This window comes from Vanellus vanellus, assembly GCF_965231255.1.
Source record: "Vanellus vanellus genome assembly, chromosome: 2".
In the NCBI taxonomy this organism is placed as follows: Eukaryota; Metazoa; Chordata; class Aves; order Charadriiformes; family Charadriidae; genus Vanellus; species Vanellus vanellus.
The window spans coordinates 5,631,879-5,697,329 of record NC_138906.1 but is presented as its reverse complement, the minus strand read 5'-3'; the positions used below and the strand labels follow the sequence as shown (position 1 = coordinate 5,697,329).

Below are 65,451 nucleotides of genomic sequence, written 5' to 3'. Positions count from 1 at the left end.
CGCTCACGGAGAGAGGTGGTGGCGAGCTGCTCTCTGCCGCCGCTGAAGGCACTGGCACCCTCGATTGCCCCACAGGAGAAACTCATCCAAGCACCAGTACCACAAAATATCACCGTCCCAGGGGCTGAAAGCATGAGGAGAGACGCGAGCCCATCCAGGGCCATCAGGGAGGCTGTGAAAGCTGGGCTGGGAGCCCTTGACTTGAAGGACGTGTGCAGGGTCTGACCCAAAGCCCTGCACAGATCAAGGACTTTCCCCCAGTTTCGTTGCTGACAGCCAACCCTTATGTCCAACCTTCCTAAAATTTCTCAACTGCTTTGCAGGATTCCTTCTGCTCAAGAAAACCTGGTGCAAAATAACCCTGCTGGCGTCTTGCAGGGTCTCTGCACTGCCCGTTCCCTGGTTTTCCCACTTAAGACTCGGAGACCCCTGTGCATCTCTTCTTCAGAAAGAGAGGAGCAGCTTTGATCCCGATGTCATCGCACAGAAAACCCACCGAGGTGGGTGTTGCGTTAAAGGGGCAAAGTAGCTTTGGCAGAAAATAAACCCCCTTGCGTTCTAACACTCCTCACCGAGGTGGGAGGCCGTGCGCGGCTAGGCCAGACCCTGGCACAAGGGCAGGCTCCCCTTCTCTGCTTTGGCATGGATTTTATGGATTTTGGTTTCCCTTTTTTTTTTTCTTTCTTTTTTTTTTTTCTTTTCCTGAAATAGCTGCAGTAGTAGGCATCCTGAGAGCAAAAAGCCAAAAAGCAAAAAGAAACGCTTCCACAGACCACGTCTAAACTGAACGCCACTGTTTGTTGCTTTTGGGTTTTTTTTTGTTCTGTTTTGCCTTACAGAGGGTTTTGACATGGTATTGTTTTGTTCTGTGTCAGAAGGAAAACAAACCCTGAAATACCAAATTCTTTCACACAATGGACTTTCCTTTCCCTAAACATCCCTGTGAGATGGGCCTCTTGCAGCTCTCTCCTCTTCCCAGAACAAGAGAACAAATACTAGGAAATCTGGAGAGATGAACTGCATGGAGCTGGCTGCAGCGGAGGAGTGCGCACCAGCCCCACGTTACTCAACGTCTCCACTGCTGGCTGGTCCTCACCCGGAGGGGGCAGGTGAACCTCCAGCAAGTGTTGTTGGTCCCTGTGCTACTCATAGTTTTCTGCTGTGCACCGCAGACTCCTTTTTGTGTTCTTGCGAGACGAGACAGGGGACAATTTCTTATCCTGGACCCTCCATCATCTACTACCCCTGTTTGTCATGTCACCTCCATGTGCAGTTCAGACTTCTTTGGTCACTCTACCATAGCCCCAAAAGTCTCTTTGGGAAGTTTCCCCTTTTGTGGCAAATGCTGGGTTTGGGGTCCTCTCTGGGCCTGTGTTCCTATGGAGGCACCAAAGAGTGTCCTGTGGAGATGAGAGGGGTGACCAGCAGGGACAGGAGGGACTAGCAAAGAGAAGCAGCTCCAACAGGACCTTCAGACCAAGCACCCTCCCTTGGGCAAGAGGGTGGAGGTCCCACAAAACATGAAGGTGATGTGTTGACAGGAAGAAGCTGGTTGCTGCCTCATAAAAATAAGGAGGGAGAGGCTATCGCGTGGGATCCTTGGGAAAATGAGGCTTGTTTCATGGTTTAGGATGTTATCTTCTCTTTCTTCCCACTCTCTTTGTCTGCCTTGCCTTTCATAAAGTTGTGCTTTGATAAGATTTTATGTTTTATCATTTGAGGTGGAGGAAGCCACAGGACTGTCTGAGATTGGGTTTCATTTTTTCTGGATTTGAAGGGGAAGGAAAAGGGGGCTTGAGGCGTTATCTAGCAACAGCCCTGGATGCTGAACCAGGGCCAGACAGGACCTGGAGAGGGGGTTTCAGGTCCACCTTAGCTGATCCAGAAGACTTCTGCACAGTAAATGATATGAAGAAAGGATCTTGGCTTTCATGAGATCTTTCAGGTGACTGGCATGCTTTGAGGAACAGAAATCATCATTAGCAATGATTATATATATTTAGATTTGATATAAGTTCAGTTCAACTGCAGTGAACTCATTTTACTTTTGTTACACTCCTTCAATTTGGGGGAAATACACTGACACGGCTTAGCAACCTTTAATCATTTTGGCAGAGAACAATAATCAGGGAAGGCCAAAGTTTATATCTGTTACCCCGCCCCAGATGGTTACTTGATCTCCCAAATAATAAGCTACGTGGCCTTGCCGTTTGCTTCTAATCAGCATTATTTTGCGAATTGCAATTGAGTTTCCTGAAATCACATAATCATAGAATATCTCAAGTTGGAAGGTACCCATAAGGATCATGGAGTCCAACTCCCTGCTCCTCACAGGACTACGATAAATATGTATTGAATCATAGAATTGTAGAATCATAGAATGGTTTAGGTTGGAAATGACCTTGAAGATCTTCGAGTTCCAATCCCCTACCATAGGCAGGGACACCTCCCACTAGACCAGGTTGCCCAAGGCCACGTCCAGCCTGGCCTTGAACACCTCCAGGGATGGGGCCTCAACAACCTCTCTGGGCAACCTGTCCCGGTGCCTTACCACCCTCAAAGTGAAAAACTTGGTCCTAATGTTCAATCTGAACCTGCCCTCTTCCAGTTTAAAGCCATTCCCCCTCGTCCTATCGCTACATGCCCGAGTAAAAAGTCCTTCCCCAGCTCTCCTGTAGGCCCCCTTTAGGTACTGGAAGGCCGCAATAAGATCTCCCCGGAGCTTTCTCTTCTCCAGGCTGAACAGCTCCAACTCTTTCAGTCTTTCCTCATAGGGGAGGTGCTCCAGCCCTCGGATCATCCTTGTGGCTCTCCTCTGGACACGCTCCAGCAGGTCCATGTCCTTCTTATGTTGGGGACTCCAGAGCTGGATGCAGTACTCCAGGTGGGGTCTCATGAGAGTGGAGTAGAGGGGCAGAATCACCTCCTTTGACCTGCCGGCCACACTTCTTCTGATGCAGCCCAGGATACGGTTGGCCTTCTGGGTTGCGATTGCACACTGCTGGCTCATGTTGAGCTTCTCGTCAATCAGCACACCCAGGTCCTTCTCTTCAGGGCTGCTCTCCAGCCATTCTCCGCCGAGCCTGTATTTATGACCCAGATGTAGGACCTTGCACTTGGCCTTGTTGAACTGCATGAGGTTGGCTTGGGCCCACCTCTCCAGCCTGTCCAGGTCCCTCTGAATGGCATCCCTCCCCTCCAGCATGTCTTTGCTCAACTTTAACATTGGATTATTACTTGTTCTGCTGTGTGGCATGCTATCTCAGGCAGATCCAATAATATAAGGCCGTAATATCTCTGTCTGACTCAGGCAGGCAGCCGCTGGTTTGACTCGGTACTGCTCAGCAGTGGGATGTGCTGCCAAAGCAGATACTGTAGGTTCTTTATTTCCTAATTGTCACTTTTTCTATGACTGCTTCAAACAGAAACAAGGAGCACGGAAAGAACAGTGCTTCCCCTGTCAGGGTTGGGGCGGAAAAGACAGAAAAAAAAGACAAGAGGAAGAATGTGGTGAAAGGCACCACCACATCCAGGGGCCTGACTCTGATCTTGCTTGAACCAGCACAAACAAGCAGGTTACAAAACCTAGGAGGTCTGACACTGACACTGGCACCAGAAGAACAGGGAAAATGTATTTTAGATCAATTATGCTGTAGAATATACATGAGATTTTCAAAGCACCTAAAGGCATCATCATCAGGCAGTGCAGTAATTCGAGTTTTAGGTCCAGATCTACACACTAGGGCCACCAGAATGAGATCTTTAACCCAATATAAAATGACTCTGTTGTAGTTGTTTGGAAAGATTTTCTATGGTTTGAAAGATTTGCAACCACAAGATCTCTCTGCTGCTGTGCTAACTTCCCTGCTGGGACAATCTGCAGCTAGCCCAGACTCATCTCCCCATGTTCTCCAGGTTGCCATTAGGAGATACCTGACTCGCATGGATTCAGCTAGCTGTCCCTCCTAGCCACCTCTCCACTGGTCACTGGTGCTGGTTAGGAACATAGGCCTGCTGCTCCAACTCTACCCACACCCTCCAGGGTAGACCTAGAGACTTGGATAAGCATATAGTCACAGCTGATCTGTCTGAAGGCCAAGGACACTGAAAGATATGCTGGCACCAGCGGGGTGCCCTGTCCCTACCAGAGAGGTCTCTTGAACACTATGATAGGCTAGATGTATTGCTCCAGAGTATGGCCAGGAATTCCCTGGAACATAGCTTTATTCAGGGGCATCAGGTATCCCACAGTCCCATGAGCAAGCAGATTATCATGCCTCATGATTCATCCTTCCCGGTTCCCATGGAGCAGTGAGACACCCAGAGAAACCCTTGGTGGTTTTGGTTCTCCTCAGCTGTGGTTCATTCCTCCAGTCCTTCTTGCTCTTACATCCTGCAGGGCAAAACAGAAAAGATCCCAATACAGTACAGTACAGTGATCAATATAATGGTCCATCTTCCTTTACACTAACCAGGCGCATACTCCACTGATATCCTACAGCTTTTCAGGATGAATCAGAAGACATCTGGGAGATGCTCAAGGGTGCTAGTGTACTGTTGTTTGAGCCACCGCAGAAAGGGGTATAGGAAGGGTTTCGGACAGCAACAGCATCATGATTTAATCAACTTCATCAGGCTCTTTGCCAGGCCTGTTCTGTCCAGCTTGTGTTGAACTGACTGGCAATGAGGCAAGTGAGTGGCAGCCAACTTCAAGTGACCAAGAATAAGACTAGCCTCGTTTCAGTGCTCACTAGCTGATTCATGCTTTGGTCTTCTGCCCCACCCAGTCTAGAGTGAGTTCAACACTTCTCCCCGCGCACTGTTTTCCTGCCTTCAGGGCTCTCACTCCTCCAGAGATCTTCCCACATTCATGGGCCAACCCTCTGCCACCAGTCTTTTCTGTTCTCCTGGACTGGTCACCATGCAAGGCAGGAGCCAGCAGCTTGCTGGCTTTGATTCATCATCATCTAGGAAAAATGCTGGCTGATCCTGCTGGCTCTGCTTCCTCTTGCACCATCTGCCGTTCATGATAGCCACCCCCAGCACAAAGACTTGGTGTTTATCTCCACCACTGCCTCCTGGGGAAAGGACACTTCTAGGGTCACTATGCCCATATGGCACTGCTGAAGATGGTATCTGAGAAGTGGAGCAGTGGAAATGGTGTCGTGCCATGCCCTGTCTCGTTGCTTTTTTGGAGGCTTTTGCTAAGGTAGTGACTCAGAAACATCAGCCTGTCCTCAAAGCAATGCCCACCACAAACCTCTCCACCATGCAAGAGCACCCATGTGTCCTGCTGCGCCAGGGAACGTGGCAGTGCTGGCTGCGATGGCTGGTGGCATGGGACAGGCTGCCAGTCACCATGAACACTGCAGCACGTGCTCTGGATTTGGCAAAAAATCATGGTGATGGGATCAGGGGAACGGATTATATCCCATCAGCTTTGTACCACCAGGAAATGTTCAAGTTTGGTCTCAGTGATTTACCTGTCTATGGTGTGAGGTAAGAATCAAAACCTGATGGCTTCTCACAGGGCGCAGACTCCTGAATGACCATTTGTGGTCCCTTTCCTTAAATAAATACAGAGCAGAGCCAAATGGGTTTTCTCTTCAACAGATGGGATGCTGACAGGTGCTGCTGGAGGCTGAGAGATGACAAATCAAAGAAGATGCCCTGACGTGGTCTGTCACTAGCTTGAAGAGAAAAAAGCAGGTGAGATCTGGTTTCCTTATTCTGCCAGGCGATTCAGATGCTCTAGCAGTACAACAACACAAATATTTATTAATTTTTCCTCTCTATTCTGGTGGGTCAGGAAAATATTATATCCTTTGGGACAACAAGGATCTGCTTATGTAGCACAGGTCCCAGAAGAAGCAGGGTTGTGTCATAACGGCATTCTGTAAAATAACAGAAAACAAAAGCTTTTTTTTCTCCCTAAATAAATCAGTTCTGTGTTTCCTTTGTGGTTCACTTTTAAAGGCTTGCTGAATTCAAGGAGGATGTGGTCACACTCATTGGAAACTCCAGATGCTACAATATATAAACACAGATTTGCATTAAACTCACATTTTTGATGAATTAAATCTCATGTGATTTCACTCAATTTTTCTTGCTGGGTGATGGCAGACTGCTGTAGTTTTCATGTCCCTTGGAGAGCATTTGCCCAATACCTCTGATATCTCCTCCTTGATTTCTTTGACAGGATCCAATCTTTTGTTATTTACTGATGTCACTGTAGCCTAGGAGAGAAATCAACAGAGTCATGAATTATGGCCTATGCTGGTAGGACATTTCACTCTGATTGTTTGATTTTAGTGTGAACAAACTCCAGCTAATTAAAGATGAGTTCAAGCTACAGCACTTCACTTCTGGCTTCTGAACTGCCCTAAATGGTGAGGAGTGTCTGGGTTGAGTACTTTCACATGCGTCATTAGGAAGGTGAGATCCTTCAGCAAAGCATGGATCTACATGTAGGTCTGAGTTTTGAAGAAGCCTAGTACCTTAGCAATGCAGCTGTATCTCCCCTCTACTTTCACCAGACTTTAAAAAAAAATATCAGAATCACTAGGAGGAAAACATCCTGTGTTGTTGCATGGCTGTTCTTCACCTTTAGGTATGGCCCCCTCTGCTCTGGTAAGACTCCACCTGGAGTACTGTGTCCAGCTCTGGAGCCCCCAACATAGGAAAGACATGGACCTGTTGGAGCGAGTCCAAAGGAGGGCCACAAAGATGATCAGAAGGCTGGAGCACCTCTCCTATGAGGACAGGATTCTCTATGATTCTATGACAAGCTGAGAGAGTTGGGGTAGTTCAGCCTGGAGAAGAGAGGGCTCTGGGAAGACCTTATAGTGGCCTTCCAGTATCTGAAGGGGGCCTACAAGAAAGCTGGGGAGGGACTTTTTACAAGGGCATGTAGTGATAGGATGAGGGGGAATGGCTTCAAACTGAAAGAGGGTATATTTAGATTGAATATTAGGAAGAATTTTTTTCACTCTGAGTGTGGTAAGGCACTGGAAGAGGTTGCCCAGAGAGGTTGTTGAAGCCCCATCCCTGGAGGTGTTCAAGGCCAGGCTGGACGTGGCCTTGGGCAACCTAGTCTAGTGGGAGGTGCCCCTGCCCATGGCAGGGGGGTTGGAACTCGGTGATCTTTAAGGCCCCTTCCAACCTAAACCATTCTATGATTCCATGATTCTATGATCCTCCAACTGGTCCTTCACCTGCAGGACATTTCCATCTCACCTTCTGCTGCTGAGCACCTGGGGGAGAAGGAAGGCAGCATCCTGGCCTGTGGTGTGTGATTCTGAGATGGGAGAGGCATGAGGGCACTGACTGCTGGGACATAACATGTACCATCTCTGCAAAGGTTACCACTAGCGTTCTCATTTTGTGCATAGAAAAGCAACTTTGAACAACACCTTAAAAAAGAAAAGTGGGGGAGGAGGCCAAAGTCCTCCTTCCTCCTTGAACAATAAAACTCTTTGACTCCAAGCAAAAGCAAACTGAAGTCACTGCATTTTGAAGTCACTTTGGAAGATGATGTACAGTGCTGTCATACAACAGTGAGGGGAGTGTGTCCCCAAGCATACAGCAACCCTAGGGCACGATTAGAGGAGTAACTCAGACCTTTTCATATGATTGCTCCATTTATTATAGATAACCACCATTTTAATCATAACTTACTGCCCCCTGGAAGCCCTGCAGTAATACCATTGTGATCTGCAAGCACTGGAGCTTGGGGAGGAGAAAAGTGTAGGATGTGTTTAGTTATTTGATGGGCTCTTTCATGAGGGCTATGTTCAGATCTACCCATGTGCACAAAGCACTGCAATTTGGAAAGTCTAGGCAGTCTTTGGCAAGGTCCTCTTTGTACACCCAAACTACAGCACCAGACAGTAAAGATACATGTGAATGTACTTTTGCCTACCCTTGGAGTTTATAGTGGTTACTGTTGGTTAAAAATCTGAGAGAATTAGGCAAACATAAGGACATTGGGTCTGGAGGATGCCTCAGCTTGGGGTTTGGAGATTTAGCTCATGATTTGTAACTCCTTGACATCACATGGGCAAATACTTGCTTTGCTGTCTGATGGTTTTCCATAGTTTCCCATGGTTTCCAGCCAAGCATTTGACCCAGCGAGTCAAGCCCATTCCTATGTGACTCACAAGGTAAGATCAACAACAACCACCACCCTTGGAAACACAGCCTGACTCCATTGCCCTGTAAAACACCACAATGGCACAATCCTATATGGAGCAGTATTTTTACCACCTGGGAAGAAAGAAGGCATGGACCCTCTTTGGATGTGAAATTAAACCAGTGCTTATTTCTAGCAGATGCAGCCTAAAGAGCTTATCTTCAAATGTAAGGGTTCCCTGCTGCCTCACAAGGAGATTCTCTGCTAGATTGTGTTGGGTCCGTTTAGGGGGCAATGGGTTTGCATTGCTTCAGGACAGTTCCTGTGAAGAGCAAGACAGTGAAGGTAGAGGCTTATCCCAGCTGTTGTCAAGAAACTGATTTTTAGGTTGACAAGATAAGGGGTTTTCTTTGTGATGGGTGGGACAAAGAGGTCACCAAGAAGCTAAAAACAGAGAAGGAATACAATGAATATTTAAGAAAAAAAAATATTACAGCCTCTGTCAAAATATTTTCTCTTTATATCCTTCTATGGGGTAATGGTTATTCACCATCTGATTTGCGCTGGTGGTTGGGACTCCTCTCGGGATGTACATAGGAAGTGCTACTGTACTATGTGTGATGGCCTGGACGGACAAGTCAGTCCCTGGGGAAGTGTTTGGTGACTGGTGGCTTTGATGAGACCTATAGAAAACCCACTTGGATTGGAGAGAAGCACCTTGGATCCCAGCTGGTTCATGTTTTATGTGTAGTCATAAAAAATCGAATGATCATTTAGCATGCAATCAGTAGAGGGAGTAAGATTTTTTAAAACCAGAACCATAATAGGTCAGTCACTAATCTCTAGCTCTCATGGTCAGAGGGCCCCTCCGATGCACAGAGAGACTCTCCTGTCCTGCTCTGATGCCACACAGTGGATGACAGCCTGGAAATCCCTGTGGTCTTGAGTTCCCCCAGGCTCTGGACCCACACACAGGGGTGAAGGCACTGATTGACATTCAATGGCCTGTCCCATCACAGACTGGATGGAAAATATTGATTTCCTTTAAGAGCTCAGAAGAGGAGGTGGATTCACAGATGCAGCTGTCTCTCCATTCACAAAACAGTGAGAGCGAGGACTGCCAGGGCTCAAGCTTTCCACGTAGGCATTGACCCCAGTGAACTGAGCACTGGATCTGACATCACACCATCCAGCTAGGGCTGTGCACTTACTGTGGGCTTGTCTCTTCTTGGAGGCAAAGAGAACACAAAGACAAACTCCCTCCCATGCCACGTTGAAGGCTCCAGTCATGCAGTAGGAGGATAACACTGAAATAAGTCTCCATAACATGCAAGATCTTGTTCTTTTACACCAAACCACAATGCAGACCCCTGTCTCCTATGTCAGCCACTGTGGAGCCAGCAAATATTAAATAAGTTGCTGTCTCCACCAAGCTGGGCCACATTCATCCAGGGAGCCCCAAGGTGCCACCTCTTGCTACTGCTTCTATGAAATGCCATGTCCTCTCTGGGGGATGTTTTCAAGCCAAGGTGCCCTTCAGAACAAGCCACCTGGGATCAGATGTAGAGGCAGAACAAAACATGACTAAGGAGGCATGAGGTGTTCAACCTGGTGACAGCAAAAATCAACTCAGACTTGTTTGGCTTGTGTATATGCAGCGGTGCTGTCGGAAGTGGGACGTAAGAGCATCACCAGTGCTGCAGTACCACCATTTTCTGAGTGCTGCCTGTGGGTGCAGTTACTGACCGCTGAGGGAGGTTTTTAATCTTTCCTGTGTAATTGCCTTGAGTGCCAGAGCAGCGAAGTACTTGTTCTGCAGCCCCCTGCGCTCAAATCAGCAGTGCCCAGAGGGGAAGTCCAAAGAAATGGCTCCTCAGAGGCAACCCACATGCACCCACTTGAAGGACAGAGGCTCCTCTCCAGGAGTGTCACAATCACTTTGCAATTTGGAAACCTTGAGGTCGAAAGCCCCTCCGCGGCACACACCTGAAGGGGCACTTCATCTTCTCTGGCTGAAGAAATTTGTCTTAACTAAAGCGTTTCAATTAAAAGTCAAGACTGAATCACTGCAAAGTGCTGGAGACAAGAGTCATTAATACTGGAATGCAAGTTTTAAATTAGTTTTAATATGCTCTGCAAGGCATCCATAAAAGGCCCTTAATCAATATGCATTTCAATTCCCTATATTAGGACTTGCAGTATTTAAATTCACAGCAGTGGAAGAGTCAGGAAACCAACCTGAATTTCTATCAGAGCTCTTGCGCATCCAAACCTGGGAGACCGCCTGGGTCCAAGCTGCTGGGTGGATGTGACCAAACGGATCAGACTTCTTTGGCGGCCTCTGCCAAAATGAACTGGTGATCCCAGTTCCTGGAGAACGGGTGTTGGGGAACATCATTGACATGGGGGCAAGTTTTTGAGTCCCTATCAGTATCAGCAACCGGGATTTTGCTTGGCCATCTCAGCCAGTATCAAATATTCACAGGCGATTTAAGCATTACCTGACCACCCCCTGGTGAGAAGAAGTGGAGAGGACAAGGATGGGCTGAGCTGTAGACATTAGCTCTCTGGGCTGCAGATGCTCGTGCTTGGGGACCTTCACATGCAGCATTCACATGCCCTCTAGCTATGGCATACACCATAGATAACTCTCTCCCTGCATAGGTACAAGGTTAGTTTTGTGGCCAATGCACAGCAAGCAAGCTGATATTCCTGCCTTGTGCTGCTGCTAGTGGGAGGAGACCCACCATCTCACAGCAGGAGCATGGAGAGGCACGAGTTTTCCCAAGGCAAGAGGGGACAAGGGGACCCATGCACGAAGGCCCTTGTGGGAGTGCAAGGTCTAGGTGGTTTGAAGTTAAGCGTGTGCTTAAGCATTTGGCTGGATTGGGGCCAAGGGTGCAGAAAAGAAATTTCCGGCAAGGAGAAACCTCTAGGAAGAACCAAACCCTAGAGGAAGCTCAGGGTGAGGTTTGTGCTTCCTATTTCAGTCTAAAAAAAGCCTTGTCCCAGGAGGGGGTGAGTTTCAGTAACAGCCAGTGTGTCTGCCCCCCACCAGACAGCCCAATTCTTTGTATCCAGAACAGGGGTGATGAAAGTAAAGCACGTGGAAGCCCCGCAATGCAGATGAACCCTCAGAGCATCCTTCTCTGCAGTCAGCATCCTGGAGCCCAGGGGCAGAGCAGCATCATGCTGCCCTGTTCATAGGAGGAGGGATGCATGGAAAGGAGCAGAGATGGTTGTTACAGTTAACTTTACACCCAGAGGTGAAAACAGAATCTGAGGACAGATTTATCCCATAGTTATTTGCATGTACTGTGCCATGAGTTTGGATGGGGGCCGCTATTTCTCTCCCCAGAGAGCCCTCAAACACAGCTTGGGGGAAATCAGGAGCTGGGGACTCTGCCCTAGAAGCAGGCTGATGCAGCCACCCTGTTTTGGAGGCTTGAAAAATGCAGCCCTATAGAGTAAAGCCAGGCTAAGCCATTTATGTGTCTGCCTCAAGCCCTGCTTAGTTTACTGCCAGCCTAAAAATCTCCTGGTGCTGGGAAATCATCTTGAACCTCGTATGCACATTGCTGTGGCTCAGCTTGTGTTCGGAGGGATGCATCTGTCTGATTTTGCTACCTTGACGCTCGAAATGAGCTAGGGAAAAGCAGGCAGCCTTTTGGAGAGGGAAAAAAAAAATCCAGAAAAGAAAAACAGAAAGAAACCAAAAGCGGGGGTGGAAGGGAAGGAAAAGGGAGGATTTTGTCTCAGGGAAAGGCAGCCTGGAGGCGTCAGAGTCTTGGAGGACCGTCCTCGCCGTCTCCCCGCATTGCGAAAGACCCTTTTGCTCGGGCTCGGGTGCCCCTCGGTTTTGCAAAGCATCCCGGCACGGAAACTCTGGCCCACGCTGCACCTCCCAAAAACCCAGCGGGAATGCTGGAAAGCTGGGAGGCCCAGTGCCGGGGCCGGGAAAAGCGTCAGGGCTTGCGGGGAAGGGAGCAGGGCCGGCGAGGGGCCGCCTGCCATCTAGCGGCACCGGGGCCGGCGCCCGGGGTGTTCGCCCTCGCAGCCCCAGCAGAGAAAAACACCCCAAAGCAAAGCCCAAGACCCCTCCGACAGACCTTTCACCCCCCGCAATCCCTCTGCACGCGGGGGGTGGGGGGTCAGAGAGGGTTGGAGGGTTTCGGGGGATTTCTGCCAGCGGGGTCTTGTGCATCTGCCAGGAAAATGCACCGAGACGTAAGTGCAGCGGAGCAGAAATGTATTTGCAAACCGACGAGCCAGGCTGAACCAAGAAGCCATGGACTCCTCCGTGTGTGTGTGTTTCCCCCCTCCCTCCCTCCCCCCTCGGCTCCTTTCCCCCTCCTTACGCCTCTGCAGAGGATTTCTTCCTCCTTTCACTCCCTTAAAAGAAATCCCCCGTGGCTGGAGCAGGGCTCACCCCCTCCTCTCCATTCTTTCCCTTTTCCTCCAGCCTCCCTCCTGCCTCCCATTTTGTGGCAATAAATCCCCCCCTCCCTATTGTGCTGGGGGTTCTGCTGTGCCACAGGGGTGACATGTCCCATTTTATCCCCACAGCATAGCCTCAAACCCAGGGAAGGAAATGGAGATGGCTTTTCAAAGGCCACTCCAGAAAAGGATGGAGTAACGAGCTCTGTCCCACCTTACAGCCCCGCAGGGTCTTTTTGGGTGGGCTGTGGAACAAAAACACAACATTGGCATCCTCAAACTGCGCCCCCTCCCCCCCCGAGGAGCTTATCAAATGCAAAGAGGCAAAGAGTTGAGATCAGATTTAAAAGGAGGGGGAAAGCTGGGCTCTGGACAATCATGAGATGTTGACCAGTGGTGATGGTGTGCCTGGGAGCGCTGGTGGTTCACACAGCCATGAGGGTGCCAAAAAGGAGTGCCAGTGCTTGGTCCTCCTAGCAAATCTGTGTGAAGCACAGGGCTCTCTGCACCATCAGAGCAACAGAGATCCTCTGCACTGGAGGGGAGTCTGAGCAGTTTGGCAGCACCTTAGGACTCAAGGGAGATGGTCCTGAGGTGCTGGACCACAGACCCTCCATCAGCAGTGGATGCATGAAGCCCTTCCGTGCAGCTCTGCACTGCTATAAAGCTTAATTTTTAGCTCCAATATTAGCTTCTTGATGATTCCCATAAATATATAGCCCTTCCCACTGAAATCGTCTCGGAGTGGGGTCCAGCCAGCCCTGGGTGTGACCCAGTTCTGGGGGTCTGGTTTGCTCACAGTCTCTCGTTTGGAGCTATGTTTTGGTGCAAAACACTGCCTAATTTTGCTCCCTTCCTGCACAACCTAGCAGGAATTCAGCAGTGTCCCTTGGGTCTGAGAAGCCTAAATCACGCTGTCAGTTTTCAGCAGTACCATTGCAAAAGGGACAGTTGGGGTTTCCTTGTGTGCTCCCTACCCACCCTCCTCTAACCTTGCTCAGGAAGTGTGTCTATGCTCCTTTTTCTTCCTTTTTTTTTCTTATTTTATTGCTTTGTTCCTTTACCTAAAAAACAACATGACTCTAGAAGTTCCAGTTGACTGTACAGTCCAATCCTCATGCCTCATGCATGGGCAATCAAATATGTCACGAAGGATTTAGTCACAAGGTCAGGTCCTATGGCTGCATCTTGCTCCACAGGTGCTCTACGCCAGACGCTTTTTAAAGTCCTTTGGGGGAAGAGCAGCTGGATGGGAATGGGCAGGGAGAATGTCTTCTTGGCCCTTGCATTGAGATTGTCCCATACCAGCTAGCTATGGCATTGGGAACTGGTCCCAGGCATGTTTCATCTGCAAGGAGAGATGCTGCTGGGGTCTGCAACGTGTACAAGGAAGGATTTTATCGAGGGAAAAAGGCTCGAGCCACCAGCCTGGCCCATCTCCATCCTTGGCTGTAGCTCCACAGTGCTGCCCTGGGGACCACACCTGCTCTGCTGCAGAGAAAGGGAGGAAATCTTCTAGGAGGGTTAAAAAAAAAAGGCATTTTGGAGAAGCACTGCTACCTGGTCCTCCAGGTTCAGCACAAGAGAAGCAAGCTGTACCCGGTCACTGGGTTTTCCTGTTTCTCTGGATCCGACCCACATTTCCTCTGTGGTCCCAGCTGGTTTGGCCTCTTCCGATTCCTCCACACAAACCAGTTTCTTCTGGGGCTGATTCTACCATCTTCACATCTTAGATCACCGTGACAAGCTAGAAGGGGGCTGTGGCATCCTTACAGTCTTATCCGCATAGGATTAATTAAAAAAAAAATAAATCAGGAATCGAGAAAAGCTCAGCATTAACCTCGCGCTAGAGCAGTTTCCAAGTAGGTATGCCAGCGAAATAAAAACAGCAATTTGCAGCTAAATAAAAATAACAATTAAGCATTTGAAATACAAATATACCATTCAGAACAAGCAGATAAATATTCAGATGCGTTCATTACGAGGTTGAGGCTGTCTCTCAAATGAACAGACAGGTACAAAATAGCAGCCTGAATACCCCAATTACGCCAACATGGCATCAGCGCTGATGCTCCCAGCCCCAGGCGGCATGAGGGGGCGAAGGGGAGATGGGGAAGAAGATGGAGGCAATAGGGAAAGCGTATGTTGAAGCATTTATTTTTTTTTAATTGGTCGTAAATTTTGTTTTATGTAACCGGTGTTTGGATTGTCCTTCACGGAAGGCGTTAATTCTTAGAGATGGGGAGTTCAGCCTGGAGAAGGGAAGGCTCTGGGGAGACCTTATTTTGGCCTTTCAGGACTGAAAGGGGGCCTACAGGAAAGATGGGGTCAGACTTTTTAGCAGGGGCTGTTGCGATAGGACAAGGGGTAATGGCTTTAAACTAAAAGAGGGAAGATTTAGACTAGATACAAGAAAGAATTTTTTCTCGATGAGGGTGGTGAGACACTGGCCTAGGTTGCCCACAGAGGTGGTAGATGCCCCATCCCTGGAAACATTCAAGGCCAGGTTGGATGGGGCTCTGAGCAACCTGCTTATGGCAGGGGGTTGGACGAGAGGACTTTAAAGGTCCCTTCAACCCAAACCATACGATTCTCCTGTGGCACTGGTGCTCCTCATGGCTGCTCTTTCTGACATGGGGTTGTCCTTCCCCCCAGGACAGACCCACCGCACTGGTGTCTGCAGAGGAACACAGGATTTGGCCTCCTGCCCGCTGCCCTAAACCCGGCCCAAGGGCTCTGGCCGGCGGGCTGCCACCACAGCGGAAACACTGCAGATCAGCGAAAAGCAAAACACTGCCAAGCCCAAAACCTACAAAAGCTTTTGGCGCTCAAATGCTGCAGCTGATTGAAAAAATAACACACCCTCCCCTCAGCCCCCAGCACTCCCCTGCTCCCACCACGGGGCCACCAGGGACAAGGGGACACTGTGAGGCAGCCACCTCTCCCTGTGTGAGGTGGCCATCTCTCCCTGTGAGGCAGCCATCTCTCCATGTGTGTGAGGCGACCATCTCTCCTTGTGAGACGGCCATCTCTCCCTGTGTGTGTGAGGCAACCATCTCTCCCTGTGTGAGGCAGCCATCTCTCCCTGTGTGAGGCAGCCATCTCTCCCTGTGAGGTGTCCACCTCTCTCTGTGTGAGGCAGCCATCTCTCCCTCTGTGTGCGTGAGGTGGCCATCTCTCCCTGTGCGTGGGTGAGGCGGCCATCTCTCCCCGTGTGGGTGAGGCGGACGTTCCCGCGCTCCCCCTACCGGCCCGCCGCCGCCTCACCGCCCCGTGCCGAATCTGCGGCGGGGCGGGCGGGCGCCGCTGGCGGCCTCTACCCGTGCGGAAAGTGCGGCGCCGGGGCGCCGGCCGGCTTTACACCGGGCGGGATTTCATCATGCGGGTGTGTGTGTGTGGGGAGGGGGGGGAGGAGGAGGTAGGGCGGCGCGCCGCGCCTCTCCATGCCGCTGCCGCCCCGTAGCGCTCTGCCCGCCTCGCTGCTGCGCCGCCTGCTCCGCCTCGCCTGCCCGCCCGCCGCCCCGCTCCGCTCCCGGCCCGCCCCGGCCGCGACCCCCATGGACGGTCCGCAAGCCGAGGCGCTACTCGCGCCCCTGCGGCAGGCGGTGCGGCACCAGGTAACCCGCCTCGGCCCGGCTCGGGGGGTTGTCCCGCTGAGGGGGGGGGGACGCTCGCTGAAGGGACGGGGACACCCGCCGGGGAGGAGCCGCCGAGGAGGGGTCCCGGCTGAGGGACGAGGGTCTCGCTGAGGGGGTCGGGTGTGTGACAGGCCCGCGGCGGCCGGGTCTGTGGGGAAGTGTCGTGTGTCCGTCCCCCTGCTTCACCCGCTTCACCCCGAGGCCTGCCGGCTTGTGGGGGGTGCGCTCCGGGAGGGTTCCCTCCTTCCCCCCCCTCCCCCCCTTCGACCTGCGGAGTGAATGCAGTGTTTCTCCTCAGCTCTCCTTGAGACCCTCCAGTTCCATGCGCCGGGGCACTGCGGTGCCCTGCGGGCTTCAGCGGTCACCCCACGCCGGAGGGTCCCCCGTGGGTTTGCCCCGGCGGCTTCTGGCCAGCCGCGGTTCCCTCGGGTGCGGGGTCCGCAGGTGTTCCCCCTCGGGTGGGCCTTGTCCGGGCCGGCGGGGAGGCCGTGGGTGGCCCCTCCGCGGGTTTCCCGTGGGCTGCCCGTTCCCCTCCCCGTGGTCCCCGTGTGTGTTCCAGCTGTGTGGCACAACTGGGTCTGGGTGTCAGCCCACCTGCCTTCCCCCTCCAGGGCTTCACGAGTCTCCTGTGCCCGGGCTCGGCTTGACTTTGTCGTGCTCTGAGGGCCCCACAGTTCGTTCTCCACCTTTTCTTTATAAAACACCCTGCATAGGTTTCTTCGTCCCACAGGGTCATATGATGACTTCCCTTTAGAGCCGAGTTTGTGTTGGTTCTTGGAGGTAAAAGGTATTCTTTGGAGTTGCATATTTGTCCGATGCAGTCAGGGATATTAATTCATTTGCACGTTTTCTATTTCATCATCCTTATTTGTCAAGATATGTCGCTGCCTCTGATTAGCTGGGGGCGCATCGCATTCTCTTTCCATCTCCCTCACAGGTGAAGCTAGTGTCTTTAGCTTCCTTCTTACCTGAGAAAGATTTGCTTGTCTTTTTATTTCCTAAGTGAATCACGATCTCCTTGCTGTGTGTGCTAATGGCAGCAGAGGCTGCTTACAGCACATGGAAATTCTCCTCCCTCCCTGCTTCAGCAGCATGACCTATGTCTGTGGGTTCCCCACATCCTCCTCTAAGTGGATGAATCTGTAGTCTTCTGCTTAGCTGCACACATAGCTACATGCACGTCCCGTGTATTTGTAGATTTGTGTATGTGTTTTCCCATTAAATGACTGGATTTATAGCCCTCTAATTATACCAGCACCAGCACTTCAATGAGTTTTTATTATGAATCATTGTACAGCATAATGCCTTGGCAAGAGGGCTCCTTGTAAATAAAATTATGATCTCTAGAACTAGCCAATTTATTTTAAAATCCTGTATCTTGGGTACTGTCATTTGCCTTTAAAGTATCAATGCACCCCTTCTTCCTGGCTGCCTGTGGGTTTGGGACAGGAGTGTGGGGTGCCAGGGGAAGGTTTGTGGGTGAATTTGTGTAGCTGGGACCATGGATATTGTGTCGTACAACTGTCAGTAGTAATTCACTGAGATCTTTGCACAAGAGGAAAGGGAGGGAGTAAAGAAGATTGGGGTGGTTGATACCTTATGATGCAGGGGACCCTGTCTGTCAGCTTGTGGAGAAGCGGTTTAATTAAACCTAAGGGACTCAACCTATGGAGAGGAAATTGAGCAGCGTATCTTCCTGCAGCAGTGCCTGATGCAATAAGCTGCCGTGATCCAGGGGTGGATCCCTCTCTGCTTTACTGGTCTATGGGACAAAGGCGCAGCAAAATTTGCCACATCGAGTGCTGCTGTGCACTCCTCTGGGTTGGGCTCAAGATTGTAGCTTTAATTAGATTGAGTCCTGTCAGCAAACATAATTATTTGCTTCAGTTGTGTTCTGTTTCGTTTGTTGGTTTTTTTTTTTTCCCTCCCTGCGTATGTCTGAGTACTCTGTTACTTATAGATCAGGACAAAGAGTTGCTGTATGCTGCTTTTAGATGCATGAGCAGGGTGATAGCTCTGTTGAGTCAGCAATAGCTGCTTTGCTGCTGCCGTGATGTTTTTCCACTGCTGACCCCCTAGCTCAACAAAGACAATTTGGACTTACTACTTTAAAAGAAAAAAAAAAAAAAAACACAGATCCCTCCCTCTGCCACGTTACCCAGGAATGGCAGTTGAAGTCCTCAGCCCTAGAATGAAACTTTCACGTTTTGGTATAACTAGTTAACAGGAAGGAAACAGCAGATTTGTTTTGTTCTTGTAGCTGATGGGGTTAGGGAGCCTGACAGGATTCTTATTTTTCTTTCTTTTCTTTGTGTGTGTGTGTCTGTTTTAATGCAGTCTTTTGAGTCTTCCTCCCTTTATTAATAAAATTAGCCTTTGAAACCCTTAGTCTCTGAAGCACTTCTAGCTTTTCTAATCTGATTACTGAATGGCAATCTGTGTATTCTCTTCTCTTTCGTTTCTCAGTTGCCTGCAACATTAATGTCAGAAAAGCTCAGAATTTATGAAGAAGCTGGTATTGTGGAAATGTTGTAATCTCTTTGAATTGTTTTTTTTTTTTTTTCTTTTTATTTAATGGATAAGTGCAAGATGCAAGAAAAGTGCTGAACTTGGAGCATCCCGTTCTTAGAACGTCCCACATGAGAAGGCATTGACATCTCTGTGCTTTTTCCTCCTGGGTCACCTCATTTGTCCTTCCCAGTAATTCGAAATAGACCTTGGTTTTGGCTGAAGAAGAATGGACTGTTTAATTAATTTATCTCAAAGAGCAAGCTGGGCATGACTACTGAGGATCATGTTCAGAAAAGCATGCAGTTGAGTATTTAGGGGTTGAGCAGTTCCCTGGGATGAAAGGGGAGGATCGTCTCCACAGGGCAAAGAAACCTTTGTGGAACTGTAACAAGGTGATGGTGGTTTGACCTCAGTGTAAGCTCGTTGCAGGGTTTTACTGCTCTTGCGTATTTAGGCATTAGTTTTTTTAACTTTTTTTTTGTTTGTTTTTTACTCCATTCTTTTCCAAAGTTACTGGACAAGTTTTAAAAACAGTAACAATTTTTACAGATGATGCAATGCCTTCTTTGCTTAGACATTAGGCTAGAAATGTCTGTCTTCCATGAGACCTTCTTCTAAAAATTTGTGTACTTACTGGACAGTTTTGAACATATATGACAGAGGAAAAGAGGTCTAAAATGGTCATAAATTTTGAAGAAAAGGGAAGGGGTAGAAGGAAGAGAAGCTTTATTACCGTGAAAGAAAGCACAAAGCCTGTGTTAACCATCTGAGAATCCACTTAGTGCATCCTCAAAGACACAAAACTAGGGTTTGTGGAAATCTGCTGTGAAGTGGTACATACAGGAGTATATTTGCACACAGAGATTTAATAACAGGTCCGGGATTTAACAGTATTGTGGGGGGGTTGAATTTCTCTAATGATGTCTGGTTGTGCTAACTCTCAAATGTGTAAGTGTTTCTCACTTCTCCCAGTTGAAGCAGCCTCGAGACCTGCATGGAGAACGGGAAGGCAGGACAAACCTCTCCTTTTGGATTGCCGGGGGAGCTGAAAGAAGGAGAGTTTGCGTCTATGGCATTCAAAGAAAGAACTACATCTTGTGTTTTGTCTCCTTTTTTTAGGGAGAACTGGTAAGGAAACTGAAGGAAGAGAAAGCTTCTCAAATAGATATAGACAAAGCTGTAGCAGAGCTCAAAGCTCGGAAGAGGGTCCTAGAAGCGAAGGTGAGTCTGGAAATGAAATTTGAGTTCCAGAGTTTTGTCTGAAAAACTTCCCTTCTGAAATACTTTGCAGGTTTCCAACTAGTGGCAGTTTCATTCTTTATCTGTTACGCTGATATCTGTTAGCGTTAAATCGGAGCGTGTGAACGAATAAATACGAGTTCGGGTTGTTCATAGTCAAAGCTGAAATTCAGTGTATATGTTGCTAATCTTCATTTACTGTATGTATCTTTTTTATGCACTGTGAAAGGACATGCTGTCCACTGTAGTGAGTTTCATCTTCAGATTCTTTGTGCAGCATTTAAATTCCCAAACTGGCATAGAACGTGTTTCTTTAGAAACCGTTTTATTTGCTACAGTTTAAACAAAGTTTTTGGAGGCATTTCAAATAGCCTTTACTCAGCCTTAGAGAGGGATGTATTGAAATTGTCCCCCCTTTTTTAAATGCAATTGTGCTCTGAAAAGTTTTTCTGCAAATGAAATAAAGGAACTTCAAGTTTGTTTTGTCTCTAGATCAATAAACAAGTAAAAATATACTTCCTTATCCTACAAGTCTCCCTCCCCTTCTCTGACTGAAACAACAAAAAGAAACTCCTGAAGCTTAAAAACAGTCAGGAATGCATATTCACCCAGGAAACTGCAAGGTTCTTTCTAATTTGTATTTAATATAAAAATGCTTGTAGTTGTGCTTTGGCGGTACTCTTAAAAATAAATGAATAAACAAATAAATACACCACTGCTTGCAACTAACTTACTGTGAGAATGTCAGTATACCTGAATTTAAACCAGTTGACCCTATTTGTCCTACAGAGTCATGTGAGGCAAATAGTTAACGCTCTCTGTCAGGCCTGACGTTATGGCTGCCTGTTTGCATATATTAAACCCAAGTAAAAAGATGTCATTTTTACTTAGTATTCAGGATAGAACTGTGCTTCGAAACCATTGCATTAAACCTGTATTGATAGCTAGGTCGTCCTGGAGTAAATAGTTTCTAAATGTTTTCCCAATTCTGTTTCCCAGCCCTCAGAAGCTTGACGTAGAGAGATGTAGAATGGCAGGTTAGGAGTCTTGGTATCCCTGTGAGCCCCACCTTTCTGTTGGAAGAGAGCCTGTAGGATGCAGTGTCGAGGCGTGCTTGCCAGTTACACAATTTGTGTGGGCTGTATCCCTCTCAGTGCAAGAATGACCTTGCAAACACAGCATCTGCCCTTGCGAGTGCAGCACTCCAATATAGTCTTTCTCTCTTGAAGGCAGCAGTGTGAATGCTCGTTAGCTTTAGCAGCTGCTGGTACAGTTTTCAAGCCCTGTGATTCCTACTTAAAGATAGCAGAGTGGCTCTGAATTTGAAGCTTTGAACAGGGCACAGCAGTTGAGTGTTTAAAATTCCTTGGCTTTATGTCCTCAAACCATATCTTAAGTCAGTAGATGATTCTGCTCCTGTGCAGGGTCTTTCTTCCCCTTGAAGGCTAACTCAGACACTTTTCTGCCTTCTATTTATGAATATATTTATGTTTATGAATATGTGCTGGGTGGAGGAGACTGTTTCTTTGACTTCTGCACCAGTTCATAAATGATTCTCTTTAGACAGTAGAAGAGGATCTCTACAGAATTCTGTACCTACTCCAGTTACTCCTGTGCTGTTAGCTGTTTCTCCCTGCCAGTTCAGAATTGGGCTGTGTCACTGCTGCTGTCCTCCTGTCCATCTCTGGGCAAAAGCCTTTCTCTTAAGAAACCCTGATCATTGTGAAATGTAATTCTGTATTTTTAAGCAGAGTATGCCAAATGGATTCCCTTTCCACGCTTTAAAACTACTGTTCTGGTGCCTGCTCTCGTGCGTGCTCTCTGTCTGTCTTTGACTCTTTTTGTCTCTCATGCAAAGTTACTCCTTGGCTTATGCTAGTTCATGGGAGCAGGAGAGGTACAGTGCTTTTAAAATTAGACCACGTTGGTTTGTCTTTATAGATGCTCAAAAGAGAAAAGTTTGAAATTAGTGGTCATACAATACTTCTTGTTACCAAAAGGCTGTTCAAAATTATAGTGTCAGCCACTTGGCAGGATCTGAATTAATGTATTGAACTTCTTGGCTTAACTCTGCTTTAATTATCAAAACGTCTTTGTTGAAGAAAATGTGTCAAGTCTGTTGACTACACTAATGGAGTTGGTTGCAAAAATCATAAGTTTTCAGATAAAATAGTGAGTCTGCTGTAAAACATTTTCACAGAATCTAGTTGGGGCATTTAGGCACTTTTAATTAAATTTTCTGTGTGCATGAGGCTATATTTGTGAAAGTCTACATTTTGCAAATAGATATTCTTTGCACAACTAGCTAAATCACACCTTTGGCAGAGCACAAGAGTGGCGATGTTCATGACCTTCAGGGTAAAAATTCTTTCATGTGAGGAACGTTTCATTGAAAGCTTCACATATACCAAGAGTTAGATGTTTGTAGCTTGAGCTAGTCACTTTAAGCTCTTTTTACAGTTGGGAGAGGGGGAAAAAGGTCAGAAGAATTGCTTTAGAAATTGCCATTTCTCTCCACTGATTGAGCTAGTTATCCTCAGCTTCCTTTACAGACTTAGTTGTCTGAAAGTTCGGGCAGATGAGTCTACTTCAAGTGTGTAAAATGTTGCATTCAGACAATGATGTTTGTTATTTAGTGCTTGAATCTCAGTGTGACCATTCCTCTTTGGAAAATGAGCATGTTGGCAGGATAACTTTGCTTCAAAATGTTCTTTACAGACTTTTGACTCAGTGTTGAATGGAGAGGATTTGTCCTCCTGCCAGAAACTGGAGTTATTAACTGTTTTCGGTTTGCTTGGATTACAGGAGCTGGCCTTACAGCCCAAAGATGACATTGTGGACAGAGTTAAAATGGAAGACACCCTGAAAAGGAGGTTTTTCTATGATCAAGCCTTTTCTATTTATGGAGGTACAGATTTGAAGAAATTTACATTTTAATCCCTTGAGGCTAATGTTGTGGCCTTTCTAGCTGTGTGAAATGCTGTACTCTTGTGATGCTGTATTAATGCAACAACATATTTTTTTCTAAAGTTGGCTTTAAACTGTCCTGCTTGAGTCTGTAAGCTTTTCAAAAGTTTCCCCCTTCCTAAAGTCTTTGGGTGGGGAGGTGGTTCAAAATTTGTCTTTTGTTTTCTGAATGCAAATGAGTCACTTTAGGATGCAAGTTCTGAGCATTACATTGTAGAAGGTCATTTCTTTGCAGAGGGGTGGGATATTTTGGCGCTTAAGGAGGTGATCAGCTTATTTCTTCGTAACCATTCATCTCTGTCTGAGCTTTCCTTGACAAGATAATGCTCAAAACTACTGTGAACTTTAGAACCTGTTACCTTAATGAACTTTGTCAATGAACTTCATTGAACAGGTGAACAAATGTGGCTGTTTAACCTCTTCAGATGGCTGATTTGAGGCAGCTTGGGGTGGTTGGGGGCAGCACAGTGCCTGTATAATTACTGCTTTTTCACCTAAAATACTAAAAAAATACTCTGAGTATTTTCATGGATTCTTCTTTCTTTTGTTCATCTTTGTGCTTAAACTAGTGATTGGCAGATATGCTTTATTGCTGACAATAGCATATTATTTTGGCACGTGCATTATCACTTCGTCTCTATTCAGATATCTCCTTCAGATAGCTTGCTCCCACAAAACTCTCCACAGAATATAATTCATTGGTGGAGGGAGCGTGGCTTTAACAGTTGTTGGTTGCAGGTATTTATCAGTTTTAGCTTCTACCTGGTGCCCCAGTGTGCTCTGCAACTGAACTGTATTGGTTAATGCATAGAGTAGTGTCTATCTAGGTGCTTCATGGAGTTTACTTTCAACCTTTATGTCATGGGTCTTTATGTAAAAAGCTCTCCACAGTGTGACACATTCTATATTCTGTTTAGCACAGAGAAGCTGATGTTTCATGCTCAGAAAATGACCTCAGGCTTAAACCAACTGATGGAAACGCTGAGAAGGGAGGACCTTTCCTTCAAACAATGCAGGTTCATACAGTCTCACACCTACCATGTTTTTTACCTTTTTCTCTTTGCAGGTGTCAGTGGTCTGTATGACTTTGGGCCTGTTGGGTGTGCTTTGAAGAACAACATCATCCAGGCATGGAGACAGCACTTTATTCAGGAAGAGCAAATCCTGGAGATTGACTGTACCATGCTCACACCAGAGCCGGTTCTGAAGTAAATATGGGTCTTTTTCAGCATGTGGTTTCTGGTCGTAGTTGCTTTTTACAGTCTTTTGTAAAATTACCCACAGGGATCTTGAGACTGGGTCACCCAGTTTCATACCCCATTGCATTACAAAGTAATTAGATATCAATGCACAGGTCAGTGCGAGAAGCTGTTATTCCATAAATCGGGGAGAGCAGTGGGACTCATGTCTGAGAGTCTGATGTCTTAATGTCTCCTAGAAGTCCCCTTAGGTAAGAAATTGCCCTTTTTCTAAAAGATCAAGATGACAAGAAAAAGGATTAGGTGACTTGCCTAAATCTGGGACACCCGGGTCATAGTTTAGGACAGTAGCCAGGCTGCTTGACCATCGTTCCCGTCTCTGTGGAGGGATAGCAATAGGCAATGTGTTAATTGAGCTCTGAGTGCAAATGATGCTTCAGTAGCCCTGGGGATTGAAGCTCTCTCTTTATCCACAGACCAGGTAGAGGGATAATCTTCCAGGGTGAGAGCATAGTTCAGATTCTGGACTCTTTCGCCTCCATGTATCTCTGCTAAGACTACCCACAGGTTTGCTAAATATGTAGGAGCTTTTGGAATGAGAGTCTGAACTGCGTTACTTAGTATGGGTCGCAGCATAAGGGACAGAAGCTTTCATGGATCACTGGTATAAAATAGTCGGAATCTGTCCACCTGAACTACTGGTTACTCCTCACTTCTGCATCTGTGTCTTGCTTCGATCACGATGTAGTTCCTGAAGGCACTAAGTATCATCTTAGTGACACGTTTTAAGATTTAGATGTATTGATACTTTCTCACAAATCAGATTTTCTGTGGGATGCTACTGCTTAATGTGAATCTATAATCTGAAGCAAGAGTGAGCCTGCAGTTTGGGTGCACAGTTTGAAGGACTTCTCTTCGATAATGGTCTGTCCACTGGGATCACACAATGTCCAAGGTTGTCCAGTGGCAGCTTTCATGTTCCTTTTTTGTATCATCTCTTCTAGGACTTCTGGCCATGTAGATAAGTTTGCTGACTTCATGGTGAAAGATGTGAAAAATGGAGAATGTTTTCGTGCCGATCATCTCTTAAAAGGTTTGGTTTTGTTCCAAGGCTAGGTGGGCCTGGGGATTTCTTGCAGTGGTACAAACATGGGAAGAGTTTCTTCCTCAAGGAAGGCAAATTGGTGTAGCCAATCTTTCATAGTTGTGTTTGTAGTTCATTAATCATACCATACCAAAGATCCCGTAAGCTCTCAGTTCCACCCAGATGTCGTGTTAGCGTCTTAAATGAGGTACAGGATCTCTAATGAAAACATAGTTGGATCCCTTTTTATAAAATCCTGTGTCGTCAGACCATAAAAGATTATTGTGTTGTCTAAGCTGAGGACTCCCTATATATCGAGGTTCCTGTTCTCTACTGTGTTTTGGTCTTAGTTTTCTTGAGTTTCAGTTGCTTTTTGTTCAGAACTGACAAACGATTTAATGATGGTGTAAGGGGACAGAGCATGCTTTCCCTATGCAAAGGTCAATTACACAGCAGCTGCTGGCTTTCGTATATCTTAGAACTCAGCTATCTTTTGGGAATGCTAAGTAGACTTCAGGCATTTCTTAGGTTTGCAAAGTTTTCACACTTCTTTCTGGTTATTAATTAACATTTCTTCAAAAACCAAACAAAAATTCACATGAAGCAATCTTAGAAATAAGAAACCTATCTGAAAACTTTTTCATATACAGCTCCATTGTAGAGGGAAGGATTGTTCCACTCGTGGTTTAAATGGGTTGTGCTCTCTAGTTTTCTAGCCTTCTCCTTGGAAGTTAAGTATGTAGAACAATCTATGTTGGCATTAAAGCTGTTTTTGTAGTATTCAGTTAGAATTTTTGTTTTATGAAGAAAAAACCACAAAATAAGCCTATCTAACATCTCCCCACTTGAACAGCATCATAAACAAGAGCGTCCCTGTCTTCTGCAGCCCATCACTGCTGAACAGTAACCTGCTGTTCCTGCCACTAAAAAGTCAGATTGCCTTTTTTCAAGTGAGAGTGGGAAGTCTTGGCATCGCTGTCTGCCTTTGTATCTCATGGAGGATGTTGTGCTTTAAAGTGGAATGCAGTCTAACCTTACTGTACCAAGTCAGTACGTGCCTCTGAGTGCATTTGGATAAAATTAGCCTTGCTGGCTTGGGATCAGACGTTGCTTTTAATTTCCAGCCTGTATAGAAATAAAATAAGGAGAAAGAGACTACAAAGCCATTGCTTGGGTTTAGAGGAATAAGTATTGGAAAGAAACTAGATAAGGACCTGCTGTTTTCTCTGTGGCACACAGGAGTGCAGCGAACTGGTGCAGCTCCTCAGCATTGCCCTGATGATATGATGACATCAGTGGAATTACTCTGATAGACACTAGCAGAACAACTGATGGACATATATTTATGCTTATGCTGGAGGATCCTCCTGATTTGTCTAGCTTTAGATTGGGGTCGGTGATGGGGTTGCCGTATAAACTCATTACATACTTTTCTTGCTTACAGCTCACCTGCAAAAGCTTATGTCTGACAAGAAGTGCACAGCAGAAAAAAAGGCAGAAATGGAAAACGTTCTAACACAGGCAGGTGTCTGCATGGGGATGGGAATGTGTCAGAGATGTGTATGTCACAGAGGAAGTGTGATGCCTCAAGTCCAGAGGCAATGCCCCTTCTGTGTCTCTAAAGATGCTCAGAAATCTTTACCTCAGAAATAATTGTAGGCTGTACACACTCCTAAACACTGAAAACTTACTGGTTAACAAATACGGTAAACCTGCTGATTAATTGCATCACCCTTCTGCAGTTTTGGGGAGTTATTGCTATTATATTAGTCTCGTGAATGTTGGATTGGTAGGGCTGAAGCTCTGTCCTTGGAGCTGGTCTGCTCTGTTCCGCTTCACACCCTGGCAAAAAGCCTTTTTCTTCTGAATCCCCCCTTTACCTTTGTAAATCCCTCACAGTGGGATTATGATACAAAGGAGCAGAGATGGCTGAGAAGTTTTGTCAGGGTTTTTATGAATCACCTTAGCACTGAATTGGGATATTTTAAAGTTGTCTCTGCTTTGAAGCACTTGAGATTTGTTCCTTTGTCTCTGGCATCCCGCACAGATTTTTCCTGTGTTTACTGTGAGAATAGTTGGTGCTCCAGGCTGACATTCCTGAGCAGCTGTACAGACAGTGCCTTTATTTTTTTGTTTTTCTTGCTTTGTTTTTAATGTGTTTTTCTCATGACTTCTAGGATAAATGCTTCCAAACCATGCATAGAATGAATATTTCCTTCCAGAAAGAGCAACTTTTCTTTTCAGTGTATCGCATCACTGAGCAGCTGTCATTAGGTTTTCCACACTACAACACTGAACTTTGACCGTACTTTAGGGGAATCCCTCTATGAATAAACTCTTTTTTTTGTCTCCTGTCTTGAGTTTTCTCTCATATATGAAGGGTCATGACAATTAATGCTAGAAGCAGCTTATTTGATTTTAAAATAGAGCATTAATCATTGCTGTACTGTTCAGTATAGATCCTTTATTGTACTTAAGTCTAGAAGCTACATTTAAATGTACATATGCAAAAGGCTATTACATAAATGCACAACACAATGCCAGAAATTGAGACTTTTTTTGTGATCAGGTTGCAGTTAGATCTGTGGTTCTACTACTGCTTGATTCCCATCTTCCAGAGAAAGGGGGAAGATTATCCCACTTGTGATAGCGTCCAGTCATTACCCAGTTGTTTTCAGAGCAAATGGAAAATCTTTCACCTAGAATCCCTGTGCTGCAGATTTGCTCTATTTAACTAACATGCAGAACCCGTCTAAAAGGGAACATCTATTGCATAGCTGAAATATTGTGTCTCATGCAGCAGAAGAAAGAGAAATGAATGCAGGCAAAGCACTGCAGAAATTTTAGCTTTCTCCTCACTGCTGTATTTCTTTTCCTTCCCAACACGCTGCTCCCCATGTTTTAGCTGAAACTGTTCAAAAGAAGCTACTGGTGGGTGGTGGTGCAGTCCCAATGACTCTTCTTCTTTACACCCACTCTTATCTAGACTTCAGACTTTATGTGGTGTGACTGAGTCGTGGACCTATATTATGAAAACGGGTTTGTAGATGTGCAGTGTATTCTTCGATCATCGGTTCAAACTTAAGCTTGCTTGAAAATTTAGATTAAAAGGGAATATTTTGGGCAGGCAATTCAGAGCTGTGGATCATGCTCAGTAAAACATGAAGAGGATATAATTCATTCCTGTTATCTTGTTTAGTAATTAAAATTCTCCTGTGTTTTGATATTAGTTGGACAATTATGGCCAGCAAGAACTTGCAGATCTCTTTGTGAACTACAATGTGAAATCACCTATCACTGGGAATGACCTGTCCCCTCCTGTTTCTTTCAATCTGATGTTCAAGACCTCCATTGGGCCTGGAGGAAACATGCCTGGGTAGGTACTAATCTCATTCTGCTCGCACTCTCCCTTCTTCATAGATCACTTGGAATAAAAATGAAGTTTCAACGGGATTGAAATATGCAAATATTCTTCTTGAGTAGCCTTCCCCTGCCTTTCAGTCCCAATCCTCTCTGGCAGCTTAGCATTTCTTGTACTCTTGGTGAAAGGTAGGAGAAACAAGGAGCTGTTGCAGAATCACAAAAATCCTTGAAGCAGCCAGATTGTACATGTCACAGCAATGCCCTTACTGGTTGGAGTTATTTCCATAAAGCCAGTTAATGTTGTGTTCCCAATTGTCAGCGACTTCATGGCTATAGAGAACCTGCTTCAGCATACCTGTTTCAGGATGAAGTTGCTTAGCAGGGTGACCCAGTGGTAGCATCATTTACTACATGTTTGTAGTTAGTGTGTGAAGGCTGTTGTCTTGAGTTGGGGTCTCTGAAACTAAAACTGAAACCCCCATTGAAGAGTGGAGAATATGATTTTTGCGTGTCCTCTGGGATGGCATCAGATATACATGTCATATGTGTTCTCCAGAGTAGTACGTTAAATATCTGTGTTGGTGGATTCTCTGTGGAAGTCTCAAATCACTGTAGGGGTTGTAGGGGCCTTACACTAAAGTCACATCACAGTTCACGTAACAGCAGAGGTGTAGTTATGGTTTGCCTGCAAAATCCACATTTGTAAGCAGCCTGGTACAGCTCAGGCCTACATAGGAAGGGCAAGGAGGGTACGTTCCCTCTGACCTCTGCGTTGTAACTGGCCACTGTATTTCATTCAGACACCTTTTTCCAGTCTATGCTCCCATCTCAAAAGCAGCCAAGACATCCAGTTTACTTTTGGGAGTAACTGTGGAGTGCTGTGTTTGAGCTGCAGCTGATGTTTGTTTCTTTTTTCCCCTTGGCCTATTGCTTCGTTGTTTTGCGTCTGAAGTTAAAAGGCTCAAGAGAAAAAGTACCACCTTTAAGTCTTGTAGTAACTGTGTTTTTCTTTTCTCACTGCTTTCCCCACCCTTTTATCTTCCTGATTTTTTTTTTTTTTTTTTTTTTTTTTCCTCTCCCCCATCTCCTTTCAGCTATCTGAGGCCAGAAACTGCACAGGGAATATTCCTCAACTTCAAACGTCTTCTGGAGTTTAACCAAGGCAAACTGCCTTTTGCTGCTGCCCAGATTGGAAATTCCTTCAGAAATGAAATCTCACCCCGCTCCGGCCTTATCAGAGTGAGGTACTGCAAATTTCCTCTTTCAACAGAAGGGTGCCTGGGAGCAGGTAGCACCTCCCTTTTGTTCCAGTGTTTGTACATGATTGTTTCATATTAGTGCTTTCTTCCAGAGGACTCCTGATAACGTGCCTAGTGAGTCTCAGGGTTCGAGGGCAAAGACCTCATTTAGTTAAGGTGTTAACTACAGAATTGTATCTAAACCTGGCTGGTGAGAAGTAGGGTCTCTGAAATAGCCGTTGTGTTAGAAACACCTAGCTTAAACTCAGCTTTACTAAGAAAATTCAGCTTCCATTATAATCTAAACAAATCATATTAAAGGAAGCTGCGTTTTCTACTTGACATACAGCTTTGCTTGTGTAATTACGTTCATGCGATTTACTTTAAAACTGAAACCTGGAATCCAAAAGCAATTGACCTTGCTGCAGCATTTCCTTGTCTCAGGAAACTTGCAGATTCTGCGGTTCTGCAGCTTACTATGGAGTGGAAGTTGGGAGATAACCTGACTCAGGACATGTGCTTGTGTCCCAAGATCAGTCAGGCAGGAAAGCTCAGGGTTATTGAGAATTACTTTCAAAGCTTTCTGTCTCAGGATAAAAGTGATTAAGGATAATCATTAAGGATAATATCTGTATATCAGCTGAACTATTCTGAATAGAAGTCTCTTCTGTCTAATTTGGAACAAGAGCTGCCATGCACAGTCAGTGTGGTTCTGTTGTACACACAGGCAGTATGTGTAAGCTTGGTAATTGATTAATGTGGTGCAATAAATGTCACTGAGAGGCAGTGGCATCGTTAGCACTAAGGGAACTCTTTGGAATTTTCTTAGTCCTCCTGTTCCCTTTTGCACATCTGGAAATGAGAACTTTTCTCATTGAAATGCATTTTCAGTTACGTATAAATTATACGCTTGTGGCACATTTATTGGAGATGGTGTTATTATGCTATCATAGTAAATTACATCCTGATGCCTGTGATTTAAAGTTAATGATTACCTAAAGTTTTTTTAACAGTTCTTGATAATAAGCTAATTCAATGTAAAGTGTTTTCAAGCAAGAAGGCTAAAAATCAATGGATGAGTATAGATGTATTAGAGACAAGTTCTTAAAAAAGAACGTACACCGTTGCTAAATCTAGCAATACTTATCTTCAAGAAATTATCACCTCAACTGGCTATTTTGGGCACTTCTAATATGAATCAAGGCAACTGAGTTAATCAGTGGATTAGTCTTCACAGACCCTATATGGAAACGTATACTTCTAATATGGGCATCACAGCAGTCTGGAAAAACTCCAGAGAACTTCCGGAAGTGTTTCCAAAGGTGATATTCTCTGCTTTGAATCACAGTGGTGATGACCAAGGCCTGGAAATCTCTAGATAAATTTGTAGAAAGTTTTATGAGGAATTTGAAGATGAAACTAAATCCATTGTCGAGACTGGTTTATGTTCCAGTCCATACATTGTCTTGGTTCTGGGTTTGCATATGTTTTTAAACTACTGACTTGCTTGTGAGAGGCTAAAGTGGCTGTGGTTATCACATGAAATACTTAATACACGTGGTTGTTCGTGTTTCCATTAGGGAATTCACCATGGCAGAAATTGAGCACTTTGTGGATCCCAGTGAGAAAAATCACCCCAAGTTTCACAACGTGGCAGATCTCAACATCCTCCTGTACTCTTCGAAGGCCCAGGTCAGCGGGCAGTCCGCCCATGTAATGCGGCTGGGAGATGCTGTCCAACAGGTAATGTTCCTCTTGCAAGCGCATAGAGATTCCCCCCAAAATCCCAGATAAAAACCCACCAAAAAACTGTCCCCGCCAACCCAAACACCACCACCCCCGCCCAAAACAAAACAAAACAAAAACAACAACAAAGAAGAACACACACCACCATTGTATTTGTATTGCAGCTGTGAACTGTAGGGTACAGCTGTTGTGGGGTCCTGAGCCATAACTGTTGTAATACCAGTGACTGCACTGTTGGATATAGCAGGGTATTTTCAAGTAGATGCTCTTCAGAGACAGTTAGTGATGAGTCCTAGAGTAAAAACTTACTATTTTGTTCAGATGAAGATACTGCCAGTGGCAGTAGATGAATTTCAAAAGATGTAATAGTTTCAGGGGAGACATAGTACTTTATCACAGGCAGCTGCACAAAGTTCTGTCTGTAACGTGTCAAGTTGTCTGCAGAAGTACAGAAAATCATTACTTTGCTTCCTTAGGAATTAATGTTTCTGTGTTTCTTTTTCTTCCCACTTTTTCCTTTCCAGGGTGTGATCAATAACTCCGTTCTCGGTTACTTCATTGGCAGAATCTACCTCTTCCTTACAAAGGTCGGTGTATCCCCAGAGAAGTTGCGCTTCCGACAACATATGGAGAATGAGATGGCTCATTATGCCTGTGACTGCTGGGATGCAGAGTCCAAAACATCGTATGTAAGTGGCAAAGTGAAACAGCAAGTGGTGTTCCCTATCAGATCTGTTGATAGTGCGGGAAGGGGCTCTGTTTTATTTCTTAGTTTTCACAACTAAGGCCGCGAGTCTGATGTTCCTGTCCAGCCCCTCATTGGTATGCACACACTTAGTGCAGTTGATGTGTTCTGAATCCAGAACTAAGGAACAGATCAGCTCCCTGCAGTGGGCTTGCACGAAGGTTATGAACTGTTCGCTTTTGTTTGTAGGTTCATGCTTCAGACTCCTGTGATGGAGTCTCAAGTTGCCTGTGGACATTGTGCTGGTTGGATTTCATCTGGAATTAAAGGAAAGGTCCAGGTGCTTTCCAAAGACTCTAACCCCTGTAACAGCAGTGGGGAAGGATTTGTTTTGGTGGAGGTGTTATTCCTGAGCAGATTCCTTCCTGCTAGAATGCTTGCTCTTCTTTTTCCACTTCCAGGCTGTGAGAAAGGAGAGTTCACTCCTGCCAGTTCAGACAGCTGGTGCTGGGAGAAAATTTTTCCAAGGATTTTTTATCTTCCTGCTGAGTCACTGAGAGCTTTTCAGTTCAGGCCTTGTTGGATGCTTTTGTTTTTCTCTTATATTGTTGGCTGGGTTTTGAAAAACGTGTTATTTTTCTTTCAGGTAAACCAGCAGTGGGTAGTTAGTGGCAAGACTCTTAGACTTATTTTAGATTCTCTTGGAGAGCTTTTGGCCTCTTTCAGTCTCAGCCAAGTGTGTCACTTGGAATAACAGTTTCAAAAGAAATGTATTAGAAGGCATAGTAACCACATTGTATTGATTATGAAGTTATTCCCCTCTTTAAGGGTACAGAATCTACTTTATAAGTTGAACCTGAGTTTAAAAACAAAAGAAAAGAAAACGTTATTGCATTATTTTTTCCCTCATGTGTAATGAAGCACATGTTCTGCTGCCTCGTTAGCCTTTCCAAGGAGTCTAGGGTGTATGCAGATTCTGGAAAATATCTAGAGAACTCTGTGTGGTCTAGTTTCAATAAAGGATCAAGAGATTGAAGGGATTTTGCTGAGGTCTGTGGGGTTAGCTTGTGACATTGCAGTGACACTTATGTGAGTAGACCCCATCCACCTTCCTGACCAGTTTGATAGCCAAACTGGTAGCATGCTCAGCCCAAAGGTGTCCACACAGGGAATGAGATTTCAGATGGTTCAGTCAGCCTCATTTATGGGCAGGGACAACGTCCTACAACCTAGGGCTGAGGAGGTTGTGTGTGGCTGGTGGTTTTTGTCCATGTGGGGTTTGTTTGGTTTTAGGTTTGGGTTTTTTTTTGGTTTGGTTCATTTGTTGTTTTTTTTTTTCTCTCTCTCTTTTCTTTTAAGGAGCTGAAACAGGCTTATCACTAGTGAACTTTCATTAAAGCTAGTTAGAGCAATAGCAGCCAGTAAAATTCCACCAGACTTAAGATGAGAAAAAATATTCCTGCAGCTCGGATGAGTGATTTGTCTTCATATAGAAAAGACCTGTAGAAATGATTGAAGGAATGGCTTCCTCTGAATGTAGATAGCTGACTTCCCTAAGTTCACAACCTCTCTTCCCAGCTAGCCCAAAACAGGCTGGACGTGTGTGGGTCACACCATGTAAATAAGATTAATAAACTTTGCAAGCCTTGTCATGGATCAGGACAACGGTCACGGAGCAGTATGTCCAACAGCCTAACCCAGAGGTGAAGACAGCAATCCCAGCGGCATGACAAAATTGCCTTGTGAGCTAGACTCGCACTTTGGTTTGTCACTTAACTCTGACCGGAAATGTTTATACCAACTTGCAGTATTCGGTAGTAAGAAGTTAACTGCTCTGAATAGCTTAAAATACATTCTGTGAAGTTATTATATAAACTATATTTTGTGTTTTCTGAGAAGTAGCTGTAGTACCCTAATGGTTTAATTTGTATAAAAATTCCCCAAGATGTTCTGGAACACTGAATTTTCAAGCACAGGGATTTCTTCTGTTCACATACCTTTCCTGACACCTTACAATATCACTGCAAACTGAAAAACCACACAGCGTCTGTCTGCCTGTGGGTCCATGCTGATGTGACAGAGTGAATGGAAAGCAGCTGATGTGTCTTTTCTTATGTGGATTGTCTTTTAGAAAGTCCAGGTGGTGGATATATTTGCTGCAATTGTTGGAAGGCTTCATGAATTCCGTGTGCGTGAATGGCGTTTTGAGATTCCTCCTTGCCATACATGCTGAAATGTTGAAAGAAGTGCTTCTCTTGCATTTGATCTTTGTCTCACTAGCTCGTAAGCCAGGCTTTTGGCCATTCTGATGTGGCTGGTTGCCTGCTGTCTATTCCATGCTTTTGGAGCAGTAAAGCCCTGAAAGCATGATGTTTTCCAGTGCCTGTAGCCTGTGAGTGATATGACTGTGCCTCTGGCCCCAAGCTATTGGCACAGTGCTGTGTTGTGCCAAGCCATGTAGAAAACCTGGCCCGGAACGCAGGCACTGGTTAGATAACTGATCATTTCCTCTGGAAACAAATGGAATCATTCAAATGAAGGAGCAACTAGTGAGGGAGTGCTGCTTATTGTAACACAGCTAATTATGTAGAAAAAACAGTCATGGGAGCAGGGAGGGCTTAAGGGCGAATAAACATATTTGATGGTTAAGTGGACAAAAAAGCGAGTTGGTGAAAGCTTCCACTTTTGTTTTTTCAGGGTTGGATTGAGATCGTTGGCTGTGCTGATCGTTCCTGCTATGACCTCTCCTGCCATGCTCGTGCCACCAAAGTTCCTCTTATAGCTGAGAAGCCTCTCAAAGAACCTATATCCTTTCAGAGTAAACCAGATTCTCTTGAAGTGAAAAGTGATTTGACAGTGAGATGTCTTGGAAAGCTGTGCAGCTCTGTTAAAGTTGCATCTGTAAATTTAACAGGGAAACGTAGAGCTACAGACCAGCATGACTGTGGGAAGTAACCTGCCAAGAATTGAGCATGTGGGTGACTTTACTCAGGTGGGCAAAGGGGATTTACTGTTGTGCTTGGTTTTTTTCTAGCTTAATGCTAGGCTCTGTTTTGACTGTGAGGCATGGTTTAAATGTGAATATGGGGTTCTCTCCCAGGTTACTCCATGTCATTCCATGGTTCTGCTGCTAGCTGTACTTGTTTAAAAAAAAAAAAAAAGTTGTATTCTTTCAAAATTTGATCTTCTGCCCTTCAGTATTTTTGTATTTTTTTATTGTTCCTTCCCTCTCTTGGAGGGATGTTCCTTAATCCAGTAGCAGAGGAGATTTCTTTGTGTTGTGTAGCGATCAGCTTTGACATAGCAAAAGAACCAGGCCCTGCTTTCTGTTATCTCAAATTCCTTAACTGCCTCATACAGAACAGTCAACATTGTTCAGTTTGAGGCAAATAAGGGAGCCATTGGCAAAGCTTATAAGAAGGATGCAAAGGTGGTGATGGAATACCTTTCCATGTGTGATGAGTGCTACATCACTGAGATGGAGCAGCTGCTCAACGAGAAAGGGTGAGCTGGCTGTGTGTGAGTGGTGCCCTTCTCTGACACCTCTGATGACGGTTCCCAAAGTGCTGTTGGGTTAATTTGAGCCACCTGAAACCAGCTTCATCGTGAGAGTAGGCGGAGTGGATCATCTGAAATATTTAGCACTTAAAATGGGGAGAGAAACTATTGCAGAATATGGTGATATGTACACACTTTGAAACTAGAAAAAAGTGAACTTAGTTCATCCAGACTCCCACATCTGTTGAATGGATGAGTTGTAAGCAGTATCCCGGGTTTGAATCGATAGCGGACTGCAAATCATGGCTGTGTTTAAACTCGGCATCCAGTTGTAGCTGCATTCAGAGCAAAGCCTTTATAAACTTCAGTCCGTTTGATGTTGGGTTCAAATGCAGGTGATTAGCACACGCTTTTTTCTTAAAACATGTTGGGTTTTGTATTAAGCCAATCTGAATGCTTCAGCAGGGAGTATACCATTGCTGAGTACATGTTGACTGTGTTAGTATGTTAGACCTGCCTTTCATATGACCATGTTTGTATAAATCCATGATGCGAAGCCCTCAGGTTTACAGCAGCAGTCTTCTGTTAGGATGCATAATAATAAAGGCATTTGCTCCCTGCAAGTGGAATAGGTCGATAGCCTAAATTCTCCTTGGCAAGGAGTGCGTGCTAGTTGCAAGTTAGCAAGGAGCAAGAGAAAGTATTTAGAAGATTGTAATACCAAAAGCTTCAGAAACAAGTAATAAAATAACTATGCTGTATCTTCCCCTTTGTTTGGTATCTGTGAAAATGCATGGTACCTTCTGACACAACTCAGTTTTCATGAGGAGTCCATGCGCTCGACAATATGCAGTATGGTCTGCAGCAAGTGCCTGTTTTGTGTTGCTCCCTTTTTTTCTTTTGATGTATATGCTTTATCCTGAGATTCTTCCATTTCCTAATTGAGTTTGCTTCAGGCTGTTAACCACAACTGAGTTCACTGTGATTATGAAGGTGGTTGCTTTTAATGTAGGTGTAGCAATTTTATTAACGTAAATTTCTCTTTATGGGTATGCCACATGTTTCTTTGATCTCTGGGATTTGCCGTGGCTTCTATCGTCCCACTCTTCAAGTCAACCAACTGATGCAATTAAGGAAATATAACTTGTTTATTTATTGCTGTAGCTTTTAAGTGACTTCTTTTTCCTTTGCAGGGAATTCACTGTTGAAACTGAAGGGAAAACTTTTAAAATAACAAAGGACATGGTTACTGTGAAGAGATTTCAGAAAACATTACATGGTAAATTTGTATCTTTGTTGTTTGATCATCAAAAATAAGAGGCAGATCAGGATATACTTTGAATTTGAATTTTATTAGTTGCATTGTCCTGTTAGTATTGTACAGTGGCACAGGAAAAATGCCAAATGTCATTTCCTTGAAAAGTATTGGAAAGCTTTCACACAACAGTGGGATTTCAGTGACCATTGATGCAGGCCTGTCTGCCTGCTGCTCACCTGGTCTGTTCAGTAACCCATTTAATAGACTTTGGGTGGCGTATTATCTTCATGCTGCTTCAGCTGTGTATTTGAGGATTTGTAAGGTCCCACGTGGTGCTAAGAACCAGCTGCTGTAGTGAGGGAGGAACAGGGGAAGGTGCAGCAACTCTGGGAGCTTTCATCTTCAAGTCCATGGCAGTGCAGCAGATGGGTTGTGGCAGTCTGCTGGGCAGATGCTATGGGCTCATCTCTGTGCTCAGAGCTCCTGTTGTCGCTCCACGGCCTAGAGTCGAGTCTTCCGGCATCTGCCAGCTTGCCAGGCTGCTGTGCTGACCAGAGTCTTTAAGCTGACAAGTGCAGTCAGTTTCTCTGGTACTCGCTAATCATATCAGCTTTGGTCAGCAACTGCATCTCCACAGAGCTTTTGCCCTGATGTGGGGAATGGGGCTGGAAAATAACTTTCCAAAATGCGTGGATTTAGTTCCTCAAAGAAGTAGTCTTTCCAGCCAGCTCTTAAGCGCCTCACCTAAGGTTGTTTGGGAAGTCTTTGACAGAGCTGGAGACTGAGGTAGATTTTTCCCCAGTTCATGCTGTAACTAGTGGATCATCCTGCCCTAGGTTGGAAACATGATAAAATGCTCATAGGCAGGAGTAGAGCAAGGTGTAGCATGTGCAGAATATATTTGTTCTTGCAGCTGCTGAGCCTTCAAGTTGTCCGTATGTCTTTCACTCAGCATGTGCTGCTGGTGTGCCAGGCTTTGCTTTCTCAAAACTTCAAAGAAGGAATCAGTTGTAACTGTTAGTGATTGTAGTATTGCTGGGGGTCAGCAAGTAGAACCCCAGTTGCTGGTTTTCCTTTAAATTTGTACGTTTGACTGTCTGCAAGTAGGAGGCAAAGCTTATGGTTTCCCTCTCTCTTGTCTTGAAAACTGGTTGTTCAATGCACAAATAAAACAAAACCATCCTTTTGCAAGGTAAAGTCCCATGCCAGTTTAGGTGCTTAATTAAGGGACGTAATTTAGGCACATGGAGTGGGAGGCAAATCTGGATGCAGTGCTGGAGAGCTGGATTCCACGCAGCTGATGCCTATAATTGTTGTTTCTTCTCCAGTTGCTATCTGGGCTTTTTCTAAAAAGCTGCACTGTCTGAGCAGGGCAGATGCCCACTGAGCTCCTTTCATACAAACCGGGTAGAAAGAGGAAAAAGCCTCTTAGACAGACGTGTAGCGAGGATTGGAGAGACTGACGGGTGTATAATAACGTAGCACATCACGCCTTCTGAGAATGTTTGCAAACATCAGCTGGTTGATCCTCTTTCTTTCATGCTTTCATGATACGTTGCTTGGGGAAGGAGAATAGGGAGGGGTAGCAGCATTGAAGCAGGCAGCTGGACGACTCAAGAATATGGAGGGGGTCTTTGCTGGAAATTGAGTTGGATCTGAAGCTCCATGTTTCTCTGCTCAGACTGCTGGATGCTGAGGCTGTACGTTAAACCAGAGTGGGCCAGGGATTGAGCATTACCCTGCCATCATCCAGGCTGTTTAATTGTTAGCTTATTCCCTGGTACAGTTTTGGTCCATGCCAAGTAGCATTCTCCCAGACAATGCCTGGACATAGTTTGTGGCTTGGTGTGGAGTAGGGACTGTTCCCAGTGAACAGTCTGGATGAAGCTTTGCTCTTATGAAGTGGAAGAGGGTTTATCTGCGTGGATACAAGTTGTGCTGGGCTGTTTGCTCTCAGGGCCAGAGAAGGGGCCCTGACTTGTTATTTACAACCTAAATACATTCTGTATGTGGACTAGGTCCAAATCTCTGCTTCAGGTATTTGTATTTAGAGCAGAAATGTTTAACCTTTTGTTTCCATGTGCTCAGCTACATGTAACCAGAACTTCTGAGCAGAAAGGCAGCTTAAGGAAACATCTTTTTTTTGGTGTATAAATTCTTCTTTAATGATGACGTGGGTTCTTTTGTATTCCAGTGGAAGAAATCATCCCAAATGTAATTGAACCCTCATTTGGTATTGGGAGAATCATGTACACAGTGTTTGAACACACATTCCGCATCCGGGAAGGAGACGAGCAGAGAACGGTGAGCTTTCCTGTGGCTGGGCCTCAGCTTGAAACCAGCTGCAAGCGTTTGCCTTTCTCTAATATCCAGGGGAAGGACTAAAATAAGACTGCACAGTACACAGTAGAGATGGGAAAACCCAGGTGGGCTTTTGAATTGCTGTTTTTGCCAGCGTACGTGTCGTTTGTACATGCGCACTGAGAGCATTCTGGGGCTGTGTGTACATGAGGCTCTTGCTGTATTACTGCCAAGGGGGTGAGAAATTCCTCCTTCTGGATTCACACTTGGCAATGTCCCATCACTCAGAGAAAGGCGTCTCTTCAGTGTTTTATTTCCTCTCTCTTTGCTGCTTTTCCTGGAATCATAGTTCTGTGCAGTAAGATGGACAATAGAGTAACTGTGTCCTCAGTCCCCCATGAAATTGAGCCTTCTTTGATTCTGGGCATCCCTAAAATCTTGGCCTGAAACTTTGCTGTAGCAGGGGCCAGAGGGAAGTGTATGTTACAGACCGCCAGCCTGTTCCAACCAGTGCCCAAACTGTGATGCTCTGCACTATTGCTGGTGGCCTGTGGGAAGCTGGCTGTAAACTTGATGCTGGTTCCCTTTCATTGTTTCTGACTGCTAGACTGTGTTTATAGAAAAGAAAAATAACAGCACTCCTTAGTGTCTCTGGTTGCCACAGGATGTGCTACAGTTATGAGTGGGGAGAGCAGGATTCGGGAGCCCAGAGTTAGGACACTGTTGACTTACAATCACAAACTGCTCATGAAGTCTAAAATATTGAACTTGTCTTCTTTCTAGTACCCATTTACTTTCTGTGTAGCCTGGGGTGTTCTGTATAGTGGTATGTCTCAGTTGCATTACTTCTATACCCTTACAGGCCTTGCTGGTTGCCAGGAAAGATATTTTTTTTTCCCCCCTTTTTGCACATTTTCTGAGAGTTTCTGTGGAGGCTTCCGAAAACCTTTGAGCTGCATATGCTCCATGTGTGTGGAGTTTCTGTGGGAATCAAACAGGGAGTGAAATGATTCTGAGAACTCTTCCCTTTAGACTGCGCATAAGACTAAATCTCCTGGAAAGACCCCTCTACCCTTCATTTTTCTGTAATTCAGATGAGGTTCACTTCCTTCAGGGAGGGCTCTGGTAGACCTCTTTTGGTGGGAGGTAATGTTTAGCTCTCAGGAGGGAGGGGGGAGTGCAGGGCAGCTGGAGAAAATCAATCTTCCTTCAGTGGTGTGAGGTCTTGCTGCTGAAACCCTGAATGCTAACGGCTTACAGAAGGCCAACTACTCCCCTGGAGCAGTCACCCTGCCTCCAACCTCAGTCAGAGCTTATTCTCACCTCCCAAGAATCTGGCCTAACCGTTAAACTTGTCTTTATTTGTGCTTTTTCTTTTTTCCTTAGTTCTTCAGCTTCCCAGCTGTTGTAGCACCATTCAAGTGCTCCGTTCTTCCTCTAAGCCAGAACCAGGAATTCATGCCTTTTGTCAAGGAATTATGTAAGTGTATTAAGCACTGAGGGGATGTGCACTGGGAAGAGGGGTTTCTTTCTCAGAGCTATAGGGAGAAAACGGCGTTGGGATCACGTGGCACTCACGTGCACAGGGAGAGCCATCGAACTAAAACAGCTGAGTTGGGTGGTATCAGTCAGCTTTGGGTATCTATCAAACCCTTCAGTCTAGCCTCGAAAAACCCAGCTCCCTGCCCTTCCCTATGTCGGTTTGCAATGTAAAAGATGTTTCTTTTTTTTCCTTACTTCTTGGGAGAAGCTGTCAGAAGCAATGTTTCATTTACTATTTTTTTTTTAATTAATTTCTTTTCTTGGCCCTTGTTGGCCAGTTAATTTACTGAATCAGTCCCAGAGCTGCTGACCCTCCAAACATTCTGTCAAAATGAACACTGGTACCATCTAAAAAGTGAGTACTTAAAGGATAAGAACATAGGCTACGTGTCAGACAGTGTCTTTTGCTGTTGGCAGCAGTTCTGCTTGGGACTTCGCCTCCCCATGCTGGACATGCCCCTGCACACATGTAAGGCTGGCATGTTTTTGAGTTAAAGCAGAATTCTGGGACCGTAATGACCAGTTGAAGATGTCGGTGACTTTGCTCTTTGGGTGAGAGTCGAGTGATGCAATGTGGAGAGCTGTGAGCATAGCTGTGTACCTGTGGGGCAGGTTTGAGCTTGTAGTCTTGGCAGGGACTGGGACCTGGGATATTCTGTCAAAGTAAAAATGAGGGTCTGTGGTGCTGCTTGAAACCAGGACGCATGGTCCCTCGCTTCAGGTGGTGCCATGAGGATGTGGGAGGCCACTGCTAGGATCATGTTGCCTGCTGAGTATGCAAGGAGTCCTGGTGATCCCCCCCCTTCTCTGCTTCTTGCAGCTGAAGCACTCACCAGGAACGGCATCTCTCACAAGGTGGATGATTCCTCTGGATCCATCGGCCGGCGCTATGCCAGGACTGACGAGATTGGCGTGGCCTTCGGGATCACGATCGACTTTGACACCGTTAACCGGACGCCTCACACCGCCACCCTGAGAGACCGTGACTCGATGCGCCAGATCCGAGCCGAGGTAAAGGGCAGGCAGATGGGTTTGGCTGCTGACTGAGCCAAGTGTGTTTCTTATGGGCTGCGGGAGTGCATCAGCTGCTGTTTCTGATCCAGCAATGACTGTGGGAGCTGCCTCCAGCTCTCGTAGGCAATTTAGCTGTTCTGAGAAATCCCCAGGGAAGAGATACTGGTCAAACAGAAGATGCCCTCCCCGCAGCTAAAGTGAGGAGAGGCTTTTGTTTTTCTAGGATGCAGAGGTGTTGATCTTACTTGAAAGCCATGCCTTGTGCTGATTGCGCTGCTCTTTAGAGTGCTTCTTTTCCAGTGAAGGCTGCTGAGTAAATACATTGGCTGGGTTGTGTCTGGCTTTCAAAGGGAGGACTCCTCTGAATCCACAGGCACCAAAAGGCAGAAGGTCTTTGCCTTCCACAGGCTGGCTGGCAGTGCACAGCACAGCCGTCACTCCTTAAAGCTTGCTTCTTGCCGGTGTTGCCTCTGCAGGATCAGAGAAGCTGGTGAACCATTGCCCAGAAGCCACACCTGTTCTAAGCATGCTCTGCTAGTACAGCCATAATACAGAGACTGGAATAGCAAACTTCCCTGTGGAGGTCTTACTGCCTGCGAGCAAAACCTGCTCAGAGATGTGGCGGGCAGTCTTGGCACTTCTGTCGTGCCCTTTCCTCCTTGGCCCCCACCGGGAACACGGTTTGGCCCCTGTAGGAGGCGACGTTAGGGCTGATCTGCAAGGCTGAGTTGTTCTAGCTCCCCTACATACAAAAGCACCTGTACTGCCTGGGGCTACGGAGCTGGCTGTGGGTTTGGTTCCGGGTAACAGGCAGTGCCAGCTCCGCAGGGCACCCATCTGTCTCTATCACCTGGATGACCTCTCACTGCTGAGCAGCAGAGACGAGACTTTGTTTTCCTTCTATTTCTGCAAATTTTCTAGTTTCTGTAGCTGATCCTTTGCACCGTGACAGTGTGCCATGAGGAGCAAAGGAAAGGCAACCGGCACCTTCTTTTGTGCTGGTCTTACAGTAAATAGGGCCTGGCTAAATCCTGGCTTAGACCATCTTTTGGATGCGTGTATTGTTTTCTTTCCTTTCCAAAACTGCAACATAACACTTCCAGGGATGAACCTTACTGTGGTCCACCACAGTGACAGTTGCATTTCCCTCATGGGTCACCCTGAATAACTGAGCAGTCTTTCCTGAAATGACCCAGACTGTGATTTAAGATGTCCTCCTAGTTAATGTTTTTTCTCCTCAAAAATGACCTTGCAGGAGAGTATCTTGCCTCTGTTCTGTTGCTGATGTAAAAGTTACCCATGTTCCCCCAAATACCCAACAGAGCAACTTGATTCTGATGCTTTCATGTTTCATATGTCTTTGTGACTTTGCCTGCAGATCTCTGAACTCCCTGCTGTCATTCGTGACCTGGCGAACGGTTATCTAACTTGGGCTGACGTTGAGGCAAAGTATCCACAATTTGAGGGACAAGAGACTGGCAAAAAGGACACAATAGAGGAATAAAGAAAAGGACCTGAAGTAAAATCCCATCAAATGTCCACTTTTTACTGTTCATGTTAATATGAAATAAACTTATCGTGTATTATTCAAAGCTGCATTGTTTGTGCACACAGGGACTATTTGTTTTTTTTTTTTTTTTTTTCCTTTCCTCAATTGCTGCCCGAATTTAACTTTAAAAACTGAAATAACTGCAGTCCAAGTTAAAGGTGTTATGAATAAAAACGCCATTCTATATGCCTGCTTCTCTGTGTTCATGCAGCCTTGTACTTTCTTCAGAAATGGCTTTTTTGTTGTCTTTTATTTTTGTTGGTCTTTTTATTCCCTCCTGCTTATGGCTGTGGGAGTTAGAGGTTTATTACAAGAAGGCGCAGGGATCATACACCATTTCATCTGGACTCACATCACCTCCGACTCTTGTGCAAGACAGTCCTAGTTGCTTGGCCTCATGTTTATGAAGGTGTCGGTGAAGGTGATCAAGGTGTCGGTCCTCTCACCATTGCACAGTGCTTCAAGCAGCTGCCTTAAGAGATGGTTTAGCGCTTTCTTTTGGGTGCAGGTGTTTAATCCCTGCTTCTGCAGAACTGGAAGCGTTTGCATGCAGGAGAACAGAGAGGAGGTGGAAAATCCTGTTCCAGTTCTTGCTCTTGCTTGGCATGGTTGGTTTGCTTGGCTGAGGGAGCGAGCGGCTAGGAGTGTGGAGAGTTAGGAGCGCTGGCAGCGTCGCTCTTCCATTAAATGTCTTCTGGCAGCAAGGACTGAAACCAGAGGCTGCCCTAAGCAGGTAGGAAAAGAGCCAGGGACCCTTTGACTTCCCCGGGCACTGGAGAAATTCAGTCCCATGTGGTGTCAGAGTGCCTTGCTGCAGCCGGAGGTGGGAAAGACACCTGGGTGTTTGGGGAGAACTAAACCTCACCTCACCTGGACTAGTTAGGAGAGGCCTCATACCTACTTGTGTTTCAGGCTGTCATCCCACTGAGAAGAGGGACGGTCTTGTCTCCTTCCATGTCAGTTCTCAGCCTGCTCAGATGTCCTCCAGCCCTGGAAGAGTTTTCTGGTACTGCCATCACAGGGATTTCTATCCCTGGGCTAGAAACCTAGAGGGAAGCATCATCCTCCGAGCTTTGTCTTGGGTTTAAAACACTCATTTAAAGACAGGTTAGAAAACATGAACTCTAGCACTGTGCTGGATGGGGCTGACTGGAGATCTGTCACGGTAGGTGATGACCTGGGCTGGCAGAGGCGGCTCTGTGCAGCTTTGAGGAGCCCTGGCAGCAGGACCTCTCCCTGCCCTGTCCCTGCGGCTGGCTCCCACGAGTGACTCCTAGAGGTCTCGGTGTCTGTTTCTGTCACATTGACTGCAGGGGACACCAAGCTGGGAATCGTTGCACTGGCTGAGTCTTTTGCATGTTTGCAAGAGCTCTCTTTAAAACATGGCTACAGATGATGCTGACCAGTGAAATCAAATGATGATCTGAGAGCTTTAGCCCAAATAATAACTGATAATAAACTCCTCTGAATCACGGAGCCTTAGATATGAAATAAACTGGGTGTTCTTGAGAGGCACTGATCTGATGCCCTTAAAAAAAAATCCCCAAAATTCCTGGTGGGAAGAAGAAAAGTTGGCCTTTCCATGGGAAGACGCTGAGTGCTGCAGCTGGATGTTGTGATTTACCTGCCTGCCCTTACCCCTCTGTCCCCACTAGCTAGATTTGGGGACTGATCCCAACCTTCCTTCAGCTCTGGTTTAAATAAGGCGTCTGCCACTGCTGGCTCTGCCGGCTGCAGGTGGGTAAACCTCCTCAAGGAAGCTTTGGCTGTGTCAGAGCCATGCGTCAGCAGGTCTGATGCTCAGCAAGGAAAGGCGTTTAAAAAAGGAATGCAGAAGGGGATGCTTGAAGACACCGATTGATTCGTGTGACTGGAAGCCGCTTTCTCTGCACTAGTGGCTGATACCTTCTCCAGATTGGTAGGCGAACTAATTACTGAAGGTTTGTGAGTAATTACCTTTGGTTCTAGCTCAGCTTCTGCAGAAGCAGATGGATGGGGGGCATTGGTGAGGGAGGGGCAGGCACAGGCGCGGGCGCTGGGGGTTTCACGATGCCCGTAAATCACTGTGCTGCTGATTTCGTTTTGCTTTGCTGGGCTTGGTTGCATGAATTCATCCTGGTGGTGACAGCAGGCGTGCAGTCACCGCTTTCAATCATCCTTCTCCTCCTTCCCTCCTCAAACTGCATCCTTGAGTTAACCTGGCAGTTTTATGGATCTGAAAGGGGCTAATGGAAAGAGGTGCCTGACCCGGAGCAGGACAAACACACCGGGGTGTTTCTTCAACCTGGGGCTAATCCAGGTACCTGCAACGCGAAAGCCATGGAGATGTGTGCCTGTGGATCCCTGCTAGGAGGCACTTTCTTGGCCTCAGTTTCCCCTGTGCTGTGGTGAGAGAGGGTCATCATCTTTGGTAAATGCTCCAGGATGCCCAGAGCTCGGGTAATAAACAAAGCCTGGTTATTAATTTGAGTGAAACATGGTCTAGACAAGCCAAGGTGCAAACCCCTCCAGCAGCCACGCGAGTGGCAAAATGATCAGTGCTTTGGGATGTCCCCGTTTCGGAGGATTTGAGTGGAGCCCTGAGATGACTCGAGTTTTGGGCTGCATTGAGAGACCTGCCTGTCCCCAGGAAGGTGCCAGAGCCTGTCACTCCCAGCCGCTCCCGCTGCCCATCGTTGCCTTTTGAGCAGCGGCTGGAATGTCAGGTCAGCTCCTCTTCGTCCATCTCTGTCCATGCCTGAAGAAGGTACACCCACACGCTGCCAGCACACGCAGCGGGGCTATATCCTTAATGCAAGGACAGATTCACAGCCACGAGTGCGAAGCCATCACCAGGGCACTGATCAGACAGCGAATTGCGTCTTGACTTCACCTCTTGGCCTTCAAAGGGGAGCGCTAGCCCAGAATACAGGTAAGCCTCACATGTGGTTTGTGGTTAAAAACGTATTATTTAAAATACAACCAAGCCCTGGAACCAGCTGCACTGTGTTAACTCCGTTCAAGTGGAGACCTGATCAGCGCTGGCCACGAGCGAGGCGCTCCTGCCGTTACAGGGGGCGAGGGAAGAGGCCGATTTTGGAGGAGGTGGAATCTGGAGCCCAGCCAGATGGATGCTGATGGAGTAGCATGGTGGTGTCCCTCGGCAGCTGAGCTGCTCAACCCCTTCTTAGCTCACAGCCCTTGTCGCCATGAGATGTAGGCAGCTGAACATGCGTGTTCGTGACTAATAGTGAGGCGGGGGTCAGTCTCTTCTCCCCAGTAACAGGTGATAGGACAAGAGGAAAAGGCCTCAAGTTGCTCTAGGGGAGATTTAGGATGGATATTAGGAAAAATTTCTTCACCAAAAGGGTTATCAAGCATTGGAACAGGCTGCCCAGGGAGGTGGTGGAGTCACCATCTCTGGAGGTGTTTAAAAGATGGGTAGACGTGGTGCTGAGGGACATGGTTTAGTGGTGGTGTTGGCAGTGTTAGGTTGATGGTTGGACTTGATGGTCTTAAAGGTCCCTTCCAACCGAGGCAATCCTATGATTCTATGATTCTAATATGCACACAGTTTGCAAAAATGTGCTTGTTCACCTGTGTTTCAAGCAAACAAATAAAACATCTGGACACGTCTGAGGACATAATTACAAATTTTAGGGCAGTCTTCACCCAGCAAGTGCAGACTTTACCTGCTGCTCCAGCAATGCAAAGCAGCAATTTGCCGGGCTTTCCCGCTGGCTGCGCCCGTTCCTGGGGCTGGGACCTGCCAGTGGGTACTGAATAACCGGCTGCTGTGACTTTGACTGGCACTCGGTCACACAGCGATCTTCAGACCCCTTCAAAAGGAATGGCAAAAAAAGAGTTGAGAATCACAGAATCCCAGAATGGTCAGGGTTGGAAGGGCCCTCTGGAGCTCATTCAGTCCAACCCCCCTACCAGAGCAAGATCACCTACAGCAGTTGCACAGGATGGCATCCAGGTAGGTTTTGAACGTCTCCATAGTGGGAGACTCCACCACCTCTCTGGGCAGCTGTGCCAGTGCTCTGCTACTCTCACAGGAAAGAAGTTCCTCCTCATGTTAAGATGGAACTTCCTATGTTCAAGTTTGTGCCCATTACCTCTTGTCCTATCACTGAGCACCACTGAAAAAAGACTGTTCCCATCCTCCTGGCACCATCCCTTTAAGTATTTATAGGTATTGATAAGATCTCCCCTCAGTCTTTTCTCTAGACTGAAAAGCCCCAAGTCCCTCAGCCTTTCCTCGTAAGAAAGATGCTCCAGTCCCCATATCATCTTTGTAGCCCTTTGCTGGACCCTCTCCAGCAGTTCCCTGTCCTTTGTGAACTGGGGACCCCAGAAACGGACACAATACTCCAGATGTGGCCTCACCAGGGCAGAGTAGAGGGGGAGGATGGCCACGCCACACTCTTCTTGATGTCCCCCAGGATGCCATTGCTGATGGCCACCAGGGCACATTGCTGGCTCATGGGCATATTGTCCACCAGGACTCCCAGGTCCCTCTCCAGCAGGTCAACCCCTGACCCGTACTGATGCATGGGAGAAGAGACTGATATCACTCTGCTTAAATTCTCCCCCCCGGAGGGCTCTGCCCTTTTAGTGCCGAGGAGCCGATGGGAGCGGAGCAGGGTGCACCCTTCAGCGAGCGGCACCCGCTTCCCAGAAGAGGGTGCTGTCAGGCAGAAAATAGCGAGCACCAGGAAGGTATTTCGACACCGAAACCCTGTATTTTATTTTTTAACTCTTCTGGGGGTATCGGTTGTGCTGCAGCCCTGGACCTCCGGCACTGCGGTCCTCTGATGCTCTTGGTTAATTCAATATCTGAAAATGCTGTTGTGGCCCAACAAGTGAGATGACAATCCTAAGAAAGTCTTGGAAATGTAACTGGTAGTAGTGCATCTTCAGGGGAGGGCACAGCCGGAGTGCAAGAGAGAAGTTTGGATCCCCCTTGCCACGAGCTTGTGGATTTGGGGGATCCATCTAATTAAACGCAATTATTTACAGGGCGGGTGATTGCAGCCGCTGGGGCCGCCTCAGTGATCAGCGGACTCTGGGGCAGGATTTACCTCGGTCTGAAGTGGACATTGCAAACAGGCGTCCCGAAACCGCTGGTTTTGCTCTGCTGATGGAGGGGGACGCCGGGGAGGGGAGCACAGCCAACGCCTGGAGGCAGCGGCGTGCACCTTGCCCTGCCTGTGTGTGACAAAAATCCCCCTCGTGGTAAAAAAAAAAATAAAAGCTGAAGGTGACGGTCTTGTCCTAACAAAGACGGCTCCAACAGATGTACTTTGGAAATTCAGCTTAAACCTTTTTGATTCCTATCTTGGCTGTGACCTGCAGTTCACCTTCTGCGCCGGGCAGGCAGAGTTAAGTATTTATTAGCGGCGGCTGCTGAACCTCAATCTAACGCCGCTGTCGCTCTGCCACGCTCATTTCCATGTTCCTATCCGAGCTGATCATGTAACGCTCCGCTTTCTGCTGTAATCTGCAGCTGTCTCCCCCGTGAGGGGACAGGAGAACATCGCTCATTCATTTCATAAAGCTGCGAAAAATGGAAAGCGCTGGCAAAGTCCTTTCTAAGTAACGTCTCGGCTTGCGTCGCCGGGGCTCTCGCTCTGGGTTTAGGCAGTATTTAGGGTCATCCCCACGTTTAGGAAGTGTGTGAAGAAGGGCAGTAGAAGAGAAAGGTTCGTTTTCTCTTCTAGATTAATAAAATCAGCAGGTGACAGCTTCAAAATTGGTACTTGGAGGGAAGATCGCTGTGTATTTGTGCGGTTCCTCCTCTCTTTCCTTTGCACCTTCTGGTGGCCGCTGTCTGGTCTGCGAAGACTTGGAGGTGTGGGAAGAACCCGAGTCCTAATCAGTTGTTTTCCCAGCGGTCAGCACACAAATCAACCCACCCAAGCTCAATCCATCTATGCCACCCTTTAACTGACACAGTGCCAAGAGCAGCCTTTAAGCCAATTGCTCTGTAATTGGGTTAAAAGGGCGCTGCTTCAGCCCAGGCCCCCACGTCTGCGTTTATAAATTGATGAGAAAGGTGGCTGCTTTGCAGCAGGAAAAGTGAGAGACCCTCAGTGTTTATTCCCCAAATCCCACAGCAAGGCAACCTCGTCAGAGACTTCCATTTTTGATTTTCAATTCAGGAGGGCTTCTTCAAGGGCTTCATGTTAGTGAAAGGGGTATTTATATGAGATGTGTTATTACAGCAACTGAACAGGAGCCCAAGAATAAAGGTTCCTGATCCTCCCCCAGGTAAATAATTCCATATTTCTGAGCTTTGGTTTCCTCCAGTGTTGGGCAGCAATAGCCAGAGTGTCTGGAAAGCACCTTTAGAGCTGATTACACTGGTGGATATTTGCTACCTTCCCACTCCCCCCAGCAGGTCCTGGCTGAGGTCCCACACTGCTTCACACTCATCCAGCAGGTGGGTCCCGATTGCATCGTTCTCAGAAGACATAAAAGATGAGCAGATATCTCGTCCCCCCTTTGCTAGCTGACCCCCTCTGGTCAGAAGCCCCTTGTTAATTTTCCAAATCCTGCAACCCCATGTGCGAAAATATAACGATGAAAAGAAAAGCCCACGATTGAATTTTCTGCCTCTTGGGGGAAATCAGATATGAAATAATAAATATATATGATACTCTCCGGGCAAAACCCTGCTGGTCGCTAATACCTACAGATTAGTTGTACTAATCCAGTGTGATCAAGGGGAGATGGTTGGCTACTTGGCACTGTTTTGGTCCCTCGCTTATGAAACTCCATCTCCGTGTTTGAACGAAAAGTCTTTACATAACAGTAATCACTCAGATAAGAAAAGGACTAAACTGTCCCAAAACATTTTATCTTCTGCACAGATGCTGCCTATGAATTTTGACTTGATTAAATAACACGGCAACATAATATTTTGTTCTGAATAACAAATGTCCTCCTGTAGGAGGGAAGGAGTCAGTCTGCTCTCCCGACCGGCTCTTCGGTGCAAACAGAAATGAGGATTGATGGAGGTTGGAGGATCCGGCAAGTCACGCAGTCTACGAGATTTGCTTGGAAAATAGCTAAGGGAAACTGGAAAGAAACTTCCCATTGTGTCACCGAATGGTCTGTGACAGTTGTCTGGCTCAGAGAGGTCCCCAAGCGCGTAGCTCAGGTGCCATCACAAACCACAAAGCAAAATTAAGGTCTGGGGCAATCCACGGGAAGGGAACAGGAGTGCCTGGGGAGCAGCATCTTCGCTGAGCGCACCCACAGGGGATTCGTTAAACAAAAGGGGTTTGTATCTTTTCCACCATGTCTACTTCATGCTTCTTAAAAAAGGGTCTTCTCCTGTCCCAGGAAGCACGGCACTGGGATGGCATGGATAGGAGCGGTTTTAGGATGCTCCTGGTGCAAGGTGCGGACGTGAGCAGGAGAGGTCTCATTCTCGTTTCCCGCTTTTCTGCTCATTCCCCATTGATGAGCTCCTGTTTGCAAAACTATCATCACCAGCAAACGGTAACGATCTGAGCAGGAGACAACCAGGATGGCACAAGACGCTTGGAGACAAGATTTCCCATCAGTCACAGTTTTCACCTGTATTTTGCCTCTGTTTCTGACTGATGGGAGCTTTGAGCAACCTGGTCTAGTGGGAGGTGTCCCTGCCCACGGCAGGGGGTTGGAACTCGATGATCTGTAAGGTCCCTTCCAACCCAAACCATTCTATGATTCTATGATTTTGCAGACTGATTTACACCAAGATGAGTGAGCACCTTGCAGGTACTTTTCCAAATGTTTGTAGAGAAACTTGGAACATTAAGTTCCTTCTCAGTGATTCCTATAGCAAAACCTCAGTCTCACACAATCCCCTCTTCAGAGCAGCCATGGGGGGAAGGGTTGGATCAAGACAAGGATGCTGGTGTCCTGGTCCCACAGAGATGCTTCCATCCCAAGCTGTCACCTCCCCCACCTCCATCGCATTTGGGACCTGAATCCAACAACACTGCAGCACAGCTTTTTTAAGTACAGCTTTTTATTAGAGGCAAACTCTCTGCAAATCAAAGGAAATACAGAAAAAATCTAGGGGAAAGAGGTGAATCTCGTCGCTGGAGGATCCTAAACAGCAAAAGTATGCTGGGGGATGATATTAAAAAGAAGGACAATTACAAAATGTAATTTATTTTGCTTTGTAAAAAGAAACACAGGGAAGAACCGCAAATAGCATTGGATCATATGTTAAAATTCCAGTGGGTGTTCACAACTCCCGTTAGTTCCTCTGCCTCCTGCACGGCAACCTTCTGCCTACCAATAAATAAAAACAAAGTCATAAAAAATATACCTGGGAAATAATCATCTCCTTCTGTATGGATTATACCGGCCTTTCCCCACCCCTGTCTGCACCAGCTCGCTCCCTCGGGGAGCCACACGCCACCGGGAACGTTTGCAGGCAGAGCTTCATCGTTTGCACCAGTGGCATCTGCAGTGACTGCGTGCACTAATTATGTCTAATAACCGCTGGCCGTTGCAGCCTCGGTGCCCACAGCCCCTGCTCTTTGCCCAAATAGATTGACCGCTGTGGGCTAGTTTCCCCATGAACTGATGGGGATGTCTCCCTCCAAACCCGGCTCCTCTTGGCAGCCCATGGAGATGTGGCCGGGAGGGTCAATGAAGTCCCAGAGTCTCATTCCAGACTGGACATCTAAATAGTTCAGAGCCTTTTTTTCTAGAAGAAGGTGTCCCTGCCCATGGCAAGGGTGTTGGAACTCGATGATCGTCAAGGTCCCTTCCAACCTAAACCATTCTATGATTCTACGACAGGGCAGAAAAATTGCTTTCTCCATCTCTCCTTTTCCCTCCTTTGATTTTAAATGGGGGTGACCAGCTCAGGTGTTTACATCTGTGATGTAGAGACATGAATCCAGGTGAGACAAAACCAGCCCCACAGCATGACGCACCCGCAACCGCTGAGACAGGGAAAAATAGACACTCTCCTAATTTGTTTTGTTTTCTTGACATTGGGACGATTTGCAGATGACTCTTAGAATAAGAATTCATCATCATTCACCCCACGGCGGTCAAACTTTTCTAGAAAGCCACTGGAAAAGGAGAGTCCAACCGGGCCATGATCATGCTCTACGGTCTGTCCTCCTGGGTCTTGTTTGAAAGATGCTTCGGCAAAGCCTTTTTCTCCTTGTGTCCGCGCTCTAGTAACACGATCTGTTACTCACCACTCATAATCCCCCTGGTTGGAAAAGCGGTCACCTAATCAGGGCAGACGTTCTGCCGTGTGATGTACGTAGCTGCTTTCCCATCATCCCCAGCTCGAGTTTGTTTATGTGCGGTGGGATTATGAGCAAGACATAATGTGAGTTAAAGAAAATCAGGAGAGGGGAGCCGGATAATTTATTCCGCGCTGTCATTTAATTCCTGGGAGAAAATCCCCGAACAAAGGACGAGGCGGGACCCACTGGTCAGCGAGGGCTGAGCCTGCCCGCTGGCTCTTCAGCGTGCAGAAATAGGGCAGAGCTGTGGGAAGATAACTGGAGCAAGAACATCTTGCACAAAAAAAAAAAAAACAAAAAAACAAAAAAACCCAAAACGATTTAATTCCTTTCTTCTTTTCATGTAATAGTTTAGCGTACTATTGTCACGGTCTGTTACCATTCTACCTATTTATGGGTGATGAATTCACCACCAGCGGAACGAATGCAGGGGAAAAAAAAAAAAAAAGCTGCTTAAAACAACAGAAACGCCAAAGGAAATCTTTAGAATCAAACAGATTACTGGGGGGGGAAAAAAGAACAAATTGAAACCGGTTCTTAATTTTGTGTAACTATCCATTTGGCTCGTCTAGCGACCACGTGGGGTTTGAAGAGCGGCTGGCCCAGATTTTGCAAGCTAATAGCCGCGTATCGAGCCTTCCTTTGGCTCCTGCCATCGCTTCGTGGCATCGGAGCTCTTTGCCGTCATTAACGGCAAGATATTAATTTAATGGACAGGACGCGGAGCAGTAGGAGCTGCACCGGGGGAACGGAGCGTGGGGCGCACGCCCAATCCAGCAGCAGTGAGCGCTGCTGAAAGCACGGAGGGACCGGGATCATTTCACAGAGGGTAATTTTAATTGAGGTGGGGGGGAGGGATCGCTTGAGCTCCAAAGGAATGTGCGGGTCCTGAAAGTTAGCACTGTGTGGGTCCGGTGCTGTGCCTCGCCGCCTTCGTGCAACCTCAAAGGCGCAGCTTGGTGGCTAAGGAGGGAGCGGGAGGGTGGAGGGTGCTGCTCGGGGCACGGGGAGCACCCGGCTCTGGGGAGGGGGTGGTGAACCCCCTTCTTGCTGTCGCTGAAGCAAACTCTGGCAGTAATGTCCAGGGTGCCAAAGCAGCCAAACCTCCCTGGCAAGTCTGAAATGGCACTTCAAGGGATTTCCCAGCAAAGCCCTTCCTTCTTCTCCCCCAAAACCAACCTGAACAGCTGTCTCGGGTGGCCTTGGAAGTGCACCTTGGAGGTGGCCTTCTAGTGGGGTTCTATGGGACAGCACAGCCCATAGGGACAGAATCTTCGTGCCAGATGTGGGAATCTCATCTGCACCCATGGTGGGAACAGCCTCTGCTCACCCCCAACTCCACCCAAGGCGGTGGGGTGCTGGGAGCAACCTAATGCCTCCTTTTCTTGGCAGAGCAATTAAACACACCTTTTGCTGGTGCCACACTGTGGTCACGACTGCAAGTGTGTGTGACATAGAGGACCGTTCGTGGTTATACATAACATAGACCGGTGGTCTTCAGGTTTAGGAGCCACATCTTGGCATTGCAACTGAGCATGTGGTGGTAGAAAAAGGTCTTGGAAACCTCCCAAACTCTGTGCTGAGACTGTGGCTGTGCAACGAACACCCTCAACTCCATAATAAATATGCTTAGGGATCACCTTGCACAATCAACACGTACACGGGGTTATTTTAAACTAGGAAAAATGATGTCTTGATATAAACCCTGCATTAGTTCCCAGCCGGGGCTTTTATTCTGCCTCTGCAAACTGGAGACCACATGGGTGGGTGTTGGTCCTCCAAAAGGAGTGTTACTGATCTCAGTGGCCTTTCCCCAGGTGCCAGCGGGGTCCCCATCCCCAAGTCCTTTGGCCATGATGTCCTCCTTTATTTCTGGCTGCAATGTTTTCCTGTGCTGCTCCACGTGCCTGCAGGGCGGCTGGTGCTGGTGTTGGCTGCTGGAAAGCTCGGGGGCAACGATGGTCTGCTCTGACTCCTGCCAGGAAGTTGGTGATGGCAAGTCTTACATCATTTAGTGAGATTTTTGGTCCTTCTTTTTTCTTTTTTTTTCCAAGGTCCAGCTCTTCAAGTCACATGAATATATCCAAAATCACACATTTCATTTACCTGCTTAAAAACCCGAGCTTCTCAGCCCTCCTCTTTGTTAGAAAAAAAAATCCCCAGCTCTCGAAATGGGGACTCATATAAGAAATAGAAAAGCAGCCAAAAAATGTATTTATATCCCTCCCCCACTCCCAAATTTCACAGTTTGTCATCCAGTTTTGATGGAGGCTTGATTCAGGGATTGCTGCATGCTGAAGTCCGGATCCTTGCAGGTTTTGCATTCCTGGCTCCCACCAAATACTGTGAGATGTTCCCCAGGGAGCAGCAACCATGGGACCATGGACCTTTGTGGTTGACTCAACACCCCCATCCCCAAGTGAGCAGGCATCAGCCCTTCCCTCCCTGAGTGCTTGATCCTTACCATCATGGGACCGGTAGGACCTCATAGTCATCAGCATCAGCCTCTGTCTTCACCAAGATGATGGGGCTGCTGTGACCACCCATTGGCTCCACTGGCACATAGCCAGTTGCCAGGTCCTTAGGGGTCTCCTCTCCTTCACCAGGAGGGCTTTGCCTCTTGAGGTGATTCCTCTGGTGCCTCTTGAAATATCCAGTGGTGGTATAGCTTTGCCCACAGTCAGAACACATAAATGGACCCTGGAGGGCGTGAGTGAGCTGATGCTTCATGAGGTTGGCCTTCTGTGAGAAGCTTTTGCTGCACTGGAGGAAGTGGAAGGGCGCCTCTTTCATGTGGATCCGCTGGTGGGTAATCAAGACCTCCTTCCTCTTGAAGTCCTTCCTGCATGTGTCACACTTGAATGGACGGTCCTCAGCATGGCAGGGCTGGTGGAGCCGGAGCCGGGCCCTGTCGGGGAAGACGTGCCCACACTTGCTGCAGCGGTTGGGCTCATACTTGGTGTGGACCCTCTGGTGGGCGATGAGGGCAATTTCCTTGCAGAAACCTTTCTCACAGATGGCGCAGGTGAAGGGCCACTCCTCACCCTGGGGTCCGAGGAGAACTGGTGCTGGCAGCAGCTGGTGCTCCCATGTGTGGACCCGCTGGTGGGTGGTGAGGGCAACCTTCTGAGTGAAAGCTCGGTACAGGCAGCACAGAAGGGGCGCTCGCCAGTGTGGGTGCGGTGGTGGACAACAAGGCAAGACTTGTTGATGAAGGCCTTGGGGCAGTCAGCACAGAGGAAGGGACACTCTCCAGACTGGATGTGGTGGTGGACTGCCAGCTGGGCCCTCTGGGCAAAGCCCTTTCCACACTTGCTGCAGGAAAAGGGCAGCTCGCCAACGGGGAGCCGCTGACAAGGGACAGCTGAGCTCTGCTCATCCTGGCCAGCTACCTTGGCATTGTCACTGCCATTGGAATAGGGCTTCTCCCCGGTGTGGGTGCGCTTATGCTTGGTCAGCTCTCCCCACTTGGCAAAGACTTTGCCACAAACCCCGCAGTGGTGACCCTGGCCCTTGGCATGAGCCCACTGGTGGTTGGCCAGGTTCCCCTTCTTGGTGAACACCTTCCCACACTGCCCACAGGCATGAGTACCACCGAAGGTGGTGGGGGACTGACCACACCCTGCAGCACTGGAGGTCTTCTTCTCCCGTACATGGACAAGGAGGTGGGCCATGAGGCCAACCTTCTGGCTGAAGCACTTCCTACAGGTGGTGCAGGTGGGTGTGGGGGTCTGCTGGGAATGGTGGCCCTGGTGGTGCTGCAGCATCTCCCTCTTGCTGCCAAAGTAGTCCCCACAGGCTCTGCAGATGTGGACACTGGGCTGCTCATGGGTGTGCTGATGCCGTGTGAGGTGGATCTTCTGCTGGAAGCACCGTCCACACACGGGGCAGGGGTTCATCATGGCAGGCTGTTCCATCACGTGGTTCTTCAGAGGTGGGGGCCTAGGTGGTGTTCATTGAGAGACGCCCCGCTGGGGTTCCTCCTGGCCATCACCACCAGCTTTCCCTGCCTGCCAGGGCTGCTGGGAGGTGGTGACCATGGGAAAATGACAGCACTGGTTTGAGTTAATCTTTTTTAGATGAAAGCCTATGTTATCCTTCATAAAGGCTGAACCTGAGAAGAAACCAAGGCAGGTGTTATTGTCAAGGCCAACAGGATAAAACCTCAACAAACCAAACATTTTTAGTGTGGTAAGCTGTTATGTGCAAAAGAAAATCATAAATAAAAACCCAGCCAAACGTAGGTAATTCTAAGAAAACCAAAGGCCAAGAGATTGTAAAATGTAGAAAGGGATTGAAGGGGGTTGCTGGAACTGCCTGGCACAAGCTGGAGTTTCCTCACCTCTCAACATAGTTGTGACAAGAAACATGGTTTGGGGGGCTCCTCCTGTTGTGCTGGTTGCTGAGAAGGATTGAACACCACTTTACCTTCAGGGGAGTGGTAAAGGCTGGTGGTCATAACTATCACAGACCAACTCATGGTCATCATGACCTCCAGAAGTAAATCCCTCTCGGTAAATGGTGCACCCAGAACCACTTCTGGAGGATCCCTTGGAGTGGTGCAATCTCTGCTCTGAGCCAGGATGACCAGGCCAGGGGCCAGGGCCAGACATGTCCCAGTGGTCACTGACACCATCTGTACCTCCTTCGGTGCACTGGTGGAGAGGGACTTTCTGGGACCACAAGGGGAAATGTTGAGGATGAGCAAACAGCTGCTTGTATGTAGGACATATTGGTTTGTGCTCTCCGGCCTCCAGACAGCACCAAAATCTCACATCTGTGAAACAGAACTGCCCAAGCGCTGTCTGAGGCTCATCTCGCTGTGTGAACCCCATGGGGCTCCCGTCCGTTGGCAGGTGCCCATTTATTTCTCTAGAGATTTTGTGTCACATCCACTTTGGAGAGGGGACAGGGACACCTGCAGCGAGACAGACTGAAGGCAGAACTGAAACTCACACCAATGTCCTCAGTTCCCTGTGCAGCACTAGGGTAGACACCAGAGCCTGTGCACAGCTGCTGGGGCTGGTGGCCAAGAAGATGTCTGAATGGCAGACAAGTCCTCCTGGTGTCCAGGAGGACATCAAGGACCCAGGTCCTTCCCCTGTCCCCTTGCCCTGTGGTTGGACTGCTGAAGGTCCAGCTTTGCCTTGGTGCCAGCTTCAATTTGCAGGTTGTCACACGTGATCCAGGAAGGGTGCAGCCACAACGCCACCAGCATTATTGACCCATCTGCATGAAAAGTCCAGGCTGAAGAAGAACCCCATTTGCCATAGACTTTCTTCATGGGAGAACAAGCACCAAACTGCCCCAAGAAGTTATCTGGGGCAGCTCTTGAGGAGGGGTCCCTGATGGTGGTTCCAGCCGAAACTGTCTCCTACCCTGCTCTTTGACTCCCAAGCGCCCCAAAGTGATGACGTGTCCTGAAGCCCCTGCCTAATCCCTCAGCTGAGCAAAGGGAACCCTGATCCGGCCATCTCAGCAGGCATCCAGCACATCTGCTCCTTTCTCACCAAAAGAAAGGATGGATGTTGGGTGAGGTTCTCTGGGAACCTTTCAGTTAGGCTGAGCAACGGAGGTTGCTTTTACTTTCTGTGGCAACCAACTTTTCCAAGCCCAGAGATTATTCCGGGCAAACTTTTCTCTCTGGCTGTTCCATGAGCTGGGCTGTTTTTCCTGGAAGTGGCTTTATGTCAGCACAGCTGCCTGAATTTCCCTTGTGAAACACATGAATGGGAGCAGCTCCTCAGCTGGTGCTCTGCTCCTTTCACTGGGAATTATCCCCCCCACCCAGCACACACAGAGAGTCACGGGCAGGCACAGCTCCTCCTTGCCAGGGAGAGTCTGGACCTACCAGTCATTCCCACCCATGCCTCCATCACTTCTGAAAGCACTTGTTGCACAGATGCCCCAGAAGCATCGTTTTTAGACAGGTTTTAAAGGACAGATGTTCCTTCCCACGTTGTGCCAAGCCACCTGCTCCCATGCCAAGCAGGACCAACTCTACCTCAGACTCCACCGGTCACCTCCAGCCAGGGGAGCAAGCCAGGGCAGTTTGCTCCACCACAGACAACCCTGGGCAAACGCTCCAGCTTTGTAGCGGTGACCCCAACTTCCAGAGACGTCCTGCTGCTGCCCTGGGATGCTGTGGGGACACATGAAGACACCATGGAGGGGTTCAGCCCTGAGCCTCCCGTCCTGGCCCCAGCTGTTTACTGACCTGTCTCCCTTCTCCCTCAGCAGCATGTGGGTCTGGAAAGGTCATTGGCCAAATTTTCTTATTTCTACCCACTTTGAGCTCTTCTTCTTCTTCTTCCAGCCACTTCGTTCACGTCCACTGGTGCTGACTCACAGGAAGCCTGTGTCAGCGATGTAAAAACTACCTGGGAAAGGAGAGACGGAGACAGAGGAGCTGGGTCAGGGAGAGAAGGGGCTTGAGGGTAGGAAAGAGCAGCCCTGAAACCTCTTGGGCACGGGTGGGGGCATCCCAGGGCAGCGCTGCCTCCTGGTACCCCTGCCTGCTCCCCACTCCCGCGCTGCCCGGGCAGAAGCTCCTGGGAGCTTCGCAGGGATGCTGCTCGCCTCTTTGCTTTGGTGGCTGAGGGTTTGTTTTAGATAAATGCGGTGCCCACGCTGCAAGAGGCTGGAAATAGCTTCTTGATTTACATTAATTCTCTTTTTTAATTGCTATTTTTAGGTGGTTGAGCTGCACTGCTTTGCATTGGAAGTCCCCATTACATTCCTGCGGGCCCTCACTGTGGTTGCTTTCACTCTGAGTGGCTGATCCTCCTTAGAGTTGTGCAAGCAAGCAAAGCCATCCTATTCTCCTCTTCCATCCTGTTCTCCTCTTCCATCCTGTTCTCCTCTTCCATCCTATTCTCTTCTTCCATCTGACTGTTACTTTGATTGCAGCCAACCATGGGAATAGAACAGTCTTGGTCCTGTCCACTACTCTTTCTCGCTGCTGCCCTCTTAGAAACATGCACGTTGTTATTTACATCAAAAGCACTTATACCCCTTATTCATTCACCCATTTTAATTTAAGCACTTAGGAAACCTCAAGAGCCCTTTATTTAAAGTGGACCTGGATGACTACGTGATAGTATCTGATCTGCTGTCAAATCAAGAGTTTGTTCCAGGTAAATTTAAAAAAAAATATATTTTCAACCTTTTTTTCCTGGAAAACAAACAGAAATCTAAACAATCTTTTGAATATCTTTTATTTTCACCCCATAATGAAACATTTTGTTTTAGGATAGAGCTGGCTTCTTCAAAGGGAAAGAAAAAGCACCTCTAACCCACCAAAAAGTAAGGCTTGCATTTATTTTTGAAGTAAGAAGATATTGAAAATTTTCAAAAGCTTTTGCTGGCTTTATAATTAGTTGCCCTAATTTTCCCCTTTTCCGTCAACTTAAAGAGTTAATATTTTTGTAGTAAAGTGACAAAACTTCCAGAGGACAAGAAACTGCCTTTCCTCCTTTGTATTAAAATGTGTCTTGGCCCTTTTCCAGCTTACGGTCAAAGAGACTGCCTTGGCTGGGATTCAGCTCAGAGTTAGGATGCTTAAATGAAGCACCTAAATTCAAGTGTCTCCAAATTATACCGACAGAGAGAGGAGATCGTAACAGGGGGACAAGTGCTTTAACCCCAGTTTAACCCACCGTGACCTAAGCCTTAACGCTGCTGAGGAGCTGGAGCCTTTCCCAGGAAGGCAGGCGGAGCTGGGGCTGCCAGCGATGCTCCTGCACAGCCAGAGCTCCACAGCCGTCCTTGGCCGCACCACCTTGCCAGAGGGTCTCTGGAGGGGCCTCACCCCACTCTGTGTGGTGACGTTTGAGCACCAGAATTAAGTACTTTTATACAGCTTGGATGAGGGATTCACCTTGGCGGAGCGACACACCGAAGCATGTGGGTATAGAGGGACTATTCACCCTGCACAGATGTATAATGCTACAATTAAATGCCCGCTGCCCAAAATTCCCCGGCAGGCTGGGGCTGAGCCCTGAGAATTGTCTTGCTGAGGGCAGCGGGATGCCTTCTGGCCCCAAACTCAGCATCTGGCTGACCGTGCTGGGATGCAATACCTTCCCAGCCCTGTGCCCCTGCCCGTGCTGGCTGCCTGGCTATCAATTTGTGAAAAGCAAGCGGGGTGGAGTTTGGCAATGTTGGGCTGTGCATTAGCAGCTGAGCTGCTTTGAGCCCCCCCCTTGTACCTGCAAGAAATTTGGTGAGCAGAAACCCCCCCTCCCCTCCCCCCAGTGGTGAGGCTAAAGTTGGATCAGTTTTTTTATTTGGATGGAGATGATAAAATGAAAAGCACACTGTTATTTTCTTTGCTACAGACTTTGTCCAATGTTTAATAAGAAAGGAGGTAAAAGATGTCCCATTCTGACAGACAACTCATCACAGAGCATCCTTGTTAATTCAGCCCTGGGAAACACAGCGGTGTTTAGTGTAAAAACCAAAGCAAATAATATACTCAAGGAGCATTCAGTGAGGACTGGGAAATACCCCCTGAAAATGTTGCCGGGAATATGTTCTCCTATTGATGAGAAATATCTCCAGGCATCAGAGAATCTCTCCCTCCCCTTTCTCCTTCCCTGCTGACTCCCAGTGTCAGTGTAGCAAAGGACAGAGAGACAGTGAATGTCCCAGCTGCAGGGACAGCCCTCTCCAGCCCTGTCTACCTTACCTTCACTAACGTTTCGCTGGCTGAGAGTTTCTCAGGCAGACAAGGTCTTGTGAGTGAAGGCAATCCAAGCTTATCTTCCTCAGGAGTGCTCTGCAGACACGTCTAAGGGCGGGTGAACTTCAGCACAGGTACAATGACCCCTTATTCTTGCATGACTTCAAAAACTCTGTTGCTCTCCTAGCCAAAGTTGTCCTCTACGGTCAGACCCTCACTGTTCAGTCTGTTTTGTTCCTCAGAGACCAACACAGAAAGAGACCAATCAAGAAATGAGAACAGTCTGTATCTTATTCCACTCGCACAGCATTTTATCCCGTTTTTCAGGTGATGAAAAAGGAGAAAATCTTGTGACTCGGTAGGGAAGGATCTCCAGATCTCTGCCTTCAGTTTGCAGTGACTTGGAGGAGGTCGGTGTCTTTCAAGCAGCAGCTCCCCAGGGAAGATGCAAGACAGAAGCAGAAGAGACAGAAATCAGCTTGGGGAGCAAAAAGAGTGAACATCAGGGCTCTGCCATGTTCCCCGTGAGGCAGCAGTCCCTTTACAAGGGATAGCAATGGGCTGTAATCACCTCCTGTGCAATCAGCAGAGCGCCACAGGCCAGCACTCACCCACCCCATTGCAGGGGCTGCTCTCGTTTTCAGGCCACCATTGGTCCTAGAAAAGTAGATCACAGCTTTTTCTATTACTTTGTCTAGAAAATCTGCAGGTGGGAACGAGTCAGAAGCTTTGGTCCTTTGATGCAGACCTCTCACAGAATCCCAGAATGGTCATGGTTGGAAGGGACCTCTGGAGCTTATCCAGTCCAACCCCCCTGCCAGAGCAGGGTCACCTACAGCGCAGGATTGCATGCAGGTGGGTTTTGAACATCTCCAGAGTGGGAGACTCCCCCACCTCTCTGGGCAGCCTGTGCCAGTGTTCTGCTGTCCTCACAGGAAAGAAGTTCCTCCTCATGTTAAGATGGAACTTCCTATGTTCAAGTTTGTGCCTGTTGCCTCTTGTCCTATCACTGGGCACTACTGAAAAAAGACTGTTCCCGCCCCCCTGGCACCCTCCCTTTAAGTATTGATAAGCATCGATAAGATACCCCCTCTCACCTTTGCTTTGTTCCAGCACAAGAAATCACTTTCAAGGGAGGGACTGTGCTTTGGGTCAGGAGATGTGGACAGTGGCCCCAAGGGTGCCTTGGCTACAGGCAGCTCAGCTTGATAGCCTGGTGCCATGCGGTGCTACCTGCTTGCATCACTTTGGCCCTGGAAGGGATGAGAGGTAGCTAAGGTGGTGGTGGTAAGTACTCATTCCCCGTGGTGGCTGCTAGTTGAAAGTGAACAGATGAAGTGTGTGTAGAAATCTGCGATACTGAGTTCCCTGTTCTCACCCAGTTTTCACCCTGTCCTTTTTCCCTTCCTCACCCCCCATCTCTGGTGACACCAGGCTCCCTGCAGCCTGGGATTCTCGAAGAAGTTCTCATGGGAACTATCACGTTGTCAAAGGGCAAGTAAACATCTCAGGGCACTTATGTTGGAGCAGATGTTTGCTCTAGTCCTAAGGACCCTCTCGTTCCCATCATACCAGAATATGCTGAGCGCCAATCTGTTCCCCACGTCCCATCAAAACACGGCATACGCACTCTTGTGCAAGTGCTCCCCAACACAACCCGTCTCCGTCTCTTCTCCAGACAGGCCATGCTGAATGATGGAGACAGAACTGATACTGAGAAGATACACACAGACAGTCAATTGAAAAAAGTCCCACAGCCAAATTCCTCCTGAAATCCACAAAAATTGTGCAAGTCTAGAAACAGGGGAGCAATTGTCTCAAGACAAGCCTTACCTGACCCACTGTGCAAGACCAGAAGATTTCTTTATAAAAGTCACCAGAGCTTGGGTGTCTCTTCATTAGCATAACTTTCACTTTGATTTAACTCCGCTGTTTTCAGTGCAAAGGCAAAATGACACCTTGTGGGCATCCTTTTTACCTGATGACTGAGACTGCTCGTGCTTACAGATGTGGTTTTCTGCATAAAATCTGTGCAATGGAGAATAGGGCAATGATTTGTATTTGAAGCATTTTATTATTATCTGGGAGCCCTTTTAATGGGTTTAGGGAGAAAAAGATGAAGGCTATTTTGCTACTGGGGGGATAAAGATTTGGCTTTGTTCAATCCCCTGATAAATCCATTTTGTCTCTAGACACGGATTATTCCATGATCCTGATCCAAACCCAACAACCATCAGCAGCAGACACAAGACCTGGCAGACCAACCTGCATGGCATCCCTTTGGAGGTGTCCTTGAGGAAGTCACAGTGTAATGTCCCAGGCAGATCCCAGTGGTACCCAAGGAAGACTCCTTCTGCACTCGGAGCATTGTGCTTCCACAGATGGGACACTGAGGGTGGAGTTTATCTCACAGATGAAAACACCCATACTTCGGGCATTGTTTCAGTTTCTCACATCACGGTGTCTGGTATCATTTGAGATGCCCTAAGATGCCCTTCCTGGCCACCAGTTCCTCATCCAGAAAGGTCAAGGCCTCCCATAAGGCCCGTGTCCTTCTAGACCTATGCAGACACCTTAGGACACTTCACACGGTACCTATGTGTGGGTCACTGACTGGAGCCCTGGCATCGGTATGTGGTGGTCTGAGCTCTCAGAATAGTCAGTGGAGAGCTGGTCAATGCAGTCAGCAGAGCCCAGAGGGCTCTTCACCAACCACATCCATTAGGTTACCACTGGTACTCATCCTGCTCTGGCATTGTTCACCTGCTGCATTATGGACAGAATGTAGTGTGGTTCTCTCACTGTTAGCTCATGGAAAAAAACACAGATCATCAACCAGAAAAGAGGCTCGCTCTGTTTCCTTTTTTCTTTAGATACTTTATTGAGGAGATATTATAAACTATCAGCCCTAAATTTTCCCCAGAAGCTTGGACACCGTCACTGGCCACAGTCAACTGTGGAAAATCCAGTGATGTCCAGGAAAGCTACTGACATTGACTCACAGCCCCCTCTATGTGCAGGGACACAATGCAACTGGAGACCCTCTCATACCAGTACCTCTTCCTGGTAAAAATCTCTACAGCCCTACGCTAGGCTAATGAAAAGGAAATAAATGCCAGCCATCTGGTGATTACTTTCTCACTGCTGAAGGGCTCTGCTCTACCTCTGCCAATCAGCAAGCCTAACAGAGGCTGTTTTGCTTCGCTAGTTTGGTTCAGCCATATTCTTCCCAAGGAACATGGTTTCCCAGTCCCACAGTGAAGTATCTACCTACCATATGGCCCAAACCCCTTTTTCTAACAAGGGTGTCCCTTAGACTGCCCTAGAACATCCTAAACTTGTTGTTACCCCCTGTATGTCTGCCTTTTCTGCTCCAGAAATGAATATCCACCAGGTCAGAGGGATTTGAGAAGCTTCACATCAACCAGTTTGGCTACGGGTTATAGGCCAGGGCTTGGACAGATAGGGACAGAGATAGGCTCCTTCAGATGCTGTCAGAGCTTGCTCTGCAGTTTGAAGTTACATCCTGGGCTTGACTATACCAAAGGCTGAAGGAGTTTAAACACCAAAATTACTCTGTGCAGTCGTACTTGTTTGGGAGTTGTACTCAATGTTGAGCTTGAGTCATCACAACGAAACACCTCAACCCAATGGTGTCCAAGAAGCTGGTAAAGGCAAAGCTCAAGTACAATTTTCCCTCTTCCCTTCCTTCCCTCTATGCCTCAGTTTCCCTACCTGGAGAGCAGCTGCTCCAGAGCAGGCAGCGCAGACAACCAGCAGCCTGGATTTGAAGCATCACAGCAGGTAGTTGCCCAAAGTCATGTTGCATGACTTTCAGATGCCTCCAAGAGGCATCTGCCTCCATCTGCAACATGGCCAGGGACAAGGAGGAGGTGTGTACCTTGGGGGTGGAGAGGGGTCATTTTTTCCTGCACAAAACCAGAGAGGTAGAGCTACAATTTCACCATGAAACACTTTCCCACTCACCTTTTGGACTCTACGTATTACAGCAACACAATGAACCCTAATATGAGCCTTAGCTCTGCAGTGCCCAAGTGGCCATGTAGCAGTGGTGCAGAGAAAACTTGGGAAGTGGCTCAGGTGATTGTGGACT

The 65,451-nt window shown here is 47.3% G+C and overlaps 1 protein-coding gene across 1 annotated transcript; it reads left to right on the top strand.

The window, feature by feature from the left end:
- The first annotated feature begins 15,979 nt into the window (after positions 1–15,979).
- On the top strand, positions 15,980–43,586 carry GARS1 (glycyl-tRNA synthetase 1). The gene is made up of 17 exons (XM_082479105.1): positions 15,980–16,185; positions 19,837–19,938; positions 22,762–22,864; positions 23,990–24,131; positions 25,127–25,215; positions 26,651–26,727; positions 28,437–28,582; positions 29,664–29,813; positions 31,388–31,550; positions 32,078–32,242; positions 34,936–35,044; positions 35,598–35,742; positions 36,930–37,015; positions 39,189–39,298; positions 40,682–40,775; positions 41,658–41,848; positions 43,230–43,586. Exons 1-17 carry the CDS (start codon positions 16,012–16,014, stop codon positions 43,353–43,355), a joined length of 2,172 nt encoding a protein of 723 aa, XP_082335231.1. The 5' UTR covers positions 15,980–16,011; the 3' UTR covers positions 43,356–43,586.
- The last annotated feature ends 21,865 nt before the right edge of the window (positions 43,587–65,451 follow it).

Coding starts and splice junctions, on each gene's coding strand:
- GARS1 (XM_082479105.1), top strand. CDS start 16,012: ATGCCGCTGCCGCCCCGTAGCGCTCTGCCCGCCTCGCTGCTGCGCCGC. Junction 26,728..28,436: donor TGGAAAACGTTCTAACACAG/GCAGGTGTCTGC, acceptor TTTTGATATTAG/TTGGACAATTATGGCCAGCA. Junction 29,814..31,387: donor TCCGGCCTTATCAGAGTGAG/GTACTGCAAATT, acceptor TGTTTCCATTAG/GGAATTCACCATGGCAGAAA.